The 71,591-nt window shown below is 42.5% G+C and overlaps 6 protein-coding genes across 7 annotated transcripts; all 6 read left to right on the top strand.

Moving 5' to 3' along the window:
* Window positions 1–989: 989 nt before the first annotated feature.
* On the top strand, window positions 990–3,192 carry hoxa13b (homeobox A13b). Its single transcript, XM_064947274.1, has 2 exons — window positions 990–1,724; window positions 2,019–3,192. Exons 1-2 carry the CDS (start codon window positions 1,079–1,081, stop codon window positions 2,258–2,260), a joined length of 888 nt encoding a protein of 295 aa, XP_064803346.1. The 5' UTR covers window positions 990–1,078; the 3' UTR covers window positions 2,261–3,192.
* An 8,439-nt stretch (window positions 3,193–11,631) lies between these two features.
* Window positions 11,632–16,521, top strand: hoxa11b (homeobox A11b). The gene is made up of 2 exons (XM_064946753.1): window positions 11,632–12,357; window positions 13,535–16,521. Exons 1-2 carry the CDS (start codon window positions 11,724–11,726, stop codon window positions 13,765–13,767), a joined length of 867 nt encoding a protein of 288 aa, XP_064802825.1. The 5' UTR covers window positions 11,632–11,723; the 3' UTR covers window positions 13,768–16,521.
* Window positions 16,522–17,695: 1,174 nt separating this feature from the next.
* Window positions 17,696–20,320, top strand: hoxa10b (homeobox A10b). Its single transcript, XM_064947273.1, has 2 exons — window positions 17,696–18,613; window positions 19,419–20,320. Exons 1-2 carry the CDS (start codon window positions 17,821–17,823, stop codon window positions 19,694–19,696), a joined length of 1,071 nt encoding a protein of 356 aa, XP_064803345.1. The 5' UTR covers window positions 17,696–17,820; the 3' UTR covers window positions 19,697–20,320.
* A 3,271-nt stretch (window positions 20,321–23,591) lies between these two features.
* hoxa9b (homeobox A9b) lies at window positions 23,592–25,729 on the top strand. The gene is made up of 2 exons (XM_064946752.1): window positions 23,592–24,284; window positions 24,844–25,729. Exons 1-2 carry the CDS (start codon window positions 23,726–23,728, stop codon window positions 25,080–25,082), a joined length of 798 nt encoding a protein of 265 aa, XP_064802824.1. The 5' UTR covers window positions 23,592–23,725; the 3' UTR covers window positions 25,083–25,729.
* A 10,940-nt stretch (window positions 25,730–36,669) lies between these two features.
* hoxa2b (homeobox A2b) lies at window positions 36,670–38,754 on the top strand. Its single transcript, XM_064946751.1, has 2 exons — window positions 36,670–37,170; window positions 37,703–38,754. The coding sequence occupies exons 1-2, from the start codon at window positions 36,804–36,806 to the stop codon at window positions 38,413–38,415; spliced, it is 1,080 nt and encodes a 359-aa protein (XP_064802823.1). The 5' UTR covers window positions 36,670–36,803; the 3' UTR covers window positions 38,416–38,754.
* Window positions 38,755–49,712: 10,958 nt separating this feature from the next.
* skap2 (src kinase associated phosphoprotein 2) lies at window positions 49,713–66,545 on the top strand. Of its 2 annotated transcripts, none has more exons than XM_064946750.1 (13): window positions 49,713–50,019; window positions 50,566–50,671; window positions 50,814–50,839; window positions 51,780–51,881; window positions 53,769–53,849; window positions 54,040–54,123; window positions 54,796–54,920; window positions 56,078–56,141; window positions 56,571–56,678; window positions 58,811–58,909; window positions 61,203–61,315; window positions 66,006–66,110; window positions 66,201–66,545. In XM_064946750.1, exons 1-12 carry the CDS (start codon window positions 49,980–49,982, stop codon window positions 66,096–66,098), a joined length of 1,041 nt encoding a protein of 346 aa, XP_064802822.1. In that variant the 5' UTR covers window positions 49,713–49,979; the 3' UTR covers window positions 66,099–66,110; window positions 66,201–66,545. The 2 variants fall into 2 exon arrangements, with proteins under 2 accessions (XP_064802822.1, XP_064802820.1); XM_064946748.1 differs by having other exon boundaries at window positions 49,715–50,019; window positions 66,006–66,106.
* The last annotated feature ends 5,046 nt before the right edge of the window (window positions 66,546–71,591 follow it).

Here is a 71,591-nt window from a genome sequence, read left to right as displayed (position 1 = left end):
TGTATGCTACTTCGTGTATATAAAACCAAATGTATGCTACTTCGTGTATATAAAACCAAATGTATGCTACTTCGTGTATATAAAACCAAATGTATGCTACTTCGTGTATATAAAACCAAATGTATGCTACTTCGTGTATATAAAACCAAATGTATGCTACTTCGTGTATATAAAACCAAATGTATGCTACTTCGTGTATATAAAACCAAATGTATGCTACTTCGTGTATATAAAACCAAATGTATGCTACTTCGTGTATATAAAACCAAATGTATGCTACTTCGTGTATATAAAACCAAATGTATGCTACTTCGTGTATATATAAAAAATGGGGGGATAAAAACGTATCTAACGGCATGTTGTTTCCAAGCTATTTGCAGCATGTTGTTTCTAAGCTATTTGCAGCACGTTGTTTTCAAGCTCAGCGCATTCTGGTCAATTAGAAGGTAGTTTAAATGATTTTCCATACTCACACGGTGTAATAAAATAAATACAAAAATATAAATGAATGAATTAAATTTGTATCAACCCATATTTCGTACAAACTGCCTTGGCCATATAACTGTTAATACATTGAAATGCGTAATGGCTGCATACATAAAATCTGCGTCCACCACATCTCCATTCTACTGTTTTTATCAGCATTTTGACAAAAGGGATTTAAATGTCAGTCTCCATCCATGTGATGTTTCCTCAGCAAAATGCTAGGCTATAAACCAATAATGACATCAGACACATTCCAATAGATTAATTAATAACAACTATATGGAGTGTAGGCCTATGGTTAACTGTATGATATCTCGAAACGGATCATCTTGTTTAAAACATGTAGTCTTTTTCCTCCTAAATGCTATATTGTTTTAGAGTATAAACATTTTGGGCATGGAGCTGCATTATCTGCAGTCTAGACGTTTATCAGCTCCTTTGCATATCACGTGCCTGGCTTTGCCCAATAACCTTGCGATCTTTAGGTCCACACAGGCGCGTGAGTATCGGTTACTCTCCAAGATTCCGTATCTCTTTTTTCAGTCGTGGGGATTTTTTAAAAAGAGCTGGTTGTCTCGATGTAGGGCATGCTATGACAGCGTCATTACTTCTCCATTCGCGCTGGATTGAACCAGTCATGTTTCTGTATGATAACGGTTTGGATGAGATCAATAAAAACATGGAGGGGTTCACAGGAGGCAATTATGCAGCAAATCAGTGCAGGAATTTGTTGGCGCATCCGACGTCCCTGGCTCCAAGCACTACCTACACGTCGAGCGAGGTGCCAGTATCTGGCATGGGCGAAGCTGTCAAACAATGCAGCCCCTGTTCCGCAGCCCAAAGTTCATCAAATGCGTCCTTGCCTTATGGATATTTTGGCAGCAGCTATTACCCGTGTAGGATGTCACACGGCAGCGTCAAGTCCTGCGCGCAACCCTCTTCTGCCTATGGGGACAAATACATGGACACATCGGTTTCAGGAGAGGAGTTCCCAGGGTCCAGGGCGAAGGAATTCGCTTTCTACCAAGGCTACTCCTCCAACCCTTACCAACCTGTCTCCAGCTATCTGGACGTCCCAGTGGTACCCACCCTCAGCGGACCCACCGAGCCCAGGCATGAGCCTCTTCTGCCAGTGGAGCCGTATCAACCATGGGCTATCACCAATGGATGGAATGGTCAGGTTTACTGCGCTAAGGACCAGCCACAGTCAAACCATCTATGGAAATCGTCCATTCAAGGTATGGACTTATGGCTATACATTCTTAAATGTTTTCACAAGCTTATGCATATTTCAGTATTATAAACCTCAGTTTATCAAAAGCAGAAACACCATCATTCGCCCTGCGTTGTTTTTCATTTTACTATTTGCATATTAATAATTCGTTAGAAGAAACCGTCATCCATCTTGTCACCGTAATGTGAATTGTGGATAGACACGACAGATCCCATCATTATAAGAAAATATACTACGGTTTAGCAATTTTCCAGATGGTTCTAGGTTAATTAAGCATGTGTTTATGCTCTTCACACAGACACGGTATCTGGAGGGGATGGCAGCTCTATTCGACGTGGGAGGAAGAAGCGCGTGCCATACACCAAGGTACAGCTGAAAGAACTGGAGAGGGAGTATGCCGCCAATAAATTTATCACAAAGGACAAACGACGAAGGATATCTGATCAGTCAAACCTGACAGAGCGACAAGTGACTATCTGGTTTCAGAACAGGCGAGTAAAAGAGAAGAAGGTTGTCAACAAATTTAAGAGTCCCAGTTAGCTGTATATGGAACAACTGAAACAAAAAGAAGAGACTTGAAGGTTGTTCAATGAAAATGAACTATATTATAATTTATTACACAATATAAGGCGTCTCCTTCTCGCCCGCCATGGGTTGGCTCTGTTTTTGGAGGTCCACTTGGCTTTTTTGTGTGTTTTTTTTTGGTGGTAATTAATTGAAACCATTCGATGTCCTGTGTTTGAAGGAAATGGGGAAATAACTTCCTCCTTGTTTATATATTCTGTCTCATACTCTATTCGACGGACATATAGCTTTTATAGTTTTCTACAAACTGTTCCCAATACGCTAAATAAGTCATAGCCTAAAATATGACATCTCTACTCAGAACACAGCCTTCTGTAATGGGAAACGTAAAAACTCAAATCTGTGTGGGACAATTCCATTTTAGCTCCATCAGAGTAAGAATTAATGACTGAAAAAATGTGCAGCATTGATATTGAGTGTTTGAGATTATTTGTTGAATTTGAGTATACATTCCCTGAATTGATTGATATTGAAATGTTGGTGAGAGCGCTATAGCGCGCAACCCGCAAATCGTTTATGCCGAAGAATATCATTTTAGAAGCTGAAACATTTCCCATCACATAATGATTGAGCTATTAATTAGTACATTGCTTTACATTTACTTTATGCATTCTGTCAATATTCAGTTAATTATAAACGATTAGATTTTTTTATTCTGTCTGAGTAGGCTACGTCTTTTTTCCCCATACAGTAATAATCATCTTCACTCTGTTTTACGCAACAATTATCTGCGCCGTTATCATTGTTTGAAAATCCTGTATTTCGTTTTCTATCATAACAAATGTAAATACATCTGATTGCAATTCATGAACAGTTGCATTTAAAGTTTCCCCTGTTTTTGACTGCAAACATATAGCCAATGAGCTCTTCCCAATAAAAGTTGGTGAAACCCCGTTACGACGTTGTTCATATTTTTTCTCAGACAAATTTAAAGTCAGACTAGTAATGAGCATTTATTTTACAATAACGTTTTGTCGGGGACATTTTCTTAGCTTTTTTATTTAATTTCTTGAATTTAGGTAGGCTACAAGCCGATTAGACCTATGATTAGCGTTGATACAACGGGTCAAACAGCTTTCCATTTGGTCATTTTAATGTTGTAGAGGCTTGCAACATTGAGCCCTTATAATGCCATTAGGCTATTGTAGGAGAAATGCCTTACTGATAATGATGAGATGACAATGTTGCCATCTGCTGCCGGATCTGCGTCATTGCGTTTGATGAGTTCAGGTGTAGGCCTAACCATGGTCAAACTGAACGAAAATATAAACGCAACATGTAGTGTTGGTCCCATGAGCTGAAATAAAACATCTCAGAAATGTTCCATACACACAAAACGCTTATATCTCTCAAATGGTTTTCACCAATTTGTTTACATCCCTATTAGTGAGCATTTCTCCTTTGCCAAGATGATGCATTCCGACAGGTGTGGCATATCAAGACGCTGATTTTACAGCATGACCATTGCACAGGTGCAACTTGTGCTGGGGACAATAAAAGGCCACTCTAAAATATGCAGTTTTGTCACACAACACAATGCCACAGATGTATCAAGTTTTGACAGAGCTTGCAATTGACATGCTTACTGCAGGAATGTCCACCAGAACTCTTGACAGAGCATTGAATGTTAATTTCTCTACAATAAATCACCTCCATAATTTTAGAGAATTTGGCAGTATGTCCAACTGGTCTCACAACTGCAGACCATGTGTCACGCCATCCCAGGACCTCCACATGAGGCGTTTTCATCGTCTTAGACCAGCCACCCACCCGAACATCTGATGAAACTGGGAGTTTTTGTGTCTGTAATAATTCCCTTTTGTGGGAAAAACTCATTCTGATTGGCTACCCCAGTGGTAGGCCTATGCCCTCCCAGGCCCACCCATGGCGGTCATGTGAAATCCATAGATTAGGGCATAATTTATTTATTTCAGTTGACCGATTTCGTTATTATTAATTTAACTAGGCAGGTCAGTTAAGAACAAATCCGTATTTAGAATGACTGCCCTATGGAACTCCCAATAACGTCCGGTTGTGATACAGCCTGGATTCGAACCAGGGTGTCTGTAGTGACGCCTCTATTACTGAGATGCAGTGCCTTAGACTGCTGCTCCACTCGGGAACTGTAATTCAGGAAAATCGTTCAAATGGTTGCATGTTGTGTTTATATTTCTATTCAGTATATATTGATGTATGCCTCCGACCATTGCCGAACCCATGCAGGTGAAAAACATGGAATGATACTTTATCCAAGATTTATTCATGTGAGAAATGTTGCCGAATTGAAACGATTCACTATTGAGTACTATAGGAAATGTAAAGGCTTACCTTGATGTATGTAATATGTATATGCTTGTCCTTAATATGGCAATAATAGCGAAATTGTCCATTTGTGTGTTAGAAAACAAAGAGTGAAACACATTCCAAAGGGAAATACACTTTTTTTATCTTCTCAATTGAGAACTTTAAATATGTACTGCAGTCGTGGAAACCTATAGCTAGTACTGCCTTGTGGGTATTATTTTGTTCTTCTCCAAATAGGAATGAATGCACTGATTTAAATGTGGCTAATATTTGGCAATAATGCGTGCATGGTATTTAGTACGTTTTGATTACGTTTTGTTACAGACTCGTTAATGAATCTCCAACCTGGGCCGATATAGAAATGTACGGTTTTCGATGCGCCGGTTGTTTTTTGAATCACTTTTAAAGGAAGGCAGACACTATTGTGGATATATGATCAAATGCTCAATCGTTAAAATTCTACTCAACATGTCCTATCTCCGTTCAGCCTATAACAACTTTGAATGTAATGCTATGAAAACTGGTCATTCTCAGAAATGCGAAGGGAATTAGTGTGGATAGACTATATACAACTTCATATCAATTCATCAGAAAAAAAGGTATAGCTGTTCTATGGATAAAATGACCAGAAAAACAAATATATAATTAAATAAATTAATAGTTAAATATGAGAGAGTATATGTTTAATCAATAGACAATGTCTAAAATCCAAAGATGGGCAATATAAATGTATTTTTTACAGTCATTATATATACAGCACTAACTGACTGAAAGGATGAATAAAATCAGGTCAAATCAAACGTTCCAACTTCAGATAAACTGACTGGCGTCAAATTATACTCATACAATGACAAGCAGGCCTGCATCGTGCAATGAACACTTTTGTGAACTATTTACAAACATACCTTATACTGTATGGTAGGAGCAGATGGACAGGCTACAGGAGGATGCGTCTCCACAGAACAGGGTCTTCATCAGGCTAAACATCACATGACAACATCACAATAACTATTTACAAACATACCTTATAATGTATGGTAGGAGCAGATGGACAGGCTACAGGAGGATGCGTCTCCACAGAACAGGGTCTTCATCAGGCTAAACATCACATGACAACATCACAATAACTAAATACAAACATACCTTATAATGTATGGTAGGAGCAGATGGACAGGCTACAGGAGGATGCGTCTCCACAGAACAGGGTCTTCATCAGGCTAAACATCACATGACAACATCACAAGAACTATTTACAAACATACCTTATAATGTATGGTAGGAGCAGATGGACAGGCTACAGGAGGATGCGTCTCCACAGAACAGGGTCTTCATCAGGCTAAACATCACATGACAACATCACAAGAACTATTTACAAACATACCTTATAATGTATGGTAGGAGCAGATGGACAGGCTACAGGAGGATGCGTCTCCACAGAACAGGGTCTTCATCAGGCTAAACATCACATGACAACATCACAAGAACTAAATACAAACATACCTTATAATGTATGGTAGGAGCAGATGGACAGGCTACAGGAGGAACAGAACAGGGTCTTCATCAGGCTAAACATCACATGACAACATCACAAGAACTAAATACAAACATACCTTATAATGTATGGTAGGAGCAGATGGACAGGCTACAGGAGGATGCGTCTCCACAGAACAGGGTCTTCATCAGGCTAAACATCACATGACAACATCACAAGAACTAAATACAAACTATACATTATATAAGGGATAATCAACGAGGGGATATGCTTCTATGGAAATAATGAACGAAATGGAAAGTGTGTTACACGACGTGCTAGCGAGTATTTTCCAGAGAACACAGATGTGTTCAACATCCACTGAAGTAGCTACCAAGCTACAGTAACGTTAGTTGCAGTGATAACCAAACAAACAGACTTCCAAGTTTAGCTAACCAAACCATCAATCCTAGTGTGCTATTAAGAAAATATGAAATAGAATAGAATTATTGTTTTCAATTCGACTTTTGCTTTCAAAAGCAGCTCAAACAAAACATGTACAAATATAGTCATTCAATTCTACCGTCCAAATAATACTGTGCATTATAGGGAAATAATGCACGCTCTAGAATGCCCTTCAAGCCAATCAGAAAGGAGTATTCAACAATGCCATGGTATAAACAGTCCTAATGCAAAGACAATTCTATGGTAATTCATACATAACAAAATGTGTGTGCAAAAAAATACAAATACTATGTAGTTGCGTGCGTGATGCGTTCTTAAAAGTCAACATTCAATCTATCAGAAGACCCCCATGATGTAGAATACAAGGACTAATCACGTGGATAGCAACTGTATATTTAAAAAATGACATGGGATGGGTATAGTAGTTCCAAAAACAGGTTAAACCGATAGGAACAACTGTGTCCAGGAGGTGGATCCACGGCTCGTTTAAAAGGGCATGCCCAAATCATCTCTTAAATGGATTGTTTTAAATTATAACATTGAGTTGATCATTTGGGCATTACATGTAAAGCATTCTAAACGTGTGAATTGCAGTCACTTGTCCATAGACTGCTTTCAAGGTAAGGAAAACAAATGTGTAAATATGTAAAATCAATGAACTGTCCCTTTATGCTACACCCACATTACTCAGTATGTCCCACCAAGGAGAGGTCCCGTTATAGGTGCGGGGTCGAGGGAAATTATGGCGCTGGACTTTGCAAGTCTGGACTGGAGCGTCTTACATATATATATATATAACCTGGGTCCTATTCACTGATAACCAAAGACAAGAAAACAAACTGGAAAAAGGGAGAGGCTAACCTGAACTTGTCCAATAAAAAACACCCGTTTTCATTACGAAAGGTTTTCAATTGCAAAACGTTTTGCTACGGTGTGCACTAATGGATACAATTCATGATTGTACTGTTTTTGCTGCCACCCAAAGGCTAATTTGACTGCAACGCTTCAAGTGATTCTAGTGCGGTGTACACTTGGGTGTGGTCTATAGTAGACAAGCAGAGGACTGTTCAGTTCCCTGCATGAGAACCAGAAAGATCATTTAAATTAAAGGGGCAATGGGAACTCCAATTCATCCTTGCTATACTCTTGTTATATTCATATTCATATTTTTCTAAATCATGCAATTGAAGTTTGACATTCAAGTGAGCAAGTCTGTACACATCAATTTAATTGAATCAGATATACATACTCGTTTAAATAACTGTTGTAAACTTGTGTGTGCTTTGCCTTGGACATGTACAGTACCCATAGAAAGAATACTCCTTACACATGTTGCCTTACAGCCTGGATTTTCAATGGATTGAATTAGAATATTCAGCAGCACATTAGTTATTGTCCAATTTCCAACACCAACCCAAAAACATAAGTATTGCAATGACTGTTAACGGTACTTTACCATGCAATTAAATGGCTCGGGGTCCAGACACATTTCCGTTTTTAAATGTGATGTTTAATTTTACACAAAGTAGGCCCCAGTCGATCAAATGATCAAATGCAATGCTACACAATACTCTCTTAGACAATAGGGTTCGAAAAGGGTTATTCGGCTGTCCCCATAGGAGAACACCTTTTGGTTCCAGGTAGAACCCTCTACAGAAAGGACTCTACATGGAACCCAAAGGGGTTCTACCTGGAACCAAAAAGGGTTATATTTAAAGGGATATCCTATGGGGACAGCCGAATAACCCTTAATTTCTAGAATCTGCCTTTTTTTAAGAGTGTATAGTCATTATCATTATAATTAGTTATGGTAATAAAATAACAAGTATGCCTGCTAGAACTATACTGCTATTTACTAATAGTAACTGTAGTAGTAGTAATAGTAATAATAATAGTCTATAATAAGAAAGAATGGTAGTTAATGGTGTGATTACAAACATGACGTTATTATTACAACGATTATAACCTTATAACTCAAGTAAATAATATCTAAGGGGTTCACATGTTGAATGGTTCGTCCCACACACAAAGCTGTCTTTTAAAATCCTGCTTCCAGGACTCTTGACTGCAAGTATGTCCTTAAACTATCCGAGACTTTAAGGAGGATGGATGGTGATGGGAGTTCTGCTTGTTGCAACAACATATCCAATGCATCCAGGGTTCTTGTGGCACTGCCAACTAAAGCATCCTCGGTTACTCCCTTTTCGTTTACATAAAGCAGCTCTCGCCGTACAGCTTCCATATAAGCATCTCTTGGCGTACGTCTTCTTTTATCATGATGTCTTTAGTGATGAGATGAGGTCTATCATGTTTATTTTCTCCTCTGTGCTATGCTTCTCCGGCTGTCAGCCGTCTCTTCTAAAGAGGCAGTATAGAGACAGACATTAAGCTGTAATGTTCCCGCCACCCATCTCATCTACTGTAAAAAGGCAGTATAGAGAGACATTAAGCTGTGATGTTCCACATTTCCAAGTGCAAGGCACTTGTGTCGTAGAGATGTAGGCTAAACTCCCCCCACCCCAGCCTGAAGAAATGCTCGTAGGCATTTACTGCTATAAGCAGCAAAGTCTAGAGCGCCTATACAGAAAAACAACATCTAAATGGCATAAATATGAGGGCGCGCCAGTGGAAAAATGGCTCACACCCAAGTAGTGGTAAAGTACACGTTTTCTATTTAAAGGCAATGGCAATGGAGCGTGTAAGATACATAACTAAGTTACCACTTGTTCTATAACACCTGCCTCTCACATGTTGACGAGTTCTTAACGAGACAATTCCATTTTAAAAGCAGCCTTCGTGGCTATGGGTATAGGCTTATTTCATTCGGCTAGATTAGAAAGGTAATCGAAAACACCATAATTGAATGTCAAATCACTGCAACATTTGAGAAATTCACCAATATCTTTGGCATATAGCCTTGTTGATGAGCTTGGTGGAGTACATGTGTTCATCTTGAACGTGACCACCCATTTGTTGATCAGCCATGTTACATCTGAACAAAAAAAGGTCAAACTAACAACTGGTATCAAATAGCTATAATTCTCATGTCATTTATTTTTCAAAAGTAAAGTTTAGCACCCTATTTTATTTGTTGACAACGTTTAATTCGAATTTATAGGCGTTTCATACCAAGTTTGAGAAAAGCTGCAATAGGCCTATCAAACAGTTAACGCGAATTAACCATTGAGACATTTGTCACGGTAATGAACGAATGAACTTCATCCGGGGCACAGGGCAGGGGTGTTTGTGGCCCCTTTCTCACAAATGGTGACCCTTTTCCTCCCCGAATTTGAGTTCTGCAGCACGCAAAACGAGACTGACTGTGCAATCTGAAGAATGGGATACAACAAACTAGATACTTTAGCATGGTTTAAAATATTTTTTAACCTATATATAGTTAGCCTAAGGGACTCATGTCATGCTCACAGAGAATAAAACCATTAGGCTTTTGCCATAACGTTGTATTATTTAACGAACCATTTAATCATTCAATATTTCGTAGCCTACAAATTACATGCATTCCAACAATTCCAAGACATTACAGTCTCCATTTTACGCACAGGCCTAAGTTCTCACCTGGAGCCTTGTTTTGAGTCTCGTTTCATTGAACTTCATGAATGCCATCTAGTCGTCTGGTGAGCACGCCGGCCGCAGCAGTCCCCACATGTCTGTTCTGACAATGGCAACTACACAGCCAACTGCAAAGTGCAATAAAACATGTCTGACTCGAGCTGATTTTGTTGGTTGGTGCTGTATACCCTGAACTCTATTGTTGCATTTTAAAACACGAATGTCCGAACGTGTCCACTGATGCAGGTGATAGGAAAGAGAATGCATTACGCGCGTATGCTGCCATTCCATTCATGTATCGTACTCTCACTAGACTCTCAATAGTTTAGTTTATTAAGAACCATAGTGTACTTTAGGCTATATGTATATTAGAATATCCAAGAGATGTCCCATTTCCTGTAATGCTGGACGCAATATTCATTTTTAGAGTGCCCCACAATAGTATTACAATATGACGCTAGTCTTGCTATGCTACGGCCCTGCATCAAATTGTTTAGCCATAAGAGATTGAGATTGAGACACGAGAGATTGTTTGGTCAACAAGTGACAATTCTAACTTCGGATAGGCATTATAGGAAATATAAACGGAAACTGATTCTGAGTTTGCATAAAGCCTATCCATTATATACAGATATAAATGGAAATGCGTACAAATATATTGATATATAGAAATGGAAATGCGTACAAATATATTGATATATAGAAATGGAAATGCGTCCAAATATATTGATATATAGAAATGGAAATGCGTCCAAATATATTGATATATAGAAATGGAAATGCGTACAAATATATTGATATATAGAAATGGAAATGCGTCCAAATATATTGATATATAGAAATGGAAATGCGTCCAAATATATTGATATAGCGCTAGATTGAGATGGGCTTTTGTATAATACAATTGTATTCTTCTTGCAGCCTTAGCCCACATGCTGTAGGCTAATATTACTACTAGCGTAATACATTAGTGGAAAAGGCATAATGGTTGTGGAAATATATTGACCCAGAGCATTTTATGGCAAATAGAAGCACTGGGTTGTTCTGGTATAATTATATTTCATACACATTGTATCTTACCCATACACAACAGCACATGCGCCTTATTGACCAATGTATGTTCCAGAGATAGAGAGAATATAACACATGAAAATTATATTCAGAAAGTATTAGCACCAGGATTGTCGTTAATAACAAAGGTTATTCGCAAATGCTGCCAACAAGGCCTTGATTTATCGTGACTTCAAAGGTGTGTGATATGAAATTATTTTCCAAATGTACAAGTAACCATACCAAATAATGCATTGGTATGATTACTTGTACATTTGGAAAATTATTTCATATCACACACTTTAATTAAGAAACGCATTCACTCATTGCAACGCATCAGTTGAACAGACGTATCTGTCCAGTTCTGCCCCTGGTCACATGACTGGCGCTCTGAGGAATGGATGGAGAACAAACTGCACGTCAGCTTCACGTCTTAGAATGTGTTGCTCAACGGATCTGCTTCAAAGTGACTGCAGCCTAGCAGCACATAGGAACGATGCGAAGGGAGGGTTGGTAGACTATTAGAGTAGGCTACAGGCTACGCAAGATCGAATCGTTATGGATTTTGATGAGCGGGTCCCAGTTGGGTCTAATATGTATTTGCCCGGCAGCTGCACCTATTACGTCTCGGGGACAGACTTCTCAAGCCTCCCTCCTTTTTTGTCCCACCAGAGTCAGTCTTCTTGTCCCATGACATATTCCTACCCATCCTCTACTCTGCCACAGCTTCCGTCTGTCAGAGAGGTAGCTTTCAGGGACTATCATGGCATTGGTAGCTCCAGTAAATGGCACCACCATAGGGGCGGTATGTCACACTGCTACCCCACTGAGGACACGGTGCATAGGGACTGCCTATCAAGCTCGACCTCCTTGGGGGAAATATTCACGAGAAATAACTCCAGTGATGTCTATCACAGCAGCAGCTCCAATCCTATATCAAGTCTCCAGGGCAGTGTGAGTAGGAATGGAGTGTTACCTCAAGCCTTTGATCAGTTTTTCGATACTGCTCAAGGGAGCGCAGACAACACACCAACAAGCGAACACTCCGTGGACAGAACTGCCACCAAACAACCTATAGTTCCGGTGACCGGTTCCGACAAGTGCCGGAATACAGAGGAGGGTTCGCCGGGCGAGGTGAGCTGCAGCCCAGTGTCTTCTTCCGGCAACAATGAGGAGAAATATAGCGCCAGCGGTGAGTATAAAGACGACGTGCACCAGTTCTGTGAGAAAGTTTGCAATCTAACGCGCTGCTATTAAGGCGTTTATATGCTGTTTTATACGCGCGTAAGGTTTATTGTGGGGCTGTAGATCTACCCCAACAAAAACGTTGTTATAAACGACAAGATCACGTGCTTGGAACTGAAATTGGCCGTGAAAGACAGAGAATGTCCCATTCTAAAATATTGGAGCATTATTTTGAGGCCTATTAGTTGTTCTCGACACATAGCTTGGCTTACTTTTCATAACGTAACAAACGACTGCAACGACAACTTCATGAATTGATACATTTATTGCAAAATTATATTTTTATACATTTTAACTCAGGGACGTATTGAATATGTGCTGCATGGTCCCCCCTATAACCTGAATGGTATATTGTTATTATATTAATATAATCTTAGTGATATAGTATAAGGTGATAAAGTAAATAATTAAAAAAATGTAATAGATTTAATTGATTCTTTAATATTTTTAGCCAGGAGGATAGTCCATTCAGTAACAATTGCCACCCACTGTGCACAGACGTCAGTTCAACGTCTAGTTTTGATTTACATTTGGTTGAGTTGTCAACTAACGTGAATTCAACATGAAAGCAACAAAACAATTCACCATGTCATTGGATTTAGGTTAGAAGTTGGGTGAAAAAGAATTCCCTTACGGTGATGACTTTTTGCAAATCCAATCAGTTTTTCACGTTGATTCAACGTCATCATATAGAATTTTTTGTTGTTGAAATGACGTGGAAACAACGTTGATTCAACCAGTTTTTGCACAGTGGGCACTGTTTTCCAAAGAGTCCTGGGATTCATCAAATCTATAAAAACATACACATTACACAGAATGTGTATATACTGAACTCTAAGAAATGTCATGATTATGTTGCATAATGTACCCTAAATATGCATAGAAATGTTGGGATTTCATGCTTATTAAAAGCAAAACATGGCCAAAAACATGTATCCCGTTTCTACCTTAATTCAAGGCTTTCAGTTATAGTTTTTATGATAAAAAAAGCACAACTTATTTTGTTGTCAGTCTATTTAAGACTGTTGTTTATAAACCTTTTGACACCATGTATGTATTTTTTTACAGAACGAAAGCAGCTTCCTATTTGATATTTCTATCTGAATTGCAATTCTTCGTTTCAGGTGGACAGAGAATCCGTAAGAAGAGATGTCCATACACCAAATACCAAATCAGAGAATTGGAGAGGGAGTTCTTTTTCAGTGTTTACATCAACAAGGAGAAACGTCTTCAACTTTCGAGGATGCTCAATCTCACCGACCGCCAAGTTAAAATCTGGTTTCAAAACAGGAGGATGAAAGAGAAGAAACTGAACAGAGACCGTTTGCAGTATTATACCACGAACCCTATGCTGTAACACTGGCTGGTAAATGTTGCCTCCCCTCAGACAAGGCATGCATGAAGCCCAATCGGTCATTTCAAGTTCGTTGGTCTGCAAATTCCTAATTACACCCCTCCCGTGATGGACAGACATTTGTAGATTTATTTGTCCATCATACTTAATTTGTTGAGAGTAATATCTAGTGTAATATTATTATTATTAGGCCTATTGGCCTATTTTAATTGTAGGTGATTTTCTTGTTGATCTTTTGATCTTGCTATTTGTTGTTATGAAAGTGCGGTGCCACCAAAACAGAACATATATCTGGTCGAATCCTAACTTGCGTAAAAGTCACATTTTCAAACAAATGATTTAATTGGCATCAATGCATAATGCATGAATTACACGAAAGTTAGATTTACGCGCCCATTTCATATCAAATTCGACATTTAACGATGCAACATATTTAGCAACTTGTATCTTTACATTTATTATATATATACCTACAAAGGGTACATACCTTTTCCATGACGAGAAGGCATGATTTATCCCAAACTTTGTTGGTTGTTTGTTGTCGCCATTACACACGCACAGAAGGACTAGGCTATAGTTTAAAATAGGCCTTTTATTTATGCATTGATTACCATTGTTTTTGTTCTCGTGAAATATTCGACATACAAAGGTTATATTGCAAAAATGTTCAATCATCCCTGATACTTGAAAGTGTTCGTTTTGTTTAAGTTCTCAATGTCGGAACATATCAGCTATTTTCCTGCGTTTTTGGCAAGAGAAAAGCTGCTCCAATACATTGAGCCATTGGGACATTTTAGTTCTTTGTCTTCATTTTTGAGCCAATTCAAATGTTCCTCGGTGTAAATAGCCTACGATGGATTTTGGAATGATTAGGACCTATATAGGCTTAGCCTATTTCACACACCCTATTGGAGACATACGAGTCACAGGTCGAGACCTTTCCGTTTGTTTTCTTAGTTTGGAGAAAATATCTCCTTGTATGATTCTCGACATAACACCTGGCTGCGTGGGTCATATCAGATGTATGATGTATTTGACTTTACATTGCCCCCATGGGCCGAAATGGGATCCTATGCCATTAATGTTAAATATCCATTACGGAAGTTCCACCCAAAAGGTTGTCTAGCACGTTATTTTATTCAACTTTATGTACCATGCTAAACCATCTATCACCGGACGACTTTTATATACAATCAACGTCTGGAGTTTAAATGTCCCGCGTTTAAGTTTATTGTTTCAAAAATAATACTAGGCCTATAAAAAGAGAATGTATAGCCTACTTTAAATAAATAAAGCAAAATACTTAAGGTACCCTATATTTAAAATAAACTTGATCAGTTGTTGTTTTATTATATTGCCAAATGTTGACATATTAGACCTACTGATTGTGTATTAGGCTTATGTGTAAAATTGGCTCACGTTTGTCAATATTTCGGTTAATGTCTTATAGTTCAAAGCCTATGGGCGTTCATGAATAGTGGGCTAGTGAAAACACCAATTAAGAGTGATAGCAGCATGGTCTTGGGTCTTGGGCCGTGCATCCTGTCCGGTCAGGCTAACCGGAATGCCGCCTTTACGGACACATCCTCCCTGTTGCTGCAGCAACTTGGCCATAAAACGCGTCTTCGTCTGGAACATTTGTACAATTGGAGTGTAGTGCAATAAACCGTCTGAGACCAAGGTTATTAACTGTGACTAAGGGCTTTAAAAACAACGGCTGCCTGCCTGGGAGCATTGAAAGCTTGTGTTCGCGGACTTCTCCTGCTTCATTTGTCTCCGCAGCTCAGCGTGCACGGGCAGGAATATATTCAGGATGGAATCTGCAGTTCGAACGTGGTTGTTTGTTTGTTCCACTGGGAGGCGCTGCTCGGATCAATGTCATGGATCAATGCCGTGGATGTGGATGGAACTCTGGCCTAGACTCTACTTCCCATGCATCAAACATCCCAAAGATTGACAGACTCATTACATTACAGGGTTTCATTGTTCAGGTAATTATCCCGATGTGTGTATAATTGTTACATATTCTCTTATTTTTATCGAAATATATTTCAAAATGCTCGAAATGGGAAAACAAATACGTGTGTGGTCCATTTTTTTCTTGGCAAAATGGGATAAAGTGAGGCGTTTTTGTAAGGAGCCTTTCCATCCTGCTAGAAAATGATATATAAAGCTGGTTTATCGCTGAAATCCACATTATTGGAAATATAATATTAGATGACACAATGTATTAGAACCAATGTATTCCGTGTGGGAGAGGATGACAATAGGCCTACCTACCGTTACACAGCACATAATATAATATACAATATAACCAATATGCTAAACGGAAAATAGCTTTATACATCGGCCTTATCCTGTCTAGAGATGTCTATGGCATTTTTCTGGAAAAATACGAACTATTCGAATGGTTCTTTTTTGAGTCATTATTACCATTGTTTACCAAATACGAAACGTTCGATTATAAAATGTGTTTAGTTTGTGTGTGTGTTGGGAAGGGGAACATTCTAGCTGAGTATCCCATAGCTACCGGAGGGCTTTTTAGTCTCCAGTGAAAAATAAAATAGCTGTTAGCGGATGTAGTAAAGTGCTACATTACGCACGAGGGGCGCAGGCAGATTTTTTTGTCAGGTTGCAAGAATAACTTGGAACAAAAGAAACATTGTTAACATGATTTTATTAGCCGCTATAAGGAGACATGCATTAAATGATTTTAAGTATGATAATAACTTAATAATAACTTAAAGTACCACTGTCTAGAGGTAAATAAATAGGCTGCTGAAATTATTATACGCACGTCATGAGACGAGTACCCACTCAAATCAATGGTTTAGGCTATTCATTTAAAAAAAAAATTTCTAAATCGGATAAAACCCAAAATAAGTCGCACCATATAATGTTTTTGGTGTCAGAACAATAACGTAATATAACCGTGGTAATTATAGTAACAAACATAGCAAGGATGATATTTTTCACCAACTGCATGGGGGGATAATAAAGGCAGTGGTATTTATAAAGTCTGTGGTTAGAACCACATAACACAGCTAGGCCTATTGCTATGATTTACATAGGCCTAATCTATTTCTATTCAATTTGGGGATATGAGTATGAGGATGTTGTTTTCAATTGGATTCTTAAGGAAATAAATGGGATCCCACCGTAATTGGTTCTGGCGGTGTATAAAATAATCGAAACGTGCGGAGTTGTACACTTGTAAAATGCATTTCGCACCAATTACGCACAAGGTATTTCATAACAAATGCACATGTCTTTGATAAATAACGTGTTTGTAACGTGTTTGTTTCAGATTATATTTCCCATTATGTTAACAAGAGACGTAAACAATCTTTGCCACGGCCTATTTTGTTTCTGACTTAACCAGCAGGAAATGAGAAAACTCATTTTGTTCTACTACTATACTCTGGCTTCATGTCGGCCCATTAGCCTTTATATTGGCAAGGCTGTTGAGGATTGTCTTCGCGTGTAAAATGATCTGTAATTGGTAACCAAGGGACATTAACTAATAGTCAAATAGATATTTTGTCACAATGTTCTGTGAACTTGAATAGAGCAATGTTTTGACGCTTCCTGGAGAGGAAAGTGTAACGAGCTTTCCACTAAACTGTTTTCAAGGTCTGCAGACATCTGCAGTTATTTGCACTGTTCCTTCACATGTAAATAGTTATTTGTGTATGATTATATCTTCCCCCCTCTCGTGTGCGTGTGCGTGTGTGTGTGCGCGCGCGTGCGTGTCTGTGAAAGGGTGCCTGAGGTCAATGTTTACAACATAGATTATCGTAAAAGGTAATGCAGCCCATGTCATGTCACCTATACTATCTATCCACCATTTTAGGTTGAACTGATAGCTTTTAATACACCACTTACCTTTACTTTTTCATATATTATATTAAATCTTTAAACAAAATGAATATGGCATATTGGCATTACGTGCTTTCAATGGGAGGAGTCTCTCTTCTTGTGTTTTAATTGGCTGTCAGCTAAAGCGCAGAGAAGTGTGAGTATCTGTAATTATATTCAGCATGTTTTGCACAAGAAATGTCAGCCAGAAAGGGCTATCCTCATCCTCCGTCAAATTATACACCAACGATGTCATGCTCTGACAACCAAAGTGGAAACTCGTTTTTAGTAGACTCCTTAATCCACGGACGAGCCGAGAGCGGTGCCTCATACTACCAAAGTAACGGCGTGTATTTGTCACCAGGCTCGGAGTACTCCTATGGACTACCCAACCGCGCTTTTTTCTCTGGGCTCAGTAAACGCAACGAGAGCAATTCTCAAACTATGGTACCCTCATCTGGCCCATATTCACATATTCAAGGAATGGAAACATGGCTAGAGACTTCGAGATCTTGTCGAGTAGATCAGCCGAACAATCAGCAGCAAATTGCTCATTGTTCATTCTCTCCGAGCATCAAAGAGGAGAATGCGTATTGCCTGTATGAATCAGAGAAGTGTCTTAAAAGGTCAACAACGACGGAAGACATTTCCTATTCCCGATTAACACCGGGATCATGCCCGGTTACAAACAGCACCGTGCCTGTTCCCGGTTACTTCCGTCTGTCTCAGACATATACCTCTTCAAAGGTTTATCAAGACGTTCCGCGGAACCCACAGCCTACTCAGTTCGCTCTACAACGTCCGGCCCGTTTCGACACCTCACCGCCATCTCCTACCCCGGTGGCGGATACAGGCAGGAGGGAGAGTGAAGCACTGCCTGACCCACCGCCATGTGCTCCGGATGAGGACACCCGGGCATCGTCTGTAGATGGTTTGTCGTCCCCCGAACCCTCCGAGAGCTGTGCGGAAAGTCCAGTCAAACCCTTTAAAGGTGAGTACTGCTCTAAATCCAAAATAATGACGTTTATGACAATGGGATCTTGATGGGTGTACATGGAGGGAGTGTAGTGTCAATGCCCCCGAGTCAGTGGAGATGTGCCTTGGCGTTAACCTTGGTTTTTAGAGGCATATCCTCCTGCTGTATCGATTATATTGTGGACATGAAAACTTCCCATATGTGGGTTATATGCGCAGCGGTAAAGGTATGTCTTTGTGGGGTTTGACAGAGTGGCCACGAGCTGGGATTTCCTCCAGTGTTTTTATTTTATTTTATGACGAGGAGCAGCAAGGCCAATCCTGTCCAGTACATCTGTCTAATACAACGCGTTGATGTCCTCAGTCTTCCCCTAAACCGTCAACTGCAGTCATAATTTCAGCAGACTATGAGTTACTTTTATGTCTTAATAAAGGCGCATTAATACATTGAAATATAATTAAGTGAATCTTGAGCACAACGTGGATGTAATAGCTTAGGTGTTTGGATAGATGCAAAATATGTGCATACAACGGGCATTGTGTGTGTGTGTGTGTGTGTCTACATTAACTTCGTATCACTGCCAAATAAACTCATTGGGCTCAGGATGGCTATTTAAAGATAATTTTAGACAACACATTTTTTATTTTGATAGGTATTAGGTCAGTGTTTGTCTATAGATGCAAACATCTTATGGAATTGCATTATTTCTATGTACACTAATTACAATTGGGCAACAATTACTATAAAGTTACATCAGTGCAGTAGCATGAAGAAAAAATATGTTGCCCGCACTAATTTCTCTTTCAATATCTTTCTACAGGAGATGGAACATCTGAAACCAAAGCTAACTGGCTGACAGCAAAGAGTGGCCGGAAAAAACGTTGTCCCTACACCAAGCACCAGACTCTTGAGCTAGAGAAAGAATTTCTCTTCAATATGTACTTGACTCGTGAGCGTCGCCTGGAGATCAGCCGCAGCGTCCACCTGACAGACAGGCAAGTCAAAATCTGGTTCCAAAACCGAAGAATGAAACTGAAAAAAATGAGTCGGGAAAACAGGAGCTATCGGGAGCTAGCGAACAACTTCAGTTTTTCGTGAGACATTCGTTCGGTATTTGGCGCCCTCCTCCATCAATGGCCAGAGCGCCTTCCTTTGAGAAACCCTGTCGTGTGAATATGTCCGTGTAGGTTAGGGCTACAATTGCTAACTTATTGATATGTCTTTTTGTTGTCATTTTACCTGATTACGTCTCTGTTTTGTTTTGTCGTGGTTATGTATTTATACCGTCATAACATATGGTTGCTCCCTTTATATACCATGTTTCAGAGCTGCATTTGTGGTACATAATACATGTATATAGCCACCTTGAGTGACGCATTGACATCTGTGCTTGCTGGAATAGCTCTTGGGGAAATGTTGTAACCTGTAGCAATATAGGCCTACGTTACGTCATGGCTAAAGAGCCTCGATGGATTTGATATTTAATATCTGCACATTTTGCTGGTATTATAGCCATATATACTAAAAGCATCACACAATAACTATTTTGTAAAGGGTTTTATTTATACACAAGAAACTTATCTGAGACTTGTAAATATTGTTTACAGTTTGCCTTCTCGTATTTTTATTCATATTTTTATTGTTCTCTCCAAACCGTTTTAATAATATGGCCCATATTGTCATTGCTTTGTCTATAGAGAGACTATACTGTGAAATGAATTAAATATGAATTGAATATGTTGTCTGTTGGCCTCACTAAGTAAGTCAATAAAAACATGGCACGTTTTTACCTTGCATTGGAATGTTTCAGTCCACATATCATCTCTCCTGTATAGAATGTAATCGTTCATAACCCACGAGAGGAACGCCGGTGGTGGGACCCCCTCTTTATTCCACGAGCTTCCATTTGTTCAGTTGCGGGTTGGTTTAACAGTAAAGAAAAAAAGAACATCAGTTTCCTCTGTTGTGTGACGCTGATGCCCTTCAGTTCAATAGGAATCATTGCCTGAGCCATAGCCATGATGCAAGCACTGCACTTGTTGCCTGGAAAAGAGCATGTGTTACTGAGGGAACTATCCTGGCTAAATAGATACACATGAAATAACCATTGTGAAGTTTTATGGTCAAAGACACTCCATCGGGATATCTCTTGTTTACTGCAGGGTGTACTGGATAGATGGTGGCAAAATGACCCGGAAAACAACATGGTTTTCTCAAGGACATTACTGGCGGTAGTTTGGTTCATCATCATATATCTATGAAAGGACACAAAGTCTGTCGACATGTGGAGCGTTGTGAAATATGCACGCAATAAGACACACCATTTGGACTGTATCTTTTCAGGTGTGCAAATGTTGTGTTATGCGTAAAACAAGTGTAAACATTGAGAAATGCTAGAATTTTGACCATCTAATTACAATTACGCATAGAAGGAGAGTGAATTATAGGATCCCTATGATTTCGACTGTATCTGTTACAGTTGTGCGAACGAAATTAATGCGTCAAATAAATGCTTGAAGACTATATATACTTATTTAGGAGGAGAGAGGGCTGTTGAGGGGTTCAGGTAGTTTCGTGTTGTGAGGCTGTATTTTCCCCCACCACACGAAACTGCCTTAATTGCCTCAGTAAAAACTCTTGCGTTTCACAGAACACTCCAAATTGTCTCTGGCAACAGAGCTGTGCCCCGAATGAAGTAGGCTACATTTACTGAGTAGCCTAGTCGTGTGTAGAATATTCTATAACAATTCCGATGCATTTGTCTATGTCATGTGTCTACGGAAATGTATTGTCTCTCATGTCGACATTAGGCTATTAGAAGCATGCATACAGTGCAGCGGAAACAGGCTACAGATTTCGCGCCAACCTGTGACTTGCAAAGCACAAAAACATACCGGAGTCTGCATTTTTTTAAACGTTATGTTTATTGCGGTACAGCGTGATATATGCAGAATTCAATACAATTCCAATGCAAGAAGCCCCCAAATGTAGTCCATTCCCCGATTTAAACTGCCCCCTTAGTCACTTTATCCTGGCGCCGGGTCTGATATATATAACAAAAATAAAAAAACGAACAAAAAAATCAAGACTGCAAAGGACATTTTGTTCCTCACATATATCGCCATATCTATTCAAAACAACAACAAAAGACGAGCACTAGACGCGGCCTTTAGCCTTTATGTCTCAGAGGGAGTGATATCGAGTTGGCTTGAGGGAGAGGAAGGACTGCAAGGCCTCGGTTATGATCATTGCAGTCTGGCCAAAGCCTCGTGCGCTGCTGCAGCGTTCCCAGTGGCACACCTTCGAAGTGCCGGATGCGTCTGCTGCGCCACACAATGGACACAAAGCATGGATTTTATTGGCGATATTTAGCCCAGACAGCCAGGTTGTAACCTAAAGAAAAACAACTAAATAGCCCCCGTCATAAAAACAGACTGCTATAGCGCCTAACGTTTTTTCTCTCTCCCCACTTTGATAGCTAAAAGCGCCGCGCAGACCGTCCTAGTGTTCACTCATTGGTCCATAAATAGTAAGGTTCTGTTATGGTTTTACACACTAACACAACGGGATCTTTCTCCATAATCTATTGACACTTGGATTTGTTGACGCTACTATGTAGAAGTATTGTATTTTTATTTCTGAACACTAATTCGATGGTAGAATACACATAGCTTGTTCCTCGTGTACACACATTGTGTCAATGGCTGTATATGCCTGTGTTTTTCAGTCTTAAATATAAATAATTAGTCTTAGTCTGACTATCAAATAATAGCCTATGTGAGGTATGCATTTTTAGATTCGGTCTTAACTTTTTCGAATTGATTTGGGACAGTAATTTGGTAAGTAAGATCTAATTCATTCGTTCGAATTAATAATACACACTATAATAAAACGTAATTAAAAATGTATGACTGAAAAGCCCTTTCAATGGGAGTTAGCCATTGGAGATTCTCTACTGAACATTATTTTTAGTCCAGGACTATGGTTCAATCTGTGTCCGGGAAACCAGTCCTTTGTGTGTTTTCCTATAGGGTCACATAGGTCTACATATATAAGGTTTTACATGTAATTTAAATGTTCATATCCCAGAGCATTGGAGACAGTATCACTCAAATATTTACTGTTTTAGTTGTCCTTATTTAAATCCACCAAAATCGAATAATCTCAAGCCATTTGAAGAGATCATTACTCGGATGATCATCGAAATATCAGGTTTGAATAACACGTGTAATAGCCTAATAACAATGAAAATGATGTACACCACAGCAGATGTGGTAACCTATAGGTTTGGCTGTGACTTTATTATGAATACATCAGATGGCATATAATGGCAAATATGATGAATATGGCAAATGTCAACTCACACTCACATCAGCGTACCTATAGTATATAGGTCTATTAACTCACAGGTCTACTATTTTTAAATGTGGGTATGTATTTGGCCAAATAATATTGCTGCATGTATTTTCCTATTTAATAAGTAGCCTATATAACGATATCGCCAATCTAATGCTATACATTATTTGGAATAACCTCGGAGTTTTTGCTCTGATAGGCAATCATGAACTGAATTATGTTGATAGATACTGGATAACTTATTGAATAAATTCATTCTGTAGAATTCCACATTTTAGATCGGTGGTGAGAGTTCTTATAAGGAAATGAATATATCTTATTCTGCGCGTCGTAACGACTACACGTCACAGTGGATATATAGCTCCTTACTACTTTGCTGCATTCCTTTATTTTTTAAGGAGTCTAGAAAAACATGCTATACTCTCTCACTTTATATAAAACATAGCAACGTAATATCAACGTTAAAGTCTCATTTCAAAACAAAAATCATAAACCTTACTGCTTGTATAAAATGATATAGGCATATGACTTTGCTATTAAAAATATAACGGAGGAAAATGGTGACCATTTAGCTAGTTGAGTAGACTGATTTATTATTTATTGTTCTGTCCCACGGTCACGTGTCTGCGGCACCCAATCCAATCCCGGCCAAGGTTCAATTTATTGAACGAATGTGGTGGTTCTTGGTGCAGCGAATAGTATCATGATCCTGTTTTTCTAAATATATCACAGTGGAAGTTTAGCTGCCTTTGGCTTTGTGTATTTGTTGTCATGTCGACATTAGGCACGCTTAGTTACTATGCAGACTCTCATCTTCCCCGCGACCAAGGGGATATTATGGCACACACATACTCAAGCGGACCAGGGGTGGAACAGGCGAGCCAGCCGATGCTAACTGAATATGGCGGCCCGGAATCTTGCCCTTTGCAGACGAAATCTTCTATTTTCAGTGCGTCTTGGAGTCCCATTTCTGCTCATCAGCCTCCGAGCAGCGCATCTATAACACACCAGCCATATTTACACCACCATTGTCCAACAGGAGATACCGATGGAATGTTTATGCGTTCCTGGGCGTTGGAACCGGTTTCTACGTCGATATGTTTAACGGGATTATCGTCAAATATGAACTATGATATCAAACCCGAGCCGCTGATAGGAAATGGGGACTGCACAACGCTGGAAACGCACACACCTCTTGTGTCCGACATTGACAACGGAACGTTCCGCGCAGAGAAGGATACGATCGCGTGTGATGCCATTTTCTCCAAACCCAACGAAGAGAGCAGCACATCAACCGTAGAGGAAAAGAGGGAGAGGGAGATCAACACAAGTAAGCACGGCATCTTTCATTTGGAATCATGGGTAATGGTGATCATGATCTCATATGTGTCTAGATCTTTGGAATGAATTAATGTTGAAATAAGCAGGAATCTAGAAATATAAGGTCAGAGGCTGACGTTAATACATTATTTATGATATAATATAGACCTTCTGTAAAGGTTGAGTTTACGTCAAACTATTGTATCCATTATTTGATAACGAATGGATCATATTGCGCCAAAGCAGTACCACTGACCGACAGTAGCAATCCCCCCTCCTCGATCTAGTTTGTAACCTACTGTGAAAGATAATATGATTTTGCTATTTGGATTATGACTAAACTATACCAGTTCATTTCTCACTGTTATGGGCAGTAGACTAGGCCTTAGGGTCAGAAGGCCGAAACGAGCACATACACGGCTGACTGTATTAGCTACTGCATGTTGGCTATTTCAGCAAGACATTGTCTGCTGTTGTTCGTCATCCACAGTTTGTAATACCATTCTGACTCTTGTGGAAAACACTATTTCTCATGAGCTCTGTCTCGCTTTTGTCGAACCCTCTTTCAGATGACCCATCCTCCAACTGGCTTCATGCAAAATCCACCAGAAAAAAGCGCTGTCCATACTCTAAGCATCAGATTCTCGAACTGGAGAAGGAGTTTCTGTTTAACATGTATCTCCCCCGCGACCGTAGATACGAAGTAGCAAGAGTTCTTAATCTGACTGAGAGACAAATTAAAATCTGGTTTCAGAACCGCCGGATGAAGATGAAGAAAGGGAATAAGGACCGTCGAAAGACATGTTAAAAAGGCGAGCAGTGCGGGCCCTGTAGACCCGTAGAATAAACTGGGAACAGTTATTGGTGGACTTTCAGGAAACGAAGATATTTCTGGAAAATAGTTGCCAATCTATCCACATGTTGCTTGATCTATAGTCTATGTTGTGTTCTGTAGGGCTGTTGTGTTGTTGTCGTTGTCAAATCTGTCGGCTCGTTTTCTTCCTAGAGTGTTCTCTGTTTGACAATGCTTATTTGTTTGATTGGTACTTTGATGTTATCTCAATAACTTGGATGTAATTGGTAAATCATTTCATTAATGCACACAGATTACTGTTAGACATTGTCTAATGTTCGTTGCATGAAATGTTTCATGAATTGATTCTGTGTTTTTCACCCAGAGTTTAGTCTATGTTATTGGCCTCATCATGTTTATGCGTTGACGACCTGAATGTGTTTCAACTACCTGTCAGACTATTTATTTATTTATAGTTTTTTTTGCCGAAAGAAACATGTTTAGACGGTGTGATATTTTTTTTTAATTGCTGGGATAAAAATCCTTATCAGTTTTGTCTATGGAATTAGGACAACACTGTGCACACGCAAAATACCTCAATGTCAGAGTATTTCGATTCTAAAAGTCGTTTGTATGAAATATCAAATAAAATGTCAAATTATTTTGTGCGTAGTCATCCATATTTATTGTTTGGAAATCAGAGAATGAATTGTTACTAAGATTCTAATTGTTGATAAATGTCCAACATCTGACAAGATATCTGTATTTATTTCCTTTTGTCTAAAAACATAACAACTATAGTTGCTACAGCACTTAATCTTATTCAGTTATAATTTTCATTTAAAAAGGCAACCATATTTTTCATGTATAGGTCTATGCCTGATATAAGTGTTGCGAATGATAAACTATCACAAGATGAATCGGCCTATTTATGAAAACATTAAACATATCCCTACTCAATATTTACAGAAAAAGTTATTTATTTAGTAAGAGGTTGAGAGTATTGGTATGCTAGGCCTATGAACATAATTATATCCAAGCAGGTACTAAAGAAGCGAACAGATGTAAATCCTAAAGGCCTCTATAGGATTAGTGGATTTAAAGCGGGCATTTCCCGTGTAGTCCATGTTGGTTTAGTACCACCACACACCATTTCAACAGCCCCTTCTCTCCCTTTCCTTTAGGCCTTGTTAATAGCACGAGCATGAGTTCTGAATCCCAACATACAGTACATATAAAAGGCATTGCTGGACATTGGACAAGCCAGCTCCATGCTATTTGCTACAGGCCAATGTGCACTGGCACACGATATTGGTTGCCATGCAGCAATAAACCACAATCACAGCGTTAACTGTTTATGGGGTGCAAAGCGATTGAGAGCGGAAAGGAAGCAACACCATGCAAGTCCTCGCGCCTGAATATCACTATAATATGCTTTTCATACGGGCTATTTTTAAAGGGGTAAACATTTTAATGGTTGTAATTACACACAACCATGGTTAACCACGTCGTTCAAAAAACATATATTCAAACACACGAAAACACCTATGTTTCCAGTCACACACACACACGCACGCACGCACGCACGCACGCACGCACGCACACACACACACACACACACACACACACACACACACACACACACACACACACACACACACACACACACACACACACACACACACACACACACACACACACAGGGCCTGCTATGGTGTTGTTTGGCCGCGCTGTGACGCAGATGGGGCCTGTCTTCAAAGGTCTTAATCCAGAAAGCTGCTCCATAAAACGCGGGCTCAGCCATGCTGTCTGCTTTTTCTATTTCAATTACTTTATGACTGTTCACCAACAATTAGACTGTTTCAGCGCCCAGACATCCATTTGTTGTTTTCCGGCACAAAAGGCTGGCTGACACCGAGGCTTTATTGCCGTTTCCAACCAATGACTAATCTCAAATCCTCGCCTTTGTGGTCCTATTGCAATAGGTATCGTAAGGATTTGAAACAATTAGAATTTATAATTTTTTAAAACTATATATTTAATGTGTTGAAACACAACATTATGGTAATTCAGTCACAAAAGGTCCTGTGCATTATCTCACTACTGACCTATGCGGTCATTTTGTGTTGCTGTCGTCGTATAACCAGCAGGTGGAAGCAACGTCACGTTTGAGATCGAAATGTCCTGCAGCCTGGCTGCTTGAATAGGGACCAACGACTATTGTATTCTAGTGTGTAGTTCAATGCACGCAGGAAATACGAGAATAACACGCCTGTCCAAGATGTGGACAGACGTCGGGCTACTTATATGCAGTTGAAAGTATGTTTTTTTTGTCCATTTTCACTTTGAAACAGGAGACCAAGGTGACACAAACAGAGCAACAGAGAGAGGTTTGAGAGGTGATTACATGTTAATTATCATAGAGATACTGCATCGACAAAATGGCTGTTCAGCAGAATTATCTTTAGCCCATTATATGTTATGGATGGACATTCATTGTATAGCTTTGGTGTGTTAAGAAATAGAATATCGCCAATAAATCACCAATTTTATCACCAAAATGAAACCAATGAAACCAAACCAATAAAAGAAAGAGTAATTATGTTTTAATTGGTAGATTTTCCCATGTTACTCCACTACATTACAAAAAAACACATTCACAGCATGTGAGAGAGCGCAATAATGCAGGATTTCATCATGCAGGTCTTCTGCTTGAGCTGTTTGATAATGCAGGTCCTCTTCCTGGCCTGCTGTTTGATAATGCAGGTCCTCTGCCTCGCCTGCTGTTTGATAATGCAGGTCCTCTGCCTGGCCTGCTGTTTGATAATGCAGGTCCTCTGCCTGGCCTGCTGTTTGATAATGCAGGTCCTCTGGCTGGCCTGCTGTTTGATAATGCAGGTCCTCTGCTTGGGCTGTTTGAGCGGTTTGATAATGCAGATTCTCTGCTTGAGCTGTTTGACAATGCAGGTCCTATGCCTGGCCTGCTGTTTGATAATGCAGGTCCTCTGCTTGGGCTGTTTGAGCTGTTCGATAATGTAGGTCCTCTGCTTGAGCTGTATGATAATGCAGGCCCTCTGCTTGAGCTGTATGATAATGTAGGTCCTCCACTTGAGCTGTTTGATAGTGCAAGTCCCTGGCTATAGCTGTTTGATAATGCAGGTCCTCTGCTTGAGCTGTTTGATAATGCATGTCCTCTGCTTGAGCTGTATGATAATGTAGGTCCTCTGCTTGAGCTGTATGATAATGTAGGTCCTCCACTTGTGCTGTTTGATAATGCAAGTCCTCGGGTTGGCCTGCTTGTGCTGTTTGATAATGCAAGTCCTCGGGTTGGCCTGCTTGTGCTGTTTCATAGTGCAATCCTTGGCTATAGCTGTTCGACAATGCAGGTCCTCTGCTTTAGCTGTTTGATAATGCAGGTTCTCTGCTTGGCATGCTTGAGCTGTTTGATAATGCAGGTCAACTGCCGGGTTTCTAGCACCAGTCTCTGTGTTTATCTGTTTAGGGAGGGAGGGTCATTAAGGGCAGAGGGGAAGGGCCGAGGGGGAGAGTTTATCTGTTTGGAATCTAGCCACTGTCTCCAAATAGCCTATTCCCTAGTTGTTCTGCTGTACTGGGCTCTCTCCCCCCTCAACCCTTCTGTCTGTTTAGCTCCCTTGGACTTGTTGTTGCAATGTCAATAATAATTCTTAGAACTATATTTGTCCCTCTCACCTGTTCTGATGTACAGTTACAGTCACCTCCCAAATTATTGGCACCCTTGATAAAGATTAGCAAAAACGAAATAAATAATACAAATGCTGAGCTATTTTGTATGTTCAAAAACATGGATAAATTATATTATTTTATACTAATACAATTTCTCAGAGAAAGAGTAAAGTAACTTACTTTCATTTTTGTAAGATAGGGGTCAAAATTATTGGCACCCCTGTTGTCAATATACTCCGGCACCCTCTCCTTGTGTAGATAATGGCACTGAATGAACCATTTATTTTAGGGGAGAATTTTTGCTTGGGGTTTCAGCCTCCTGGCAGAGACAACCAGGTTTTTGTCTATAATATCCTGGTACTGTAAAGTTCATGATGTGTTGACCTTAACAAGGGCCCCAGGACCAGAGGAAGAAAAATAGCCGCATAACATCAAAGATCCACCACCATATTTTACAGTAGTTATGAGGTACTTTTCTGCATATGTGTAACCGGTGTGAAATGGCTAGCTAGTTAGTGCGCTAATAGTGTTTCAATCGGTGACGTTACTCGCTCTGAGACCATGAAGTAGTTGTTCCCCTTGCTCTGCAAGGGCCATGGTTTTTGTGGAGCGATAGGTAATGATGCTTTCATGGGAGGTAGTTGTAGATGTGTTCAGAAGGGTCCCTGGTTCAAACCCAGGTAGGGGCGAGGAGAGGGACGGAAGCAATACTGTTACATTGGTGCCGTGACCCGGATCACTGGTTGCTGCGGAAAAGGAGGAGGTTAAAGGGGGGTAAGTGTAACCGGTGTGAAATGGTTAGTGGGGTGCTCACTAATAGCGTTTCAATTGGTGACGTCACTCACTCTGAAGCCTTGAAGTAGTCGTTTCCCTTGCTCTGCAAGGGCCGTGGCTTTTGTGGAGTGGTGGGTAACGATGCTTCATCGTGGGAGGCAGTTGTTGATGTGTTCAGAGGGTCTCTGGTTTGAGGGATGGAAGCAATACTGTTACATAATATGTGTCCTTCTTTTAACGCCAAAGCCACCACTGGTGTTCGTGGCCAAAAAGTGATATTTTCATGTCAACTGACCATGGCACCGGTTCCAGCCCAAGCACCAATGCGGTTTGGCAAATTCCAGGTGTTTATTTGCTGGGTGACATGAAAATATCCTGAAAAGTTTTGTTTATGTTATGAGCTGATTTTGCTTCCACTGGTCCTGGGGCCCTTGTTGAGGTCAACGACATCATGAAATTTGCCCAGTACCAGGATATTTGAGCCAAAAACCTGGTTGCCTCTGCAAACTTGGATGCAGCTGAAAGTGGATCTTCCAGCAAGACAATAACCCCCAAAACACATCAAAATGTTTTAATTGACCACAAAATTAGCATTGTAATCTTATTATATTAGCTAAATGTAATCTTAGTATTTTTTCTTCAACTCAATTGAAAAACATGTGGTTTGACTTGAAGAGAGCAGTCCATTAGCGCAGATGAAGGATATCAAATATCTGAAAATATTCTGTACAGAGGATTGATAAGATCCCTCTCAATGTGTTCTCCAATCTAATAAACCATTTTAGAAAAAGGCTCAGTGACATTATCCTCGCAAGGGGAGGGTGCCAGAGTACTGAAAACAGGGTGCCAGAGTACTGAAAACAGGGTGCCAGAGTACTGAAAACAGGGTGCCAATATTTTTTTACCCCTATTTTTTGTTGTTGAAAAAAAGTATTACTTATTAAACAGAATTTCTTTCTCTGAGCAATTATATTGGTATAAAATAATAGACATTTCCAAAGATTTTTAGCATATAACGTAGCTTAGTATTTATTCAAGTCTGTTTTGCTTATCTTGATCAAGGGTGCCAATAATCTCTTGGACAAACATGATATTCTCGTAATTCCTGCGTGCATTAGTCTACCTACAGTTTTCCCACTTTGAACTTTTTGAAACCTTTGTGTTAGGGGTGATCAGGAATTTGGTTATGGGCTAAAATAACCTAAAACTATACCCCGAAGAAGCAAATCTGGGGGAGAGTGAAAGGTGCACAACATGTTGTTGTTCAGGCTTCCCAAACTGAGTTCAATGTTGTGTTGACGTCTTAGCCTACTGTTGCAATGGTTGTTGAGCACAGAGCACCCTAGTTTTATTGGATTGTTTATGTACTGACCATAAATCACTCTCAGAGAGAGAGACAGAGAGAGAGAAAGAGAGAAAGAGAGAGAGAGAGAGAGAGAGAGAGAGAGAGAGAGAGAGAGAGACAGAGAGAGAGAAAGAGAAAGAGAGAAGAGAGAGAGAGACAGAGAGAGAGAGCACGTTAAAGGTCCGGCATGTAAAATGTAGATTCCATTCAGTTCACTATGTCAGGGGTAGACAACGTTCAACATGTCTTTGGCGGAAGCGACCATTTGAGGAGCCATGCAAGCTCAAACACAGCGCTGCTTGGATGTTGTTTGCTGTGCCCCCTCCCGACCCCCTCCCGGCCCCCAATACATCAAGTCCCATGTCAGCTCCAATGACAGAGGCCATTATTGAGGATTCGCTAGAGAAGTTCACAGAGCTGTCATGGTGATGATGAACGCCTGGGTTACGTCCCAAATGGCACTCTATTCCATATATATAGTGTGCTACTGTTGACTGGGCCCGGTAGGGGAAACAGGGCTCTGGTCAAACAGGGCTCTGGTCAAAATAGTATAGTGTAGTGTAATGGGACTCCCAATTACGGCCGGTTGTGATACAGCCTGGATTCAAACCAGGGTGTCTGTAGTGACGTCTCTAACACTGCGATGCAGTGCCTTAGACAGCTGCGCCACCCGGGAACCCAAAATATAGGATATCAACATAGTTATGTGGACTCTTTTGCAATGAAAAGTTGCAAAAGAAATCCAATTCCAAATTCCTTTAATTATTAAACCATTTATTTACCACAATAAATTACAACTCTGATTAAAACATGTACAGCAGTGCCCTGTCAAATCAGAAAACATATATTTAGCACAGTAGATTACAACTCTGATTAAAACATGTACAGCAGTGCCCTGTCAAATCAGAAAACATATATTTGGACTGATTAGAAGAACAGGTATTTTCTTCTGTTTGCGTTGTGATATTATTGAGAGCCCATGAACACACAGTTAGGGCTATAGTATATACACCCGTGTGATGCAAAGGTCATATGATACAATATACACCACTTTAATGTAAAAGGTCATTTAATACAATATACACCACTTTAATGTAAAAGGTCATATGATACAATATACACCACTTTAATGTAAAAGGTAATATGATACAATATACACCACTTTAATGCAAAAGGTCATATGATACAATATACACCACTTTAATGCAAAGGTCATATGATATTTGTCCGTTTCTTTTCTTTTTGAAATGGGTTCAAATAATGCCCGAGGCAAGTGTTAACATTACATAATATACTGGTCCTGAAAATCCTAAACGCCTATTATTATTTACACCTTTATGCATTAACAGCCCAGCCTCACAGCCTGGCATTAAATATCAAATAACGATTAAGAAAGTATTTCATCAAATCAATCAAACTTTATTTAAAATGCATTTAAAATCTCATCACATGTTACAGTAAACCATGAGAGAATTAAAAGCAAACCAGAAGCAATAAAATAGATTAATAAAAGAGCATAAAACACAAAAGGATGCCTTAAACAATAACGTCTCCGATTAAAGGCTAAGCTAAAAAAAAGTGCATTTTTAAAACATGATTTGAAAAAGGCCTAAATAGGACCTCATAACTACAAAACACGTTTGAAAACAAAGGACGTTGTTAAATCATTCAGCACAAGGCCTTGTCGTCTCCTGACCCAATTCCTGGACTCACTCTTAACACGTGCCTTGATGTTCAGTCAGAGAAGGAAGAGGAAGCAAGACATCCCACTCCCTATTTTTTTCTGGTTCATGTACAGTCAATGAACTAAGCAGACCAGACCCATCCGCTAATGCACTGGTGCCTATGGGAGAGCCACTCCGTTAAGCAGAATTGAAATGACAACTTTTTTTTCAACGGTTAACGGCCTGAGTGGGACATCTTTATTTATTCACCATCTTTGGTTCAGTGACATACTCCTCTCAGCCGATTCCATCTTCAATGGTAATTTCCGGGACCAACATAGCAGCATAATATCCTATAGGCTATATTCATAAGGTATAAACCCTATAGCTACACGAAGGGAGTATGACTTACCATGAATTCATATGTCCGGATATGTAACTACACACTCATGCTCTCCGTTGAGCTGTGTCTGTGTGGGGGAGGTTTATCTACAGAACAATACAATATGTGTAGGTGGATAGTCATCTCTCTAGTCCCACTCACTGCCATCGCCATTGTGAATGATCCTCCTCCACACATATACAGACCTACACGTGTTTCTAACGGATGCCCAGTCTTATCCATCATGTCTTACTACTCCACTCCTTTCCCACTGCAACATGTCTGTTCAGGAATACTCGATATGTTATGTGTTTAGTTCCTGTTCCATGATAATAATGTCCCATAGCTATTTCCCCACCAAAGGGCCCAATGCAGGTATGGATTACATTGTCATACTGGTCCAACAATAATTCGGCTCGACTGATTATGATTCATACATAAGACAAAACATAACATCCATGTGAGAGAACGTGTTAATTGTGTTCAGGAAATCCAGGAATAGAAATAAGACAATGCAAACATCAAACTATTAACTGACCTTTCATCAATGCCATCTGTCTTCGATCTAAACAATTAACTTACTTGAACTGAATTCGCTGTACAACAGGATCCTTTCTATTCTACACAGAAAACGTCAAAAGAAAGTAACATATTATTTACCGTTAATTACAATTAAAACACTATTTGTAATGTCTGGTTATTCTCACTATTATATTGATTCCAAAATTAACAGGCCTAGTGCAGTTATTCTGCTACTGCTTGGTACTGCTGTTGATTTCAGTATCCATGTGGAATATTAAAGTATTCTAACAGCATAATCTGGAAACGTTTACTTTCCTGCGATAAGTAACGTTAGTCATCGAAGAGAAAAAAGGTTCACTTCTAGTCCACTTTTTTTCCTGCCATGCTTCCCAGGTGTCTCGTCTTGTCTTGACGGGGGGACAGACGGTTAATGTAGCTCCTGTCCACTACCCTGCCAGATACACATCACAATGAAGTTAAGCTTCATTCAACCAAAAATGTCACGTTGATTTATGCAGCTATATCTCGGATTGAAGTTGACACACAAACAATAATTCTAGCCGTAAAATTGAAATGAAAAGGATAAAAGTAAACTCTTTTTTGTTTAGTAAAAGTGCATCTGTAATAATAAATCATGTCTATGTTCATATATATTATTGATATAATAAACTAAAATTAATATTTTTCGATCGATTCTCTGTATTCCTCACACAATGTTTAACACGGGCTAGACCTGTTTTGTGGCTACACCTCGTATCTGAAAAACATCTGATATCCAAATGAGCTTGAACGGTTTAGACCTACCATATAAGATATACATCTTTGTTCTAAAATTAAATATGTACAAATGTTTTTCTCGAGTAAAAACAGTCAATATTACTGAGCATTACATGTGTTTGGATTATTAATGTACTGGTGATATGTTTATGATGAAATGATTACGATAATGTGTCTCTCTGATGACAATTTGATACTGCATTAGGCCTATGTGCAAATATAAACTTTAATCATAACAAATAAATCCCATTTTCGTGTAGCCTATGGGCTTCTCTCATGGTATGCAGAGAACGAAAAGGTGTTTTGTTTTCATATGTTTTATTGTTCTCCATCCGGGACATTTTGGAAGAGAATAACACACGATCTGCCTGTCGTGCTCTGAAGGCAACGCAAGATTGCCTATATTGCAATTAAATATCAAAACAACAATATTGTAGGTTATTTGAAACACGAAATACAGTAAGATAATGTTTTTAGAAGTTATGACAAGATGATACTAATATATATATATATACTAACGTTGTCATAACTTCTAAAAACATTATCTTACTGTATTTCGTGTTTCAAATAACCTACAATATTGTTGTTTTGATATTATATATATATATATATATAATGGTAGCCCAAAGACAGAAACTGCGTGGGATTGAATGGGATTTCTGCAGAATGCCAACACCCACTCACCTCTGCAGACAATAGACGCCGTGTAAAAGCAAATCCATTCGATTCTTTCTCGCCATCTCAGTCAATCCACTCTTTTGCTGCTATTTCCTACTAACGTTCTTTTGAAAACGAAAATGTTGTAGATTTTCCTTCCATTTAACAAAATAAAGCAGGATAAGATAACCCACCTATAGTGTATGTCGGTATCACTGTCCGCTCTGTGTAGAACATCCAGATTCAGAAATGGATTCCTATTAAAGAAACGTCCAAGTTGTGTAGTTTCCCCCCATAAGTAGCAAGTTGTTGCCGTCTTCCTGACGGCCACATATGATCTAAGGCAGAGTTAGATGGTTTAAATGTGTTCTTAGGGCAAGGAGCTGTCAGACCTTTTGGCGAGCAAGATTGATAACGTGCAGGCTTTCCAGACTCTTTGTTTGGAATATAAGCAATAAACAGCCCGGGGACTAACACTTTTTCAAAGTTCAAGACAGGGAGGAACACAATATGACCATTTTTTATTATTAACAAAGAATATAGATCTTATTGTTTCACTTCAAAGATTCTATGGGAGGTGAATGGGAAGGCATCTATCCAAAGTACTATACTATAACCAATTGTTAATATATTGTGCAATAGGCCAATTCTTAGGTGTCAGTAATACTGATGACAATAAAGTATTAAATAAGGATATGGTACCATTAAACTTGAACAAAGACCAATAAATGTCTAATTTGAGGTGTAAAACTCGTGCGTAAGCGCGTGGATCACATTCAATGTTATTTTTTCTTCAAAATATTGTGTCAGTGGCTACTCTTCCTGTGTCAGTAGGCCTATATACGTCTCTCATCCACATGCATTTTTCTATTTCTGATGCAATTCAACGTTGACAGATCTTGATGGTGGATTAAAGAGATTTGAAGCAGCTGCGTCTCCAGAAATATGATGCAAGTTTACAACCACGTGCCACACTGTAATATCTCCATACAATAGGAGTAGGTCACCAAAAACATGCAGACAGGGATTTCATGCATCCCGTGATAGTTCCACATGCAAATAGCACTTTATTCCTAATATATCTGTGCTCAATGAATGGCTTTCCATGAAGGCAACAAATGTATAAATAATAATATTTGTTAAATATTTTATACATTTGTTGACAAAGTCTGACATGAGAACAACAAGTAATACGTGAGTGAGTATTAAAGAAAGTCCTCATCTTTAAAGGTATTCAGATTCTTATAGGAAATATCAAGACCTACGTTTAGAATACAAACTTTACAGACGGTGCAAATATATTTATCTTTCTCTCTCGCTGGCTCTCTCTCTCAGAATGAAAAGGAGGGAGACTGCTCTGAATGTCTGCTCGGTTGTGTCTCTGTGTACCACTCTGCAGCGCCACAGGCGTGGTCAGAATTATTTTTCTGATTAACGAGTTAACTTTGATAATGACTTAGTCTTTAGTCGTTACATTGAGACATAAACCCGGGACAATGAGGCGTTGGATCCAAAGCACGCACGCACACACACGCACCGGCACACACACGGGCTCTTCTTAAATGGACTATCCTCCATTCGGGGACAGTACTGTGTGTAAATAAGCAGACTAGACCCTACCCCCAGAACTAGGCGTTACCTATCCGACTTTCTCCATCAATCACAGAGGACAGTGGCTTCTTTTGATTAAACCCCAAATTGTCATTGGGCAGAGGTAATCATGTGACAAGTAATATGGTCCAATTTCAACGTTGTCTCCATGAAAGCAATATAGTTTAATGGCATCGCTGTCCCCATACGGCCGTAATCAGCAACATTGTTGGAAAAAAAACACTTGTCACGAAATTTCATAATTTTCTCCTCGCCCACAAAATACGACCGGTGACTTTTCAAAGACAAGAAGAGAGGAGATGAATTACGAATTTGAGCGAGAGAGCGGTTTTATCAATAGTCAGCCGTCGCTTGCTGAGTGCCTGACATCTTTTACCCCTGTCGGTGATGCATTTCAAAGTTCATCAATCAAGAACTCGACGCTTTCACAGTCGACACTGATTCCTCCTCCTTTTGAGCAGACCATTCCCAGCCTCAACCCGGGCAGCCACCCACGCCACAGCCGGTCAAAGCAGAATCTGAATGGAGTCTGTAGCCCTCTGCCAGCCGCATCCCTACCCCCGGAGTACCCTTGGATGAAGGAGAAGAAAGCCTCCAAGAAAAACCACCAGACTACTGCCACAGCTACAACTCCCGACACTGCGCCACTTCACTTCTCTCCCCAAGGTAAGACATGATTGATTAGCCTATCTATTGCCTCTATTATATTTTAATGAAATTACAGTCGGGGTAGGTAGTCCATTAGCCTATCAAAATGCAAAGGTCTGTCTGGTCTCAACATTCTATTTTGGGGGTAATTCTCTCTCATGACTTGCAGAATATCTATTAGCAAAAGTGTAATTATTTGAACATTTTCAGTGGTCAGTGTGCTGCTGACTGGTGATGCAGTGGAAGAATGTTAATGTGTGACAGTAATGAAGAGTGATAGATTACTCTTACAGCAGGCCGACCGACCGGCAGCTGGCATGTTCATTAATCTTCAAGCCAGTCGGCCTGGTCCACGCAGACCCATCATATTCTGCTCCGGGCTCATAAATCGTTTCAGCGCGGTGTCTGTGCTCCCACAAACCATTTGCTGTGCGGCCCAGTAGAACCTCGATTTTTTATTTACCAACTGCCATTTATATATGTATATTCAATCATCAATTGCTTTTTCTGTATTGGTTGAACATTTCAAATGTCTTTCAATGTTTTTCAGGGTCGCCAGAGATTGCAGAGAGTGGTGGCGGGGGATCTCGGAGGCTGAGGACAGCGTACACCAACACCCAGCTATTGGAGTTGGAGAAGGAGTTTCACTTCAACAAGTATCTGTGCAGACCCCGGCGGGTGGAAATAGCTGCTTTACTGAATTTAACTGAGAGGCAGGTGAAAGTCTGGTTCCAGAACCGCAGGATGAAGCACAAGAGACAAACCCACTGCAAGGAGAACCAGAACGGCGAGGGGACATTCACTAGTCTGGAGGACGGGAGAGAGGAGGACTTCGAACAGGCTGGTAACAATGTAGGCCTACCCGCCGGCGCGCTTCTGGAGAGGGAAACCTGCTCTTTTCACCAGAATACCTTAACTTCACAACAACAGTCTCAGAATGCACACAATCACAATGGAGATTCCCAAAGCTCAACTGCTTCGCCTTTAAACAGCGATGACAAAAATCTGAAACATTTTCCTAACCCGGCACCCACTGTTCCTATATGCGTGTCAACAATAGGCCCGGACTGCGCATCTGGCGGGGACAATGCGCATTCCCCGGCCCTGGACGTCTCTTTGCAGGACTTTCACGTTTTCTCATCGGATTCCTTCTCTCCAAGTTTGTCAGATTCTATAGATAGTCCAATGGGTTTATCATCTGAAGGTTTCGATTTTTTCTCAGAAACGCTCACAACAATCGACCTGCAACACTTGAGCTACTAACTATTCAGGAGGCTACGGGCTACTAGGCTACATTTAGTACATTTTCCAACAACAACATCTTAGTTTAGGAAGAGCTTCCTGTCTTCCAAGTTCTTCCAAATAACTGGCTTCACTTTATATTTTGATGTAATTGTTTGATTGATTAATACATGGCTCCAATGAGGTAAGTTTGAAAACAATAAATTCATCAGTTGAATAGTTTTTTTTATATTGCCAATATTATGCCTCCAAATAATGATATACAACATCTTTTCATTTTATTTTTGTGTCATTTCCCGGTACAATAATGTTATAAATAGCCTATTTTCTTAGAATAAAATGTTTCTTATTTACGAGAGATATTCATCATCATGTCCTTCACTATTTTCCATCCACTTGAACGTTGATGTTGTTTTCATTACTTAAACAATTTGGATTTCATTTAGCATACAATGGGTCTGAAAATAATTGTCTCAATATTCTTAGAATATTCTTAGATTTTTAGACATTCTTACAAAGAATATTGTTGCAACAAGTGATCCTTTGATGATGAAATATTTCCTTCAGAACGGAAGGCAACACTCTGCATCCTGAAATATATCAAGTGAATTGATTGGTGTTAAATGGACAATAGTGAGCAGATTTGAGCATCTCATAAAAGGAAATCACAAATATAAACTACTAAAACGACACTGCGATAATTTCAGGCCAAAACAGTAACATACTTAAAATACGTCCAATAACAAAAGGCTACTTCTAATGACGTGACAATAAACATTCTCCAACTGTAGCTTGATTTGCTCTTGAATATTTTTCCTAGAAAGATTGATGATTGAATTAGCCATACGCTATGGACTAGAGCTGTTGAATGAGACATAGATTACATTGTTTCTGAGTCCATAAATCACAGTAGTTTATGATTGAGGACGTCATTAAAGAGATTAATTGCCGTAGTACATGCGCAAATAAAAACAATCTTCCTATTGGGGGATACCGGGAGTCCTCGGCCAAAAGCTGTAACTTTGTTGACGTTCTACAATTACATTTTATAGCCTATAAAACTTACATCTTGGGGGGAGGGGGAGTATAGCCTACTACTTCACACTACGTAATTCAATCCGCTGTTGAAAGAGATTCATGCTTTTTGCCTCTTTAAATCTTTATTTCTTTATTTTTATAGTATTGAAACTAACAATTAGTGTCGACTACGTGGTTATTATTTTTGAACTAAACCCCATCTGTTAATTGACTAGGCTATATGTTTGCAATTAACATATTATAATATTACTAAATAGACTGAATAATGTGCACTTGCTGAACGGGTAAATTAAATCCATGGCACTGTTTATTATGATTATATTTAAATATATGGAAACGTATTATGATCACTTGTCAGACTATTTTGGTTGAATATTTTAACACAATTCGTTGATCACAATATGACATGCTGTAATTCTAGCCTAGTCTACCATGTCAATGGTAAATCACTGCTCCGACAGGATGCGCTAAACCTGATAGTTCCTCTACAAATCGGTATAGGTCTAGTGAATAAAATATAAGATCGGGATATCCAATTAAGGGTACAAAATACTATTTTCTTTCATAATGACTAGGCCCTGTATCACAACACCAGACGCACTAACAATGGCATAGTGTGCTAGGCTACGCTAGACTAGAGCGTGCTTCTTTTAGTGGGCCTGCGGATAGGGGGATACGGTCAGACCACCGCCATTTTCTACAACACCATCGAACGGTCTGCATGCTGTCTGAAACTAGTTATGAGGTATCTTTCAAACAATAGTATGCAAATAAATGTTAAAAAAATAATCACATTTACGACAAATAACGTTCTTTAATGTAGGATTATATTGAACAAATGTGACAGAAAAATGTTTAAGAAAATTCATTTGGTCGGGGATGGACTAAATGTAGCCTAGTAGCCCGTAGCCTCCTGCCATACAATCTATAGTAGGTCCTTTTAAACTACATATTCATTATTGAGAGTAAAATCGACAATTGTAGTCTATGAAACAGTTTAAATTAAATGATCATCTCTATAAATCTAATCCGAAGAGTGCAACAAATCATGCTCTTTGTAGTCTTGTCACAAACATTCACAAAAGGTAGACAAGTAAGTGATTATAACTAAGATTATCTGGCTGATATGACTGATACATTTATTGGGTTGAAACCATTGAATCTCACCCAAAAAGTGCATTATTCCTTTCCCAAATGGCAACCTATTCCCTACACTGTAAAACCGGATCAATTCTGGCTACGCAAACATTTTGAAGAAACAATGACCTAACAACTTAAATAGCTGAAGTGAGCAGTACTACCTTCCTATGAGTAATAAAAATACATATATTTTGAGTAAAGTATACTTCAATTTAACTTCACCATTAAGCCACGCCTCCAATAATTTCTCAGTGTGTCTCGCCTTTTAGATTGAATTGTAGTTACCACCCATGACTGTATTTGTTAGTGACAGAGACATCGTTGTAGAATTCGTTCAATTTCAGTCCGGGGGCATTCACCAAGTGTGTTCTTAGGGGAACATTATAATTGAACCATTACATCTATCAAAAGGCTTAAAACAGTGGCCTGAAACGCATAGTTTACAGGCCACATCAGGCCTGCAAGTAGGGTTGTAAAATTCCCTACATTTTTCCAATAATCTTCCAACCAGGAAATTCATCAGAATGTTGCATCCCTTACTGTAAAGGACATTATACTGTGTCTTGCAAAGTGAGGTGTAATTCCTATTGGAATCTAGTCAGCATCAGGCTACCCAACAGTTGAAATGTGTATTCACCTGCAACCTACATTCATAATGACTGCCAGGGTTAAGAACAGTGGGAGGAAACCTAAGCCATTTCAACTGGAACAATTTCAGTAAGGGGTGCAAAAATCCAATGATTGGACTAGTTTAGAAAACAATTATTTATCTTTGATTTATTAAAATGTTAACACAATCACTGAATGTACATTCAAACACACAAAAAAAAAACTTTTACCAAAAAAATCCACCTGCAGTAGAGCATGCTGGTAAACATGTTCATTTGTTATCATATATCTTACAAATATTTAGTTGGTGTCTCATTTAGTTGAGTCAGTACCACAACGATATTAAGTAATAATGACTAGTCATTGATTTTGAGTACAACTTACTAGAAGTATTTCAGGTAAAAATGCCATGAGTTTACAGTGTATCTAGTGCACTACTGTTTTTTACCAGGGCCCCAATATCTCATGCGATTATTCATAGTTTTGCTCATGTCAACTCCACTGTGATGTACTACTGTACCCCAGTCCTGTCTGTCCACAACTCCATGATTAGTTTGTCCACAACACTGAAGGGGGACACAGGTGGTGAACTATCATTATGTGAGTTGTGACAGGAGAGATTTGAAGTGAAATGGTAAAACAATCCTGAGCCGTTTCAAAACACCACCGGAGTAGGTTAATCCCTGTAAGCCGAGGAGGCAGTCAGTCACTTCCAAGCTTGGCTTTTGACTTGAAACAAACTGTAAATGTAACACCTCTGAAACCTCAGCCCAATGCCCCTGCAGGGCCAATGAAAGTCAGTCTGAGGAACAATCAACAGAGCTTGGATCAAGACCCAAACTCACTTTACCTTCAAGTTGCCCTCATGCCCATGTACCTGCACAGTAATAACTGTAGTAACAACATTGTAGATGGACCTGAGTTCAAGTAGTATTTGTTTTTCTTTCAAAGTGCTTCTCTGGCTCAATGGAACCAATGGTATAGTCCCAGAAGTGTAAACCTTTCCCATCTAACACTCACTGCCAGTATAGGCTCAAAGTGTTTGAAAAAACCTGAATAGTCTATGAACCCAGGGCTGATGTAGGGCGACCTGCAAGCTGTCCACCAGCTGCCGTAGCCCTGCCATATACTTTTTGTCCTCCATTTTGTATCCAAATTTAAAAGTATATAGTCTTTTCACCAAAATGCTGTTGTTGACACATGCGAACACACACCCACACATACATACATTAATTCCTTCTCTGGTGCCAATCAACCAATGTCAGAAGGTAAAACATTGGTAACTGACCTAATTCAGGACCTGAAACCAGATGAAAAACACAGTCAGCAGCGAGTGCGGTGCATTGTGGGAGAGGATATCCGACACCGTTCATCTCTCTCCCTGGAAAGGTCAAAGGTCAGGCCACCTCTCATCTCCCTCACCACACAGGACGGAACCCCTGGCAGGTCAGCTGGGGGTCAACAGTGTGGTCCTATCTGCTGCTCAGTTAAAGGTCAACAGGAAAGGAGGAGGTTTGAATATTGGTACATTCTTACATTAAAAAGGATATTGTGAATGGTGAGTAATGAGACAGTCCTATTGTTTAGCAGGGCCCTTATTCACAGTATCTCAGCGTAGGAGTGCTGACTTAATCAGATGCCCCTCTCCAGTCATTATTTTGGGCTCCTGAGTGGCGCAGCGGTCAAAGGCACTGCATCTCAGTGCTAGAGGCATCACTACAGACCTTGGTTCGATTACAGGCTGTATCACAACCGGCCGTGATTGGGAGTCCCATAGGGCGGTGCACAACTGGTCCAGCGTTGTCCTGGTTAGGGTTTGGCCGGGGTAGCCCGTCATTGTAAATAAGAACTTGTATACTCGTCTCAGGATTTAGGCTCTGTCAATCCCAGAGGTCCTGGTAGGGTCGCAAAATTCCATGAACTTTCCAAAAAGTTCCCAGGTTTTCCAGAAATCATGGTTGGTAGATTCCCAAAATCAGAAAGGAAAATCCTAAAACCACAATTTCTGGAAAACCTTGGAATTCTGGGAATGTTGCTGGAACTTTGCGACCCTAGAGATATCAGAGGTCAGAGACAGCCACTCTCCCATACCCATCCTGAGTTGGACTGGTCCTGAGACAAGAAAAGAAAAGGGGAGGTTTCCTAGGGCTCTGGTCAAAAGTAGTTCACTACATACGGAATAGGGTGCCATTTCAGAAGCAGACAAAAAAGGTGTGGTGACAGCTGGATAGGTTCAGTCATCACTGCCTGTCTCACTCTATAAACTGTCTGAAAGCTCTGCCTCGCTCAAAGGACTTTAACAAGAATTGGGTGGCACGGTTTGACACAAGGTTATAAACAAGCTTCATAGAATGGTGACAATAACCCCATGCTGTGTAGGCTACAGTACAGGAGGTACAGGGGCTGTTGTTTTAGAGACAGACAAGACAGCAGAGGAGGACAGGAGTACTATGCTTCCCTGAACATGTATTGTAGCGTCATCATCATGCCCCAACTGTCTCCCACATAGGGCAAGTTGAGACGTAACACACACAGGGCACGTTGAGATGTAGCACAAACTCCCGACTGATTCACAATGGGATGACAGACAGTACATGGAATTGATTGGACAATACATTTTGATATACCAGGCTTGGACAGGACAGAGAAATTAACACCCAGTTGAGTCTGAGATCCCTCATAAAACATGTGGGTTTAGGAACCACGTTTGAGTGCAGTGTCTGGTAGTTGAATGACACTCAACCCTGCCATGGCCCCAAACCTCCCCAACAGACTGACACTGACTGATGATGCCCAGGTCTCTTTCCTAAACACACAAAAGGAGTAGAAGTTGTTTTTTCTTAGAGAGGGCTCTGTGCTTGCATAATAACAGTTTACATTGGCACAAACCAGGCATCCATCCAAGGAATTCTTATCACACCTACATGTGCTTCATCCCAAATGGCACCCTATTCCCTATATAGTGCACTACTTTGGGCCCCAGTAAAAAGTAGTGCACTATATAAAGGACTAGGGTGCCATTTGGGAGGGAGATATTATCTATGAAGCTGTAATATGTGGGATTCATTGACGTGTGGTATGATCTGCCACCACAGATCTGTTGTTCAGCGACAGTCAGAGCAGCTCCAGCACCTATTCTCCTGATTGGAAGAGAGCAAGTCTGATTCAATAAACTGCCATTTGCTGTCTGTGTTTACTATAAATACCACATTACATTTAAGATCTGAACAGAGAAATCATCTGTACGTTAATTATAGGTTGCCTACCATAACTCACATAATTGTTGCTTATAATTGTGGTGTGACGGGGGCCACGTAAATAAACCAGAGAGGGAGGCAACTAAACTACACTGAACAAAAATATAAAATGCAACAGTTTAAAAGATGGTACTGAGTTACAGTTCATATAAGGAAATCAGTCAATTGAAATAAATTCAATAGGCCATAATCTATGGATTTCACATGACTGGGGAAACAGATATGCATCTGTTGGTCACAGATACCTTAAATAAATAGGTATGGATCAGAAAACCAGTCCGTATCTGGTGTGACCAGCATTTGCCTCATGCAGGGCGACATCTCCTTCGCAGAGTTGTTAGAGTTGTTCAGGCTGTTGATTGTGGCCTGTGGAATGTTGTCCCACTCCTCTTCAATGGCTGTGCGAAGTTGCTGGATGTTGGCAGGATATGGAACCCGCTGTCATACACATTGATCCAGAGCATCACAAACATTTTCAATTGGGTGATATGTCTGGTGAATATGCAGGCCATAGAATAACTGGGACATTTACAGCTTCCAGGAATTGTGTACAGATCCTTGCGAAATGGGGCCGTGCATTATCATGCTGAAACTAAGTGATGGAGGCGGATGAATGGCACGGCAATGGGCCTCAGGATCTTCTCACAGCACCTCTGTGCATTCAAATTGCCATTGATAAAATGCAATTGTTTTTCATCGTCCGTCGCTTATGCCTACCTATACCATAACCCCACCGGCACCATGGGGCACTCTGTTCACAACAAGATCAGCAAATCACTCGCCCACACAAAGCCATACACGCGGTCTGCCATCTGCAACAGCACAGTTGAAACCGGGAATCATCCGTGAAGAGCACACTTCTCCAGCGCCCCAGTGGCCATCGAAGGTGAGCATTTGCTCACTGAAGTCAGTTAGGACGCCGAACTGCAGTCAGGTCAAGACCCTGGTGAGGAAGACAAGCATTCAGATTAGCTTCCCTGAGACGGCTTCTGACAGTTTGTGCAGAAATTCTCCGGTTGTGCAAACCCACAATTTCATCAGCTGTCCAAGGAGCTGGTCTCAGACGATCCCGCAGGTGAAGAAGCTGGATGTGGAGGTCCTGGGTTGGCGTGGTTACACGTGGTCTGCGGTTGTGAGGCTGGTTGGACGTACCGCCAAATCCTGTCAAATGACATTGGAGGCGGTTTATGATCGAGAAATGAACATTACATTCTCTGGCAACAGCTCTAGTGAACATTCCTGCAGTCAGCATTCCAATTGCACGCTTCCTCAAAACTTGACATCTGTAGCATTGTGTTGTGTAACAAAACTGCACATTTTAGAGCCTTTTGTTGCCCCGAGCACAAGATGCACATGTGTAATGATCACGCTGTTTAATCAGCTTCTTGATATGCCACATGTCAGGTGGATGGATTATCTTGGCAAAGGAGAAATGGTAATTAACAGGGATGTAAACAAATTTGTTCACAACATTTTAGAGAAATAAGCTTTTTGTGCATATGGAACATTTCAGGGATCTTTCATTTCAGCTCATGAAACATGGGAATGAAGGTTACGTATGTGATAGGTGAGAATTGCCTGTTAATTGAATGATTTGAATATTCCGCCTTAACACACATAATTGTGTGGAATTGATTAGAATGTATAAAATCATAATCAATAAATGTGTAGTCCTAGTCAGAATTAGGGTAAAACAATATGCCTTTATGGTATTTTAAACACAGACTGTCTGAGCTTGGTGCCGACCTGACTAGAGATTTGGGAGAGAACGGGGAGTACGTCCCAAGGACAAGGTCACTATCTCTGTCGGCTGGGTAGTGAGACAGACAGTGTGTGTGTAGCAGGACGTGTGTGTGTGTGTGTAGCAGGACGTGTGTGTGTGTGAGAAGTCAGTATAAAATGAATTGCTTTGTATTCTTGACTTTAGAACGTTCTGTGAATAAACCTTCTTGACTATTTAGCTGGGCCTCGGTCTGTTTCATTCGACCAGGATCTTACAAATTCTGGTTTGCAGACAGCGTAATATAATTCAATTGGGTTATGTAGCTAGAGCACATAATTCTCTTATCAACCACGGTTGTAACTACGGTTATGTTAGCTATATGGATCACTCCAAGGTGGAGTGATACATCCGAGGTGAGGATTTACAGATTTACTCCCGTATACGCCCGTGTCACGGCTGGAGCCCCTATATATAGACCCCATGGCCGCGACACACATTCTCTACATAATTTGAGGCCCCTCTAGCACCGTAGAGGATTGAGTGATCCATATAGCTCACATAACTGTGGTTACAGTACGTAACCTTCGTTATGTTTCACTATATTGGATCACTCCAATATATTTATATACCCACACCAGATTTAGTCAGTACTAGAGGGACCTGGTCAGCGGTGAAGTCCCAGAGCGGGACCGAGACGCAGGGGCCGTCAAGATGTGTGTGTGTGGAGCGGAGGGCCCCCCCCCCCCCCATATAGACAGTCAGTACACCCAACAAGGCACAGCATGCCAGAGGGAGGTCCAGACACCCCCGCCACTGCTGGGATGAAAAGGATGGTCCCCAATGCCTGTCTGACAGAACCTTCAGGAGAAATGACGGGTTGGGTTGGGGCGGAGCGATATACTCAACCCCCCAGGGCCATCCGGTAGCACTCAGAACTTACTGAAAGAGCATGGAGGTCACCCACCTTCTTCATTGAAGTAATCCCTACCAAGAAAGCCACCTTCATAGAGAGGTGTTTCAGGGAAGCAGACGCCAACGGTTCGAAAGGCGGCTTTGCCAAAGCTGCCAAGACCACATCCAGATCCCAGCTCGCCATTGATCGGGACCTAGCTGGACGCAGGCGACGAACCCCCTTCATAAACCTGGAGACCAAGGGATGGCGCCCCACTGGCCTGTCCATCCACCCCACATGGCAGGCAGATATAGCAGCCAAATACCCTCTCAGTGTAGAGGCTGCCAAGCCCTCATCCAAGCGAGACTGCAGGTATTGGAGGACATACAGGACCCCGCATGACTCGGCACAATCTCAATACCAGTGTACCAAGAGCAGAACTGCCAGCGCAACTGGTAAGCCGCGGTTGTAGCCGGTGCCCTTGTGCGCTGCTTGGTGTCCATTATCCTGTAGTCCCAACATGGACCATTGGTGCAGAGGCGGTGCGGCCTCGGACGCCACAGAGTTCCCCCGGCCTGAGACCGCAGGTCCGGTCTCAGGGGAAGTTGCCAAGGTGTCCCAGACAACAGGAACAGGAGAAGGCTGGACCAGGGTCATCTGGGCTACTATGGGGCCACCAGAAGCAGACGATGCGCTGCCATCCTGGTCCTGTCCAACACAGTCTGGATCAGGGAAAAGGGGGAGAACGCTTAAAGCTCCAGCCCTGGCCAATCATGAGCCAGAGCATACAAGCAGAGGCCCTGGTGGCTCTGACATGGAGTACCACAGAGGGCAGTGTATATTGACCAGGTAGGCAAACGGGTCCAACTGCACCCTCCCGAACTTGTCCCACAGGTGCTGCACCACCTGGTGGGGGGTGTAGGCTCCAGTGTTGGCGCTCTCCCTCAGGATGCCAGGTAAGTTCTCTGCGAGTAGAGACGCTAGACGTCCCTGACCCCAGAGGAGGTCCCGTGCCATAAAATGGAGGCGGTAGGACCTCAGTCCACCCTGATAGTTGATGTAGGCCACCACTGTGGGGTTGTCCATTCTCACCAGGACGTGTCTTCCTTTCAGATGTGGAAGGAAAGACTGCAGGGCCAGCAGTACAGCTCAGAGCTCTAGTGTATTGATGGGCCTGCCGCCCTATAATCTTCTGGTCCGGGAGGACCATGGCACAGGCCCAGCTCTCCTGCAAGGCCTCACAGAACTCAGCAGAGATGGGGACAGATTGAGTGATCACTGTCCACTAGTTTGATGTCCAGTGTAGTGGCTACCCGAGTGAGTAGGCACCTCATAGCCTCTAGTCGCTGGGGGCAATGAAACCCCACTGCCGGCTTCTGATGGCCTGTCAGGCCCGTAGCGTCGGTGGTGAACAGTGCCAGCACCGTCACCCAGGAACAGCCTATCACTGGCCAACAGGAAACAGCTGTTGCCATCAAAGCCATCAACCTCCTGACGCAGGGCATGCGCCCTCCGTTCAAGGTGGTCCCAGCAGTCTGACTCTGCCCCCGTCCAGGACTGGCAGCATATGGGCTCTGCCTGGCTCTGGCCACACTTCCTGGGAGGGGTACTGGGCCTAGTAGAGGGACTAACGGCTCGCGGGCACACCACTCCTGAGGAAGGAGCCCGCCTGAGCCTGGCCGTCCCACTCGTGCATGGCCCCCAATCACACCAGGCGCAGGCGGTCTGAGAACAACACACAAAACAGGCATCCAGTAGGGCGCTTCACCACCCTCTCCGTGGGGCTCAAACCCAGGCAGTGCATACATGAGGTATGCAGATCACCAAGGGGGATGCCACACCTGTCCTAAAGGGAAGCCATAAGCTCAGCCCAGTTAACAGGGCCACGGAGCAGGGGCCAACGTCCTGGGAGAGCTATGTCGTAACCCGCTTGGAGGAATAGGAACCTGGAGGAATAAATGACCCAGTACCTCTGCAGAAAACAGGGAAGACCCGTTTGGGAAAAACAGGCAGACAAAACCAGCAACCAGGTAATGGATTTGATTTATGGGTTGTTTTTTTACACCAACTGCAATATTACCTAGCTGGTTTAATATCCAAGCAGAAAACAAAACAGCACCATATGGAGTAACTCTGTTAAGGAACTCCAAAGTTAATGTCTCTTCATAGTGGAAGCCCACCACAATACTCTTACATTCTGCAAGGGAATGAAGAAAAAACCTGCAGGGTAATTAAAGCAATTCACAACACACACAGAACAAGCCAGTCGGCAATATGTGTAAGGTAAATACAGTCTGTGGCAGCAAGAGCCACCAATATATTAATGGATGCACACTGAGTCATAGCGTAACTCTAACTAAACCTTTATCAAGACAAACCACGGGCGAACTTCATAAAGTTTGTACATCAACCCATACGGACATCCGCCGAGAAAATGAAAGAGAACGTCTGTGTCGCGGCCATGGGGTCTATATATAGGGGCGGACCCCAGCCTTGACACAGGTGTACACCGGAGTAAATGTGTAAATCCTCACCTCGGATGTATCCCTCCGCCGCGGAGTGATACCAATATACCAATATATTGGAGTGATCCAATATAGTGAAACATAACAACACGTCACATGTTGCGTTTATATTTTTGTTCAGTGTGAAAAACGCATTCTATGAAATACTATTGGGCGTGCGTGCAGGTACCGAGCAGGTACCGCGCGTGCAGGTTAAACGCGATGGCGGTGCAGGTGCATCAAGAAAGGACGGATTCGGTCCGCGGTCTATATTTGAATAGTGTCTCTGCACTGCAGCCAGTGGTCATTGTATTTGATTAGTGAATTTATACGGTAACTTCCGTATCTCTCAGCCCACCAGAGCTTCCGTATTAACTGAGTTTCTCAGTCTACCCTGTCTGGATTTTTGACTTTGTAAAGCTATGCGGTCAATTCCGGAGGAGTTAACGACGCTTATTTCAGGTATTTATATTATATATTATTAATCGACGTGTTCGTGTAATGGATTTCTATTCTATCGTTGTCAAACGTAAAGTTTTCCAGAAACATTTTATAACTGTTTTGAAAAAGAGGAAGTAAGTGTCTGTCTCACTGCAATATGGATGGTAGAGGTCTTCCCACCATAGAGACGATTGCCACAAACAAACAGATGCACCCTTGAGTTGTAACTAATATGATTCCTTTATTAGTTGGCAGTATTGAAATTAGTAGGCAGGCAACCTATTGTACGCACGTTTGCATCCGAAGTGTTTGGTTATCGCTCCAAAGCAATTATACCAAAACAAAAAAGGACACTATTTTCATGTGTAAAAGTTGGATAAAATTTACCTTTTTTTGTCATGTGTAAAAGTTAGAAATGTATCCTAAAAACGGGGAATTCTTTTTAATATTTAGAGTACAGTTGAGAACTCTATTAAATATTTCGGAATGGGCTGCATGATTCTGGTTGATTATTGTGAATCATATGACCTGAAACTTTGATGCCTTCACATTTCTTACCCTTTTAAGATCTTGAAGATTTCCTCTTCGATGGTCTGAAAGGAGAGAATTTGAGTAAGAAGGCAAAGGAGAAAAGAGAAGCCTTCATAAAGCGGATCAAAGAGGTCAAATCTGGGTATGTTTAGACTCCAGCAGGACCGATCATAAATACTTGTGCTGGTTCTGCAACAGCTCCTTAGTTAAATAATATAACTCTGTCTATAGCTGTTTTGCAGTTGTACTATGGCGATATATCATTTCCTTCTTGTGTTTTGCAGATACCCTCAAGAGTTCAACGAGAATCGTATGTTTTTACTCAGTGTGCTTGATGTCGATGTGTTAAAAAAAGGCACCCTACTCCGGGTGGGTATAGTTTGTGGAATGTTCCAACAGGAATCTGTTCCAAAAACGTTGTAAGTACAAGGTTGTCAACAAACAACGCATACAAAGTAACATGATCAAGTCACCGAGCGAACGAGCTGCCCAATAGGCATCAACTCACCACGCAGCTTATTCTTAATGTTTGTCCAGAGGCTACCAGAGTGAGGACAGACATTTTTCGGGAATAAACGTGGTGATTGAAAAACGTAATGAAATAGCCGGTATCTTATCCTGCCTCGATACAACTTTGTATGTGTTGTTTGTTGGCAACTTTGATATTTATGAAGGTTTTGGAGCGGATTCCAGTTGGAATGTTCCACAGATTACACCCCCCCCTCCCCTTTATGGGCCCTGGTGCTCTATATTTTCAATTGTATTTATGTAACCATTATTTAACTAGGCAAGTCAGTTAAGAACAAATTGTTATTTACAATGACGGCCTCCAAGAAGGCAAAAGGCCTCATGCAGGGACGGGGGCTGGGATTAAACATGTCAAATAAATAACATATAGGACAAAACACACATCACGACAAGAGAGACAACACAACACACATCACGACGAGACAACACGACATAAAGAGAGACCTAAGACCACAACATAGCAAGGCAGCAATTACATGACAACACAGCATGGTAGCAACACAAAACATGTTACAAACATTAGCATTAAGGGCAAGAAGGTAGAGACAATAATACGTCACACAAAGCAGCCACAGCTGTCAGTAAGAGTGTCCATGATTGAGTCTTTGAATGAAGAGATTGAGATAAAAGTGTCCAGTTTGAGTGCTTGTAGAGAATAGATGTCCATTTGGGACATGCATGGGTCTTACTGTAATACATCAACAACTACCGTTATGAACTAGGAGATGCAGAGGACTCTGAAGAGGATGAAGTGGAGGACAGCAACAATGATGGAGGGTCACTGCATTCAGAACGCACAGATAAGGAGGATGAGACCTGTGAAGGTACGTCACAAACACGAGGGCGTAGACCAGGGTCGGCACGAGGGCGTAGACCAGGGTCGGCACGAGGGCGTTAGACCAGAGTTGGATTCAAAGAATTAAAATTCCAATTCATGCTTCTCTGTAAGAAAACAATTGGAATGAGCTATAATTTCAGTTTATATCCTGAATTGACTGAATTGAATTGAAATGGAATGGACCCAGACTTATACAATCTACAAACTTACATACATACTGTACCAGTCAAAAGTTTGGACACAGCTACTCATTCAAGTTTTTAATTTTTTTTTTTTTACTGTTTTCTACATTATAAAATAATAGTGAAGACATCTAAACTATGAAATAACACACATAGAATCATGTAGTAACCAAAAAAGTGTTAAACAAATCAAAATATATTTGAGATTCTTCAAAGTAGCCACCCTTTGCCTTGATTACAGCTTTGCACACTCTTTGCATTCTCTCAACCAGCTTCACCTGGAATGCTTTTCCAGCAAACTTGGTGGAGTTCACACACATGCTGAGCACTTGTTGAAATGCATTCCAGGTGACTACCTCATGAAGCTGGTTGAGATATTCAGACATTTCTCTGCCTCCAACTTTGTGGCACCAGTTTGGGGAAGACCCTTTCCTGTTTCAGCATGACAATGCCCCCATGCACAAAGTGAGGTCCATACAGAAATGGAAATACAGTTTGTCGAGATCTGTGTGGAAGAACTTGGCTGGCCTGCACAGAGCCCTGACCTCAAGCTCATCGAACACCTTTGGGATGAATTGGAACACAGACTGCGAGCCAGGCCTAATTGTTCAACATCAGTGCCCGACCTCACTAATGTTCTTGTGGCTGAATGGAAGCAAGTCCCTGCAGCAATGTTCTAACATCTAGTGGTAAGCCTTCCCAGAAGAGTGGAGGCTGGTATAGCAGTCAACGGGGGGCCAACTCCATATTAATGCCCATGTTTTTGGAATGAGATGTTTGATGAGCAGGTGTCTACATACTTTTGTCCATGTAGTGTTTGTGGTTATCTCTCTCACCAAGTCTGTGTGTGAGCGAGAGAGAAAGCTGAAGTGAAGGAGATTGTGAGACCACTGACATTCCAGTTGTAACTTGGCAACTGACTTTGGAAGCAATTTGAAGGGCACAGCTGTGGGTTGGCCCCTCATGACCGAGAGAGCATAGTTTATTACTCACATCCTGGAACCTCGCAGAGTGGCAGTCAAGAGGTTTACAGTTACCACTTTACATTTCTACTACAGTCCAAGAAAAGGCATGCCTATGTATACAGTAGTCTTTCTCCCATAACAGTAACCTACACAGCGTTTGTGTGTTTGGTTTTGGTTAATAGAGTATCAAGATAAACCTTGTGAAAGGGTAAGGGGTCTGGGTTTTATTGGCCTTTAAACAGCTGCCAGTTTTATGGCCCCCCTTTCACTCGGAGAAACTTTGACACAGAGAGTTGAACATTTGCATTGAAGTTGCACGAGTTGGCTGCAAAATATTGACTCTCTTCTGCACTAAGAGATGCTTAACTTCTATATCGACCCAATTGATGACAAACCAAACAAGCAAAGATGTGTGTTACCCTCTTTTTGAACATTGTTCGGGTGCATTTTCACTGTGAGATTCGTTGGAGTCGGGGACTGTGGAGTAGGTCTTCTTGGTTTTCAGGAGCAAGAAAAGACAAAGCAAAACTGTACTATTTGCTGTTTTTCCAAAGTAACAGTTGTCCAATCAGCTTCGCCATAGTCATTGATGTAAATGATGAGAAGGTGAAGAGGGGTGCTAGAAGGCTGATAGACTTGCATCGTTGTCTCTCTGCCTATAGATGAGAAGGTGAAGAAGGGTGCTAGAAGGCTGATAGACTTGCATCGTTGTCTCTCTGCCTATAGGTGCTCAGCAGTCTCTAGCCGTGGCGGCTCAGGACCTTCAGTCTGTCTTCAAGGCCGGACACCTGGAGAAACGCAGGAAGGGTGGGGTTCTTCCATTGACATGCATATATTAAAGTATATACACATGTATTGTTTATATACGACATTGGTGTCTTTACTAACATACACGACACACACTCTGGGACTTTTGGGGAAACAGCACTGTTTATGAGTCTCCAGAGTCTGGATTGTATGACTATGTTGATGGTGATGTTCCTATTGTCTTCCACAGATCACAGCTTCTTTGGCACAGAGTGGCAGAAGAGATGGTGCGCTTTGAGCAACCAGACATTCTACTACTACGGTAGTGAGAAAGGTATTCAACCAGACATATTACTACTACGGTAGTGAGAAAGGTATTCAACCAGACATTCTACTACTACGCTAATGAGAAAGGTATTCAACCACACATTCTACTACTACGGCAGTGAGAAAGGTATTCAACCAGACACACATTCTACTACTACGGCAGTGAGAAAGGTATTCAACCAGACATTCTACTACTACGGTAGTGAGAAAGGTATTCAACCAGACATATTACTACTACGGTAGTGAGAAAGGTATTCAACCAGACATTCTACTACTACGCTAATGAGAAAGGTATTCAACCACACATTCTACTACTACGGCAGTGAGAAAGGTATTCAACCAGACACACATTCTACTACTACGGCAGTGAGAAAGGTATTCAACCAGACATTCTACTACTACTACGGTAGTGAGAAAGGTACTCAACCAGACATACTACTACTACGGTAGTGAGAAAGGTATTCAACCAGACATTCTACTACTACGGTAGTGAGAAAGGTATTAAACATTCATGACTTCCCAGACAACTGTAGTTTGAGGTGTTTGGGAATGTATATTTGATCTTTTCATAGTTTATTTTTATTGAATATATAGAATTTATAGCCAAACAGTGATGTTACTCTAGTAATCATGACTTGTTGTTGTAGTTGTGTCTCTCTCTCTCTCTCTCCTCTAACAGACAAGCAGCAGAAGGGCGAGTTTGCAATTGATGGCTACAGTGTCAAGATGAATAACACCCTGCGAAAAGATTCCAAGAAAGATTGCTGCTTTGAAATTTCTTCCTCTGACAAGCGAGTATATCAGGTGAGAGAGCTCGTCTCCTGATGACACTTAGGGGCATACCATACGCTAGTCATTGCAGTCTGTCCATGTAACACTTCTGAAACCACTATAGGACAGTTTCCCGGACACCGGTTCACCCGAGTCCTGGAGAATATATAGAATCTCATTGAAATAGATTTTTAGTCCAAGACTAAGATTTATCTGTCTGGTGTACCGTTCCTTTAAACTTCCATCATAGTCCAGAACGTGGACACGCCCACACAGCAGTGTTCTACATTATTGGTCCTTTGGCTTTCATGCTTGTTGAGTTCTCTGCTCAGCTCAAGCAATTTCTCCAACTGTCAACACATTGAAATGAACAGGAGTCACGTTGGTTGGGGATTGTGGAGAGGTGTTCAGGCAGTACGTTCCCCTGCAGATGGTCTCAGAGCCACGTACGTTCCCCTGCAGATGGTCTCAGAGCCACGTACGTTCCCCTGCAGATGGTCTCAGAGCCACGTACGTTCCCCTGCAGATGGTCTCAGAGCCACGTACGTTCCCCTGCAGATGGTCTCAGAGCCACGTACGTTCCCCTGCAGATGGTCTCAGAGCCACGTACGTTCCCCTGCAGATGGTCTCCCCTGCAGATGGTCTCAGAGCCACGTACGTTCCCCTGCAGATGGTCTCAGAGCCACGTACGTTCCCCTGCAGATGGTCTCAGAGCCACGTACGTTCCCCTGCAGATGGTCTCAGAGCCACGTAGCTTTGTCCCAATGGGACGCCGGACGACCTTGTGTCTGTGAACTATGATTTACGCCTTAAAGGGAAAATCCATTCAAACTATATGTGTAATTGTTGTATTAGTCTGCTGTTGATACAGTCTCAAAATGTTTTGTATGTTAGCAGTCCGTTTTTCAAAAGGTTTTGGACTTTCAGGAAGCAAAGTGCCACTGACCACATCATAATGATGATGCAAAACACACACATTTAGAGTTTTGGGAAAGTATTTCTCACATACATATTCAGGTTTCTTAGCTAGTTTTTTTCTTCCTTGAGGAAAGTTTAGCTAATGTATAAATACAGTGCTATTTGTTTATGTTAATTAATTTAGGTGCAACTACTGACTGTTGTTTTTTTTCTCTCTCTCTCTCTCTCTCTCTGTGTCTCTGTCTGTCTCTCTCTCTCTCCTGCTCTCTCAGTTCTGTGCGTCATCTCAGAAAGAGGCCGAGGAATGGGTGGAGCAGATAGATTTTGTGTTGAGAGGTTTGTAATACTCACCATTAGACCTCATATTTTATCCAATGTACTTTTCATGTCAAGTCTTTTATGAATATTTTAATAGTAACCAGTATAGACTAATTCCCTTATTTAATCTGAGGCTGTGTGTGTGTGGGTGGCTGTGTGTGTGTGGGTGGCTGTGTGTGTGTGGGTGGCTGTGTGTGTGTGGGTGGCTGTGTGTGTGTGGGTGGCTGTGTGGGTGGCTGTGTGTGTGTGGGTGGCTGTGTGTGTGTGGGTGGCTGTGTGTGTGTGGGTGGCTGTGTGTGTGTGGGTGGTGTGGGTGTGTGTGGGGGGTGTGTGTGTGTGGGGGCTGTGTGTGTGTGGGTGGCTGTGTGTGTGTGGGTGGCTGTGTGTGTGTGGGTGGCTGTGTGTGTGGGTGGCTGTGTGTGTGTGGGGGGCTGTGTGTGTTTGCAGACATGTCAGGGATCATTCCATTGGACGAGGAGGATCAAGAGACGTACGATGACATTGGCGCTGTCGAGGCGGCGCCTATTGACGATGACATCTACGAAATACTCCCAGGTCTGCCATTTCTCTCTCACACACATACACACACACACACACACACACACACACACACACACACACACACACTGTGTACTCTGTCAGAGAATGTAACCAAGAATCCTGTTCCTCTAGAGGACTGTTTGATTGGATGCTTCCTGATTGACATCCTCTATGCTCTGTCATGTTATTACTACTATCCTTATTATGGGATAGATGGTACCAAATGGTACCCTTTTCCCTTTCTTGTGCACTACTCTTGACCAGAGCCCAATGGACCCGAATGGAAAAAGTAGTGCCTCATAAAGGGAATAGCAGGCCATTTGGGACTCAGGCAGGCAGGGTGGTGTAATGTTGATGGTACATTTCTCCTCTCTCTGCTCGCTCTCGTTAACATAAACACATAGCTGTGAATTAGTTGAGGTGTAAATACTAACGACTGTTTATTTCTATCACTCACTCACTCACACAACCATTCAAAAGTTTGGGGTCACTTAGAAATGTCCTGTTTTAAAAAGAAAATGTAAAACAATTGTCCATTAAAATAACATAAAATTGACCAGCAATACATTGTAGACATTTGTAACGTTGTAAATTACTATTGTAGCTGGAAACAGCTGATTTAAAAAAAATATCTAAAAATAGAATATCTACATGGGCCCATATCAGCAACCATCACTCCTGTGTTCCAATGGCATTGATACCAGTCTCAATGTCAACAGTGAAGAGGTGACTCCGGGATGCTGGCCTTCTAGGCAGAGTTCCTCTGTCCAGTGTCTGAGTTCTTTTGCCCGTCTTAATCTTTTATTTCTATTGGCCAGTCTGAGATATGGCTTTTTCTTTGCAACTCTGCCTAGAAGGCCAGCATCCCGGAGTCGCCTCTTCACTGTTGACGTTGAGACTGGTGTTTTGAGGGTACTATTTAATGAAGCTGTCAGTTGAGGACTTGTGAGGCGTCTGTTTCTCAAACTAGACACACTAATGTACTTGTCCTCTTGCTCAGTTGTGCATCGGGGCCTCCCACTCCTCTTTCTATTCTGGTTAGAGACCATTTGCACTGTTCTGTGAAGGGAGTAGTACACAGCATTGTATGAGATCTTCAGTTTCCTGGCAATTTCTCGCATGGAATAGCCTTCATTTTCAGAACAAGAAACGACTGACGAGTTTCAGAAGAAAGTTCTTTGTTTCTGGACATTTTGAGGCTGTAATCGAACCCACAAATGCTGATGCTCCACATTGTGCCATTGGAACACAGGAGTGATGGTTGCTGATAATGGGCCTATGTAGATATTACATAAAAAATCAGCCGTTTCCAGCTACAATAGTCATTTACAACATTAACAATGTCTACACTGTATTTCTGATCCATTTGATGTTATTTTAATGGGCAAAAACAAGGACAGTTCTAAGTGATGCCAAACTTTTGTGTGTGTGTGTGTGTGTGTGTGTATACATACACACTCTGTCAAAAGTAGTGCACTATAAAGGGAATAGGGTGTCATTTGGGACACAGCCTTGCTCTTGCAGCTTGTGTAACTTCTATGTTACAAGCATGTTAAACAACAGGTGTGGCTGACTTGCTGGGGCTTTGCATTACTCACATTGTTCAGATCCACATCTGATCCTCTCTCTGTCCTGGGGCCATTTACATCCCTCACGTTGTTCAGACCCACATCTGACCCTCTCTCTGTCCTGGGGCCATTTACATCCCTCACTTTGTTCAGACCCACATCTGACCCTCTCTCTGTCCTGGGGCCATTTACATCCCTCACGTTGTTCAGATCCACATCTGATCCTCTCTCTGTCCTGGGGCCATTTACATCCCTCACGTTGTCCAGACCCACATCTGACCCTCTCTCTGTCCTGGGGCCATTTACATCCCTCACGTTGTCCAGACCCACATCTGACCCTCTCTCTGTCCTGGGGCCATTTACATCCCTCACGTTGTCCAGACCCACATCTGACCCTCTCTCTGTCCTGGGGCCATTTACATCCCTCACGTTGTCCAGACCCACATCTGACCCTCTCTCTGTCCTGGGGCCATTTACACAGTCTCAGAGTAGAAGTGCTGATCTGGGATCAGGTCCCCCATGTTCATGTGATGTCATTCATTAGGATTTATCTCTCTCTCTCTTTATCTCTCCCAACAGAGGAGGACATGTCCGCTCCTCCCTTGCCCACACCTCCAAAGCCCAAGGTGGAACCACCCACGCCACACAGCAAACCCACCCCACCCACTACAGCTGCAGGTAAGTGGAGAGAGAGACCCGCCTCTCATCCTTTAACCTCACCAAACACAGACTTCAGAGTGGTTCAGATCTTTGCAGAATCAAGAAGCAGATGCCAGTTTAGAGAGAAGGCCTTCTGAGACACACTGTGAAAGGGAAGTCATGATGACATGGAGAGGAAGTCCCTGTGAAAAAGCAACTCTGAGGCATTTCACACTGTTCTTGAAATAAACCCATTTCAGTTAGATCCTACTAGTTCTGCATTTAACCACATGCCTTTGCATAACATCAGTCCAAACAAACTGAAAGCTCCGTTTAACACTCACACAAGAAATGTTCTGAGTGTTGTGTTACCATGTATACAAGCTATAGAGGCTCAATCCCCTGTACATTTCATAGGGGAAAACAGATAAGTTTAGGTTATTCATTAGATCATAAAAAAAACAAGCCCACATAAATCTTGAAAATCCATACATGCACATGAGTAAAATCCTGGAGGACAACACACAGTCTGGGACTTATTTCCATTGTGGTCCTCCTGGAGGACAACACACACACACAGTCTGGGACTTATTTCCATTGTGGTCCTCCTGGAGGACAACACACACACAGAGTCTGGGACTTATTTCCATTGTGGTCCTCCTGGAGGACAACACACACAGTCTGGGACTTATTTCCATTGTGGTCCTCCTGGAGGACAACACACACACAGTCTGGGACTTATTTCCATTGTGGTCCTCCTGGAGGACAACACACACAGAGTCTGGGACTTATTTCCATTGTGGTCCTCCTGGAGGACAACACACACACAGAGTCTGGGACTTATTTCCATTGTGGTCCTCCTGGAGGACAACACACACAGTCTGGGACTTATTTCCATTGTGGTCCTCCTGGAGGACAACACACACAGTCTGGGACTTATTTCCATTGTGGTCCTCCTGGAGGATAACACACACACACAGAGTCTGGGACTTATTTCCATTGTGGTCCTCCTGGAGGATAACACACACAGAGTCTGGGACTTATTTCCATTGTGGTCCTCCTGGAGGATAACACACACAGTCTGGGACTTATTTCCATTGTGGTCCTCCTGGACTTATTTCCATTGTGGTCCTCCTGGAGGATAACACACACACACAGAGTCTGGGACTTATTTCCATTGTGGTCCTCCTGGAGGATAACACACACACAGTCTGGGACTTATTTCCATTGTGGTCCTCCTGAGATCAGATGGCTGGGCAACATCCAGCAGGTTGAACACCACATGACAGGAAGATAAAACACAGAAGAAGAACATCTATGTTATCATTGCAGTTGTATCGTAAGGTACAGTCAAATGCCATTTTTACAGCAGCCCAGAGAGGACCTGGTCTTTATGAGCAGAGGCAACACATTCCACTCTGAGGCTCCAGTATACCACAGAGTATCTTCCCCAGCATTACTCCTGAACCTGTAGAAGCACACATCAGCAACACCTGATCTGGTGCTGGGATTGTGTGCATCTCTAACATGGGGAAAGTTATCAGTCAGATATCTGGGCACAGAACATAGAGGAGAGAGGGCGACAGGGAGGGAGAGATGACTAGTTTATTGTTCTGTCAGAGGAAGACCTCTTGTTAGCTCTCTACCACCTCAGAGAGGGCGACAGAGAGGGAGAGATGACTAGTCTATTGTTCTGTCAGAGGAAGACCTCTTGTTAGCTCTCTACCACCTCAGAGAGGGTGACAGGGAGAGATGACTAGTCTATTGTTCTGTCAGAGGAAGACCTCTTGTTAGCTCTCTACCACCTCAGAGAGGGCGACAGAGAGGGAGAGATGACTAGTTTATTGTTCTGTCAGAGGAAGACCTCTTGTTAGCTCTCTACCACCTCAGAGAGGGCGACAGGGAGGGAGAGATGACTAGTCTATTGTTCTGTCAGAGGAAGACCTCTTGTTAGCTCTCTACCACCTCAGAGAGGGCGACAGGGAGGGAGAGATGACTAGTCTATTGTTCTGTCAGAGGAAGACCTCTTGTTAGCTCTCTACCACCTCAGAGAGGGTGACAGGGAGAGATGACTAGTCTATTGTTCTGTCAGAGGAAGACCTCTTGTTAGCTCTCTACCAGGAAGACCTCTTGTTAGCTCTCTACCACCTCAGAGAGGGCGACAGGGAGGGAGAGATGACTAGTCTATTGTTCTGTCAGAGGAAGACCTCTTGTTAGCTCTCTACCACCTGAGTAGGTTACGCACCATGACATCACAATAACCACCCATGTACTGTAGAGACTGGGGAACATTTTGATTGATCCATCTCTCCTATAATCTCTGTCTATCTAGTGAATAAGATCACAGACTACCAGAACTACTATCAGGGGATATGGGACTGTACAGGAGATCAACCAGATGAACTGTCCTTCAGACGGGGAGACGCCATCTACATCCTCAGCAAGGTCGGTCTGGGCTGTAGGAACCAACCCTCCTCATCCTCACTCTCACCTCCAGACAGGGATCATCAGCAGTCCCTAGAGGTTTAGGATGATCTCCTTTTCACAGGCTTACGGCTGCTGGAGGCGGGTCCTGCTGGAGGCGGGTCCTGCTGGAGGCGGGTCCTGCTGGAGGCGGGTCCTGCTGGAGGCGGGTCCTGCTCGAGGCGGGTCCTGCTCGAGGCGGGTCCTGCTCGAGGCGGGTCCTGCTCGAGGCGGGTCCTGCTCGTTGTGAAGAGCTATATACACACATGATGCACTTATGCAATCATTCATATCTTCCACAATGGCTTGACATGTTCCATGACATAGCAAATAGTTTGCAAAAAATCCTAAGCAGCTGATAAGCATGAATAAAATAAGAGTTAAAACATGTTATATTACCTAGTTATCTTCTCTTTAGAAGACAGTTGGTTTGCCTTCTTATGCCAAGTGTTACTAGATTCTGTGGTATTTCTAAAGGTCTCTATGAATGGCTGCACCAGACCAGACAGACCACCTAAAGTGGTCAGTTATTGCTGGACCCTCTGAGGAGTAAACATTTCATATCCTGACTGGCAGCGGCTGGCCTGTAGCCCGTAGCCCGTAGCCTGTAGACCGTAGCCCGTAGCCTGTAGACCGTAGCCCGTAGCCTGTAGCCCGTAGCCTGAACGGCAGGCTGAGGTGGGCCCTCTTTCTGTCTGTGTCCCAAATGGCACCTTATTACCTACATGTGCACTACTTTTGACCAGGACCTATAGGACACTACTGATCCATAGGGCTTTGGTGACAAGCAGTGTACTATGTAGGGAATAAGGTGCCTTAAAGGATGCAGCCTCTCTCTGTCTGTCTGTCTCTGTCTGTCTTTCTCTGTCTCTCTCTCTGGCCTCTGTGTGATGGGGGTTAGTTGTGTCACAATGGAAAGGTTTTTAGTGTTCTTGGCTAGGTGTCCCTCTCACCTTGCCAGGCATGGCCTTAATGGGGATGTGTGTTCTCAGGAAACGGCAGGTGGAGTCCTCCATTCAGACCAGGTGAGGACGTGTGGTGGGAGCCCAATTTCCCAGGCTTGTCAGCTAGCGAGGTGTAGGAGGGGTGTTTGTATGCCAGGTGTTGGGAATTAAAGAGCGATTGTGTGGAGTGGCCTAAAATATGAATCCATTAATGGATTAAACATTGTTGATGTGTAATCAGCCATTGAAATAATCTCTTCAATATGTTGTAATTGAAGGCTGCGTAACCCAATACATAGTTTGTACCTCCATCATCCATTCACTTTCTTAGTGATTTAATGACGGATGTATTTGAGGAGCGTCACTGGCCAAAATAATTGAACTCTGCAGTGTTTCACGTCAGTCTCTTGTGTGGTGAATACAATGCAGTAGTCAATGGGGAAGGTCCTCATATGTTCAGTCTGGAGGGCTGTAAGAAATGTATACAGATTTTGTTCAGAGACTCAATGAAAGCGCTGTTTTTATGATCAAGCCTGCCATCTAGTGGTTGATATAAGAACTGTCAGCTTCAGTTTCAGAAAATGACTGCCCGCCTTTCTTTACCAACCGGACAGTTTATTACTGTGTAATGATTTATTATCTATTCATCCGTGTTACCATTCTATGGCCAAAGTGTTTAATTGTACCTGAAAGGGTGAATGATCAGAGATGCTGTGCGATGCCAATGTGCAGAGTAGACAAACATGTCAACACAACAGCCCACATCCGGCTTCTTTTCCTGTGTCGAAGAGAAGCAGGAATCACGTTGTCCTTTCATTGGGTTTAGTGTGCAGACTGAAAGAGCCTTCAGTTGACCTGGAACCTTGGTGTTGGGGGTTGTGGTCTGCTGGGAGGGAATGACCATAAAACCTGTCTGGACGCTCACACAGACCAGCTGCATCAGGAGGAGGAGGAAGGGCTGCACACACACACACACACACACACACACAATCCAGAGACCAGGAATAGCCTAAGCGAACAGCCCCCCCCCCCCCCAGCTGCCAGACCCCCCAGAGTGTTAGAGGGTGTTGTGTCAGGCTATCTAACCTAAAGTAGCCTGCTGCACACAAAGCGTGTGTGTACTTGTTTGTGTGCTCATATGTTGTCACAGTGTGGGGTCTGTGCTCCCTCCTTCCTCATAAGTCCCATATACCTCCAGTGTATTAGTGACTGAGGCCCAGCTTCCAGCCCCCAACACCCACTCAGGCAGCCATGACTTACCTAGCAGCAGACAACACTGGGCTGGTCCTGACACCACACTGAGGTGTGGCTGACTTCTACAACAGACACAGGAAGCTCACACACACACAACCCTGTATCACTCCAAGGGGGCTTGGGACCAAATGTCAATTCCATCATGTCACACATTAACAAGACGATTGTGACATTCACATAATGGCATAAACACGGATGTGTTTCAGTGTGTAGTTAATTAGATGAGGTAATTGGCTTCCGCTCTCTGCATGGCATCGTCTTCGGACAGTTTTGTGGCTTTAGCTCTGGCCCAGGGTGTTACATATGGCCGGCGTAGCTCTGGCCCGGGGTGTTACATATGGCCGGCGTAGCTCTGGCCCGGGGTGTTACATATGGCCGGCGTAGCTCTGGCCCGGGGTGTTACATATGGCCGGCGTAGCTCTGGCCCGGGGCGTTACATATGGCGGGCGTAGCTCTGGCCCGGGGCGTTACATATGGCCGGCGTAGCTCTGGCCCGGGGCGTTACATATGGCCGGCGTAGCTCTGGCCCGGGCGTTACATATGGCCGGCGTAGCTCTGGCCCGGGCGTTACATATGGCCGGCGTAGCTCTGGCCCGGGCGTTACATATGGCCGGCGTAGCTCTGGCCCGGGCGTTACATATGGCCGGCGTAGCTCTGGCCCGGGCGTTACATATGGCCGGCGTAGCTCTGGCCCGGGCGTTACATATGGCCGGCGTAGCTCTGGCCCGGGCGTTACATATGGCCGGCGTAGCTCTGGCCCGGGCGTTACATATGGCCGGCGTAGCTCTGGCCCGGCGCGTTACATATGGCCGGCGTAGCTCTGGCCCGGGCGTTACATATGGCCGGCGTAGCCTGGCCCGGCGCGTTACATGGCCGGCGGCTCTGGCCCGGGCGTTACATAGCCCTGGCCCGGGCGTTACATATGGCCGGCGCTCTGGCCGGGGCGTGGCCCGGGCGTTACATATGGCTGGCGTAGCTCTGGCCCGGGCGTTACATATGGCGGGCGTAGCTCTGGCCCGGGCGTTACATATGGCCGGCGTAGCTCTGGCCCGGGCGTTACATATGGCCGGCGTAGCCCTGGCCCGGGGCTGGCCCGGGGCGTTACATATGGCCGGCGTAGCTCTGGCCCGGGCGTTACATATGGCCGGCGCCCTGGCCCGGGCTCTGGCCCGGGCGTTACATATGGCCGGCGTTGCCGTGGACCGGGGCGTTACATATGGCCGGCGTAGCTCTGGCCCGGGGCGTTACATATGGCCGGCGTAGCTCTGGCCCGGGGCGTTACATATGGCCGGCGTAGCTCTGGCCCGGCGCGTTACATATGGCCGGCGTAGCTCTGGCCCGGCGCGTTACATATGGCCGGCGTAGCTCTGGCCCGGCGCGTTACATATGGCCGGCGTAGCCCTGGCCCGGGGCGTTGCCGTGGCCCGGGGCGTTACATATGGCTGGCGTTGCCGTGGACCGGGGCGTTACATATGGCTGGCGTTGCCGTGGACCGGGGCGTTACATATGGCTGGCGTTGCCGTGGACCGGGGTGTTACATATGGCTGGCGTTGCCGTGGACCAGCGTGAACATGGCGTCATATACACCTCTATCATCAGACTGCCCTTCATCATGCCTGACCTGAGGTCCTCAACATGGACACATTACCAGCATCCAGACAGTCTGTATTATGTGAGCAGGCCAGGGCCAGGAGTATCACCCTGACCAGGAGAAACTCTGGGGCCCTACATGGGAGGGATAGTCTCTCAGCCCCCCAGCCCCAGTGTCTGTCAGCCCCAGTGTCTGTCAGCCCCAGTGTCTGTCAGCCCCAGTGTCTGTCAGCCCCAGTGTCTGTCAGCCCCAGTGTCTGTCAGCCCCAGGGAAGACTTTCATGTGAGGTCAGGCTCCTAGGAACTGAGAAAAAAGAAGCTGGGGGGAGAGAGGCTGCTGCTGTATGGGGCACCAGCCACACGCTGCTCTGCTGCCTAACTGGGCTCATATCGGTGTGGGCTGGTCATGGTTCTCCAGCGTGGTGTGTAACCGGGCCTGAGACCGTCTATTAGCTCAAGATGCATCTCCTCTGTTTTTATTTTGTTTTTACAACAAATGCATTGTAGTGTATTCAATGATACAACATGCTCTCTGTTCTCTCTCTCTCTCTCTGTTTTCTCTCCTCTCGCTCCCTGTTCTCTCTCCTTCACTCTGTTCTCGCTCCCTGTTCTCGCTCCCTGTTCTCTCTCCCTGTTCTCTCTCCGTGTTCTCTCTACTTCACTCTGTTCTCTCTCCCTGTTCTCTCTCCCTGTTCTCTCTACTTCACTATGTTCTCTCTACTTCATTCTGTTCTCTCTCCGTGTTCTCTCTACTTCACTCTGTTCTCTCTCCCTCACTCTGTTTTCTCTCCCTGTTCTCTCTATTTCACCCTGTTCTCTCTCCTCTCAGTTGACTCTTTATCCTCTCGGGTTGACTCTTTTCTCTCTGTTCTCTCCTCTATCAGGAGTACCAGAACTATGGTTGGTGGATCGGGGAGATGAAGGGGTCTGTTGGCATCGTCCCTAAAGAGTACCTCATGGAGTTGTACGCCATTTAAAGGCCTGAGTAGGTATTAGATCATGCAACTCAGTCATGGGTGAAATAACTGTTGGGTTGTTCCAGCAACACTAATGTGTGGTGTTTTTGTGTTCTGTTTCAGGGCATCTAAATCCAATCATCTTCCATGTGAGATGCATGGAAACAGACCATATCTGTAGAGGACACTGAACTAAGCAGCAAAGCCAACTGTCTGTAGCAAAATGAAAACTATCAGATGCATGTCGTGTCGATCTCGCTAAGCGCTTTAAGGAGTTGTCTCAGCAGACTGAGTTCAGTAAACTGCCTTTCCTTTATTATCTCCCCATTTCCCCTTTTCATACACTTTGTATTGTGAACTGTCTAGAATGAATCGCTTATGGAGTCTTTGTATTGTGAACTGTCTAGAATGAATCGCTTATGGAGTCTTTGTATTGTGAACTGTCTAGAATGAATCGCTTATGGAGTCTTTGTATTGTGAACTGTCTAGAATGAATCGCTTATGGAGTCTTTGTACTGTGAACTGTCTAGAATGAATCGCTTATGGAGTCTTTGTATTGTGAACTGTCTAGAATGAATCGTTTATGGAGTCTTTGTACTGTGAACTGTCTAGAATGAATCGCTTATGGAGTCTTTGTATTGTGAACTGTCTAGAATGAATCGCTCATGGAGTCTTTGTATTGTGAACTGTCTAGAATGAATCGCTTATGGAGTCTTTGTATTGTGAACTGTCTAGAATGAATCGCTTATGGAGTCTTTGTATTGTGAACTGTCTAGAATGAATCGCTTATGGAGTCTTTGTACTGTGAACTGTCTAGAATGAATCGTTTATGGAGTCTTTGTACTGTGAACTGTCTAGAATGAATCGCTTATGTCTTTGTACTGTGAACTTTGAATACTGTCTTTGTATTGTGAACTGTCTAGAATGAATCGCTTATGGAGTCTTTGTATTGTGAACTGTCTAGAATGAATCGCTTATGGAGTCTTTGGCTGAGAAATACATGTGTATATTAGAGGTCAGGCATATTTCATAAATACTTGATACTGCTCCAGGTTGTTCGTTTGTTTTGTTTGCATGCCATTCCATGCAGAGTTGGATCACATTGCCTCTACTAGACACTTATCTCAGGTCAGTTTTCCATTTACCCCCTTATGACCTGCTGAGGATTGGGTGATAGCAAGCTGATCCAAGGTCAGTGCTTGGGGGGGCTCTTCTACCCAGTGTATTCTGCTGTGCAGTATGAAAAACCAACCAGCAGGTGGCATCAGAGTCCCTGTCTGCAGTAATTCCAACAGCTCAACTGGTACAGCTTTTCCCCACTGATGATGTCAGAACCTGTGTTCCTGCACAGAGACGACCACTGCAATATCATCTCTATGGACGACACTCTGGCATGCATTTGATGTGGGTGGTATTGTTATTTATATATATAGTTTATAAAAGTGAGCTTGCCTGTAAGATCAATAGTATTCTACCTCATTACATTAATTTAATTGATTTAGAGAAAAAAAAAGAATCTGGTTTCCCAGACTCAAATTAAGATCAACCCTGGACTAAAGAGCATGTTCCATGAAATAGCGTTTCAGTCTTTGATTAGGCTTCCTCTGAGAAACCAGTCCTAGGATTCCCTTGGTTCATTTAGGCCGCGTTTATACAGACAGACAAATTCTGATCTTTTGACAAAATTGGTCATTTTTTTACCAATCGGATCAGATATTTCGCAAATAATTGTGCAAAACAATCTGAATTGGACTGCCTGTGTAAACCCACTCTTAGCCTTTTCACACGCTGGTAAATCGTCTGTATTTTCTGAAGATGTGTAAGAGGTGGGATAATGAATTTCCCGATGAGTGAAGTTGGCCTGCTTTAGGCTACTGGACCATATCATTAAGGAACAGCCTCGCTACACTGCTGCTGAGTCGGAGAAATGTCTGTGCCTGTTGAAGTGAATAGACTTAATTAAACATCTCAGTCTCAAATAACACCCTATTCCCCTACTCTACATAGTGCACTACCCAAGGGCTCTGGTGGTCAAAAACAGTGCACTATATGGGTATTAGGGTGCCATTTGGGACAGAGAAATGTCTGTGCCTGTTGAAGTGAATAGACTTAATTAAACATCTCAGTCTCAAATAACACCCTATTCCCCTACTCTACATAGTGCACTACCCATAGGGCTCTGGTGGTCAAAAACAGTGCACTGTATGGGTATTAGGGTGCCATTTGGGACGGAGAAAGGCCTGTGCTTGTTGAAGTGAGAAGGCTTGATTAAAAAGATGAGAGATCTGAGTGAACCTGTACTGTATAAAGTTAGGGGAGAAACAACATGGGAGGAAGAGGGAGACAAAGCGGCCGTGGAAGTTCTGTGTTGGTTTTATAATACCTGAGAGACTGGGACCCTGCAGAGGAGCCCTGTGTGGCAGATGGGCAGTCCTGCTGTGTGCCTGATTGAAATGGCGAGGACGACCCACTGTCAGCAGTCGGGGTAATGGCCCTCTGAGGGGCTGTTTGGCAGGCAGGATCTGGGCTCTGACCTCAGGGCCTGAGTCTGTGTTGAGGAAGGCATATTATTATGTCTGCATCTCAATAGTCTACAGTGGCTTTCTCTTCCCTCTCTCTCTCCCTATCTCTCTCTTCTTATCCTCTCTCTCTCCCTCTCTCTCTTCTTACCCTCTTGCTCTCTTCTTACCCTCTCTCTCTCGCTCTCTCCTTACTCTCTCTCTCTTGTTACCCTCTATTTTGCTCTCTCCTTACTCTCTCTCTTCTTACCCTCTATTTCGTTCTCTCCTTTCTCTCTCTCTCCTTACTCTCTCTCTCTGTCTCTCCTTACTCTCTCTCTCTCTCTCTCTCTCTCGCTCTCTCTCTCTCTCTCTCTCTCTCCTTACTCTCTCTCTCTGTCTCTCTCCTTACTCTCTCGCTCTCACACTTCTCCCGCTGCCCACCTCTGCTCCCTCTGTTCTCTCCACTCACTATTTCATTCTTTATCTCTTTATTTCTTTCTCTCTCTTTCTCTGTTTCTCTCCACCCCTCTGTCTCTCCTCACCAGTAAAGTGTCTGTGTTTTGTTCTGTTCAACTGAGTGATGTAGCAGCAGTCCACTGCCTGTCCTCTGGGTGACATTCAAGCCAAACATAAATCCAGATCTTTACGGCACCGCGGGGCGATAAAGCCCACAGCTAATTGGAGATGTCATGAATTACCATAATTAGTTATTGAATATATTACAGTGAATATGGAGAGAGGAAGGAGAAGAGGGAGGAGTGGTTATACTGCTCTGCAACAGACGGGGAGTTACAAGAGAGATATGCAGCTAAATGTTCCAGAATGTTCCACACATTCTGAGGCTCCCACTTAGAACGCATGTCCAGTACATCGCCTCACTTCCTTCTAAGTAGTATGCTAGTATGGATATTGGAGCACCATTTCCCCTATATATTTTAGTGCACTATTGTAGTGCACTACTTTTGACCTGAGCCCTATAGGTAGTGCACTATATAGTGAATAGGTTGCCATTGGAACAGAGCCACGAGGGGACGAGGAGCTCTGCTGTGGAGCTGGTGTTTTCACACGTCTCAGTGGTAAATGAGAGGGAACATTTGAAGCGGACCATTCTGCAGTCATAAGAGAGCCATCAGATCATTCTGCAGTCATAAGAGAGCCATCAGATCATTCTGCAGTCATAAGAGAGCCATCAGATCATTCTGCAGTCATAAGAGAGCCATCAGATCATTCTGCAGTCATAAGAGAGCCATCAGATCATTCTGCAGTCATAAGAGAGCCATCAGATCATTCTGCAGTCATAAGAGAGCCATCAGATCATTCTGCAGTCATAAGAGAGCCATCAGATCATTCTGCAGTCATAAGAGAGCCATCAGATCATTTTGCAGTCATAAGAGAGCCATCAGATCATTCTGCAGTCATAAGAGAGCCATCAGATCATTCTGCAGTCATAAGAGAGCCATCAGATCATTCTGCAGTCATAAGAGAGCCATCAGATCATTCTGCAGTAAGAGAACCATCAGAAGAGTCATAAGAGAGCCATCAGATCATTCTGCAGTCATAAGAGAGCCATCAGATCATTCTGCAGTCATAAGAGAGCCATCAGATCATTCTGCAGTCATAAGAGAGCCATCAGATCATTCTGCAGTCATAAGAGAGTCATCAGATCAATGGCACTGAGCCGACATCACATTCAGGCAGCATCACATGGGTTGTGTGATGGAGCGGTGGAATTCTCAGCTTGGTTTTCCACATTTCCTGACATTTCATAATAACAACCATTTCCAGACGTATTGCAGGTCATCTCCTCATCTGTGAACCCCTGGCTTCACCCCCTAGGACACCAAAGCTGATTTAGGATGATTGTTTGTCTTTTAGGTCACAATGAACACGATTAGATGGCCAGGATGGACCTGATCCTAGATCAGCACTCCTACTCTGAGAGGTTTGCCCCATAGACCCCCAGCTCTCTAAGATGCAGTAGACGGGGAGATGGGGTTAGGCTGCCAAATGCAAGTTAAGCTAAATATTGCCTCTCCCTTTAATGGCGCTAATAAAGTATTTTGTTAATGGACGTGAACTTCACACACACCTCAGCGTTGGACAGCCATAGGCCCAGAATATACAGGCTCTTTTATCACAATGTAGCAAGATAGAACGTTTCATAGATAAATGCCACCTTGATATTAATCTTCAGAGCACTAAAATGCACTAATGATACCAGAATATCACTAATTAATACTTGCAACCATAAAATGAAAGTTTTACCAGCCGAATATACAGTTTGAGTCACTGAGGAATGACGGGAGAGAGAGAGAAGACAAAACAGAAGAAAAACAAAGCTTGGAGAATTCCTTCATCTGTCTTTGGCAAGACACCATTTCAGAGAAGATTCTGGAAGCTCCCTGGTGTTAATCCGTGTATCACAAACAATGTCCTCCTTGGCCTCCAAGACAGGTTTCAGTTTGGAAAATGGGGGTAACTTTCCCCAAAATCCCCAGGTTTTCCAGACATCCTGGGTGAAGGATTCTAAATGTCCTGTTTATTCCGTGTTGATTCAGGGAATCTTCTCAACTTGGATTTCTGGAAAACCTTTGAATTTGTAGAACGTTACCAGAATTGTACAACCCTACACTGGTTCCACCCAGAGAGCCACTGTCCCACATTGAATCCCTCTATTGGGAAGCCCTTCATGTTCCCTGTCTACCTGATGTACCTGTGGTTGGGGAGAGACGTGATCTACACCACAGTGGAGAGGTGCTGAAGTCTTCATAAAGCAGCCAGGTCCTTCCTCTTCTCCTCTGCTCTGGTTATTCAGTCATAGATCAGTGCCCGGCGTCATTGAGGCTTTCTGTCGGGGAAACACAGTGTTATTTATGTGCTGCTGTCCCCAGGCAGGGCAGGCTTACTGGGGGACAGGCCCTCTGTCAGCGTTCCATTAACACTTCTCCCGTATACACCCACGTTGAAACCTTTAAATCTGGACATAGACATTTTCTAAAATGGAAGTCTGTAT

The sequence above is a fragment of the Oncorhynchus masou genome, chromosome 29 (assembly GCF_036934945.1).
Source record: "Oncorhynchus masou masou isolate Uvic2021 chromosome 29, UVic_Omas_1.1, whole genome shotgun sequence".
In the NCBI taxonomy this organism is placed as follows: Eukaryota; Metazoa; Chordata; class Actinopteri; order Salmoniformes; family Salmonidae; genus Oncorhynchus; species Oncorhynchus masou.
This window is presented reverse-complemented; position numbering and strand designations above follow the sequence as displayed.

What these genes read in the sequence shown, in the direction of transcription:
- hoxa2b (XM_064946751.1), top strand. Translation starts at nt 36,804, where the DNA reads ATGAATTACGAATTTGAGCGAGAGAGCGGTTTTATCAATAGTCAGCCG. An exon ending in ACTTCACTTCTCTCCCCAAG is followed by an intron (nt 37,171 to 37,702) that starts GTAAGACATGAT and finishes AATGTTTTTCAG; the next exon opens with GGTCGCCAGAGATTGCAGAG.
- hoxa10b (XM_064947273.1), top strand. Translation starts at nt 17,821, where the DNA reads ATGTCAGCCAGAAAGGGCTATCCTCATCCTCCGTCAAATTATACACCA. An exon ending in TCCAGTCAAACCCTTTAAAG is followed by an intron (nt 18,614 to 19,418) that starts GTGAGTACTGCT and finishes ATCTTTCTACAG; the next exon opens with GAGATGGAACATCTGAAACC.
- skap2 (XM_064946750.1), top strand. Translation starts at nt 49,980, where the DNA reads ATGCGGTCAATTCCGGAGGAGTTAACGACGCTTATTTCAG. An exon ending in ATCAAAGAGGTCAAATCTGG is followed by an intron (nt 50,672 to 50,813) that starts GTATGTTTAGAC and finishes TGTGTTTTGCAG; the next exon opens with ATACCCTCAAGAGTTCAACG. An exon ending in GGAGGATGAGACCTGTGAAG is followed by an intron (nt 51,882 to 53,768) that starts GTACGTCACAAA and finishes CTCTGCCTATAG; the next exon opens with GTGCTCAGCAGTCTCTAGCC.
- hoxa11b (XM_064946753.1), top strand. Translation starts at nt 11,724, where the DNA reads ATGGATTTTGATGAGCGGGTCCCAGTTGGGTCTAATATGTATTTGCCC. An exon ending in GGAGAAATATAGCGCCAGCG is followed by an intron (nt 12,358 to 13,534) that starts GTGAGTATAAAG and finishes TCTTCGTTTCAG; the next exon opens with GTGGACAGAGAATCCGTAAG.
- hoxa13b (XM_064947274.1), top strand. Translation starts at nt 1,079, where the DNA reads ATGACAGCGTCATTACTTCTCCATTCGCGCTGGATTGAACCAGTCATG. An exon ending in ATGGAAATCGTCCATTCAAG is followed by an intron (nt 1,725 to 2,018) that starts GTATGGACTTAT and finishes CTCTTCACACAG; the next exon opens with ACACGGTATCTGGAGGGGAT.
- hoxa9b (XM_064946752.1), top strand. Translation starts at nt 23,726, where the DNA reads ATGTCGACATTAGGCACGCTTAGTTACTATGCAGACTCTCATCTTCCC. An exon ending in GGAGAGGGAGATCAACACAA is followed by an intron (nt 24,285 to 24,843) that starts GTAAGCACGGCA and finishes ACCCTCTTTCAG; the next exon opens with ATGACCCATCCTCCAACTGG.